Source organism: Mustelus asterias, chromosome 22, assembly GCF_964213995.1.
Source record: "Mustelus asterias chromosome 22, sMusAst1.hap1.1, whole genome shotgun sequence".
Classification (NCBI taxonomy): Eukaryota; Metazoa; Chordata; class Chondrichthyes; order Carcharhiniformes; family Triakidae; genus Mustelus; species Mustelus asterias.
Genome location: NC_135822.1, coordinates 29,634,789 through 29,706,877, shown reverse-complemented (window position 1 = coordinate 29,706,877; position 72,089 = coordinate 29,634,789). Strand labels below are relative to the sequence as shown.

Genomic DNA, 72,089 nt, shown 5'->3' with positions numbered 1-72,089 from the left:
TCAGCTACAATAACAAAACACTTACATTTATACAGCACCTTATAAGGTAATAAAATGGTCAAAAGGCTTCATAAGAGTACAGCAGGCAGACAACAAGTCACACTTGGAGAGGACAAGTCGTAGATGTAGGTCTTAGGAAGCATCTCAAAGGAGGAGAGAGAGAGACAGAGAAGGAGGTACACATGGGCATGAAGAATGGCATCTCGTACCTAGACAGTTCAAGGTGAGATGTATCAAGAGACATGTCCTTTGGTTGAATGGTGCACAGTTTGAGCATTTACTGTAGCTTTGCAGAGTTGCTATTTCCTACCATCGAGAAAGAAAAGAGCCAGTTAAGTTCCTAAGACATTCAGATTCCCATTGTTGCGAGATTAATTTATTAGCCTATGTTGCCATGGCCCAGAATTGTAGACCATTGAAGGATTGAATGTGGCTTTGTACACAGTGCCATACGTCAGGGTTTTTTTAAGCTAAGAAACATGCTCCTTTGTCAAGTGTGCAACCCACAATTTATCACTGAACCCTGCAGCTTCCCTCTGCTTTTGCTACTCTTTCAATTCAGACAGATAATACCCCAAAAGCTGTTTTAACATGCATAGAACATCTTGCACTTTGAACAATGCACATGTAATGTGCAAACATTGTCACAACATAAAGCTGCATGGTGTACCTAAAGAAACAATCCCGTTACTGTTATTGAGGTATTCATACACTAACACTGAAATGGGTTATTCGAATCATAGAATCCCTACAGTGCAGAGGGAGGCCATTCGGCCCATCGAGTCTGCACTGACCACAATGCCACCCAGGCCCTATCCCCATAACCCCACGTATTTACCCTGCTAATCCCCCTGACACTAAGGGGCAATTTAGCATGGCCAATCCACCTATCCTGCACATCTTTGGAGTGTGGGAGGAAACCAGAGCACCCGGAGGAAACCCACACAGACACGGGGAGAATGTGCAAACTCCACACAGACAGTGACCCAAGCCAGAATTGAACCCGGGTCCTTGGTGCTGTGAGGCAGCAGTGCTAACCACTATGCCACCACGGCGCCCCATTGTTTAGACAACATTTACAGTTAATACATGTTGACCTCTACTACTGAAAAATCAACACTAATAATCATAACTGAGCCTTTCAGATCAACATGTCCCGTGTATAATCTCTGCTGTGATAATAAAAGCAAAATACTGCAGATGCTGGAAATCTGAAATAAAAGCGGATAAATGCTGTGGAGAGAGAAAACAGAGTTAACATACAGGGTGGGATTTTCCAGCCCCGCTCGCCCCAACACCGGAAAATCCCACCCAAGATCAACAGGCCTCTGCATGGTCCGTGTCCCGCCCGCTACGATTCCTGTGGCTCGTGAGATGGGAAAATTCCATCCATAGGGTCCATATGAGTCTGCTTCTCCTCTGCTATGGTAGGTTGGCTGGTCTGAGCCAGGGCAGATGTAAGAGTATTGCAACTGGCCTTATTTACCCTGGGCAGGTGGAGATGGGGGAAATCGGTCAAAGTGGTTGCGGATGTCGTAGTGGCTCTTATACATATGTGAGCAGGAGTTAGTTCCACTGTGATAGCTACTTGAATGAAAGTCGCAATAGTCCCAGATGGCCAGAGGCTGCTCTCCCATTTGAAGGAGAGAGCTGACTGGTGGTGATTTAACCTGAGGGGTAAGGTTGAGAAGGTGGGGCCTTCATGATTAACCCCAGCCGGTACAGGAATTGAACCTGCGCTGTTGGTGTCACTCCACATCACAAACCAGCCACCCAGCCAACTGAGCTAAACCAACCCTCATTACAACACAAAGAAAGATTTGTATTTATCATAGAATCCCTGCAGTGCTGAAGGAGGCCATTCGGCCCATCGAGTCTGCACCGAACGCAATCCCGCCCAGGCCCTATTCCCATAACCCCACATATTTACCCCACTAATCCCCTGACACCAGGGTCAATTTAGCATGGCCAATCAACCTAAATCACACATTTTTCGGACTGTGGGAGGAAACTGGAGCACCAGGAGGAAACCCACGTAGACACGGGGAGAATGTGCAAACTCCACACAGACAGTGACCTGAGGCCAGAATTGAACCCAGGTCCCTGGCGCTGCGAGGCAGCAGTGCTAACCACAGTGCCACCGTGCCGCCCAAATGTAGCACATAACACAACCTCAAGATATCTCAAAACACTTCACAGCCAATAACTGACTAACACTTACCGCCTAGGCTCTGAATGAAAAATACCCAGTTGGAGGAGATACTGGGAGGGGAGATAGCATGATACTCAAGCATGAGCTGGCACTCTCAAGAGATGAGGATCACAAACTGAGATATTAAAATGATCTTGAGTAAAGAATCATCTTATCCATTAGACTTTGTGCCTATCAAGGTAAGAGCAGTCAGTTGCAGGGACTTTATTGAGACTAAGTTGGTTTTTTTGGTGTCCTTTTACATTGAGCACTCTCAGGTCATCATCTGTTTGACAAGAATGAAGTTCAACTCAATTATCTGAAGCCTCAGAAAAGTATCCAATGTGCCTTTTCCAACTCCTGCATCGCCCATGTTGATACCTTTGTGAGTGAAATCGCCAACGAGCGCTGAATCATGGGTAACTTTGTACTGCGCGTTTATCCCACTGCAGAATTTGGGCTGGATCCCAGTCAGATCCTGGGTCGAAAGCTCTGAAATATTAGCAGCATCTAATTTACTTTTAAACCAAACTCGGAACTCAAAAAGGGGGAGTTTTAACCTTTGGCAACAGTGTAAAATGGATGGTATCAATTCTAAAATCCTTCTGATTTTCAATTCCAAATAAAGTTTGGAAGAGATGTCAAACTGGTGGCTAAATCAATATTGCTGATTTTTAACTATTGCCCTGTCAAAATCGCCCTCAAGGATTTGTACACACGTTTACTTTTATTATCTGTCAATGTTTTGAGACTCGAAACGTTGGCTCTATTCTCTCTCCACAGATGCTGTCAGACCTGCTGAGATTTTCCTGCATTATTTTTTTGTTTCAGATTCCAGCATCGCAGTTTTGTTTTACTTTTATTATCTCCTCATTTTTTCTTTGTTTTAATATACAATTTTGACTTATCCCTGTGGTATTCATTTGCTCAGAGTTTGATTATATGTGTCTGATAACTGTTGACTGCTCACTGTGTATGATTCGTTAAGCCGAGGTGTGGTCACTTAGAAAAAGAAACTACACTGAGGCGAGCTGCTGTAAACGTGAGGGAGCGGACATTTTAAAGCATTGAATAAAACTCCTGTTACACACATACAAACTAACGTGTCATCTCTGCACACCTCCAAGGGCATAAAACACAAGAATCCCAACTTCTCTTCATAATCATGGCCTGCACTCTGGATGTTGGCTTTTTAAAATTAAAGTTATTTATTAGTCACAAGTAGGCACACTGCAATGAAGCTGTGGAAATCCCCTAGTCGCCACACTTTGGTGCCTGTTCAGGTACACTGAGGGAGAATTTAGCATGGCCAATGCACCTAACCAGCTCATCTTTCGGTCTGTGGGAGGAAACCAGAGCACCCGGAGGAAACCCACACAGACACGGGAGAATGTGCAAACTCCACACAGACAGTGACCCAAACCGGGAATTGAACCCGAGTCCCAGGTCCTGTGAGGCAGAAGTGCTAACCACTGTGCCACCATGTCGGTTTTCACCCCATGTTCCAAACAATAAAGAGATTTACATTATTTATATTCTTAGACACTTGACACATATATGTGCATTACATGGATCACATGAAAGAGGCCATTCAGCACGTCTTGGTCATTCTTCCATTAGAAACTTATGTCATCCCATCACTGAATAACCTCAAGAATGATCACAGAGATTTTGCCATCAGTAACCTGCCCAAAAAAACTTCCCTGGTATCGGTTTCTGTTTGTGTGAAAATTGGTTTTCACACGTCAATTCCCACCTGTCTTTGCATTAACATAGAACATAGAACATTACAGCGCAGAACAGGCCCTTCGGCCCACGATGTTGCACCGACCAGATAAAAAAAAAAAAAACTGTGACCCTCCAACCTAAACCAATTTCTTTTCGTCCATGAACCTATCTACGGATCTCTTAAACGCCCCCAAACTAGGCGCATTTACAACTGATGCTGGCAGGGCATTCCAATCCCTCACCACCCTCTGGGTAAAGAACCTACCCCTGACATCGGTTCTATAACTACCCCCCCTCAATTTAAAGCCATGCCCTCTCGTGCTGGATTTCTCCATCAGAGGAAAAAGGCTATCACTATCCACCCTATCTAAACCTCTAATCATCTTATATGTTTCAATAAGATCCCCTCTTAGCCGCCGCCTTTCCAGCGAAAACAATCCCAAATCCCTCAGCCTCTCCTCATAGGATCTCCCCTCCATACCAGGCAACATCCTGGTAAACCTCCTCTGCACCCTCTCCAAAGCCTCCACATCCTTCCTGTAATGTGGGGACCAGAACTGCACACAGTACTCCAAGTGCGGCCGCACCAGAGTTGTGTACAGTTGCAACATAACGCTACGACTCCTAAATTCAATCCCCCTACCAATAAACGCCAAGACACCATATGCCTTCTTAACAACCTTATCTACTTGATTCCCAACTTTCAGGGATCTATGCACACATACACCTAGATCCCTCTGCTCCTCCACACTATTCAAAGTCCTCCCGTTAGCCCTATACTCAACACATCTGTTATTCCTACCAAAGTGAATTACCTCACACTTCTCCGCATTAAACTCCATCCGCCACCTCTCGGCCCAACTTTGCAACCTGTCTAAGTCTTCCTGCAAACTACGACACCCTTCCTCACTGTCAACCACACCACCGACTTTGGTGTCATCAGCAAATTTGCTAATCCACCCAACTATACCCTCATCCAGATCATTAATAAATATTACAAACAGCAGTGGCCCCAAAACAGATCCCTGAGGTACACCACTTGTAACCGCACTCCATGATGAATATTTACTATCAACCACCACCCTCTGTTTCCTATCCGCTAGCCAATTCCTGATCCAATTTCCTAGATCACCCCCAATCCCATACATCTGCATTTTCTGCAGAAGCCTACCATGGTGAACCTTATCAAACGCCTTACTAAAATCCATATATACCACGTCCACTGCCTTGCCCCCATCCACCTCCTTGGTCACTTTCTCAAAAAACTCAATAAGGTTAGTAAGGCACGACCTACCTGCCACAAAACCATGCTGACTATCACCTATCAATTCATTACTCTCCAAATAACTATAAATCCTATCCCTTATAATTTTTTCCAACATCTTGCCGACAACAGAAGTGAGACTCACCGGTCTATAATTCCCGGGGAAGTCTCTGTTCCCCTTCTTAAACAATGGGACAACATTCGCTAACCTCCAATCTTCTGGTACTATACCAGAGGCCAACGACGACCTGAAGATCAGAGCCAGAGGCTCTGCAATCACTTCTCTTGCCTCCCAGAGAATCCTTGGATAAATCCCATCCGGACCAGGGGATTTATCTATTTTCAGACCCTCCAGAATATCCTGCACATCCTCCTTATCAACTGTAATACTGTCTATTCTACTCCCCTGCAACCCAGTGTCCTCCTCAGCTATATTCATGTCCCCTTGCGTGAACACCGAAGAGAAATATTGGTTCAATGCTTCACCAATCTCCTCCGGTTCCACACATAACTTCCCTCTGCCATCTATAACTGGCCCTAAACTTGCCCTAACCAACCTTCTGTTCTTGACATACCTATAGAACGCCTTAGGATTCTCTTTAACCCTATCCGCCAAAGTCTTCTCATGTCCCCTTTTAGCCCTTCTAAGCTCGCTCTTCAACTCCCTCTTAGCCAATCTAAAGCTTTCTAGTGCACTACCCGAGTGCTCACGTCTCATCCGAACATAAGCCTCCTTTTTCTTTTTAACCAACAAAGAAACTTTTTTGGTGCACCACGGTTCCCTAGCCCTACCAATTCCTCCTTGCCTGACAGGGACATACCTATCACAGACTCGCAGTAGCTGCTCCTTGAAAAAACTCCACATGTCGGACGTTCCCAGTCCCTGTAATCTCCTAGTCCAACCTATGTTTCCTAATTCTCTCCTAATAGCCTCATAATTACCCTTCCCCCAGCTAAAACCACTGGCCCGAGGTTCATGCCTATCCCTTTCCATCACTAAGGTGAACGTAACCGAATTGTGGTCACTATCACCAAAATGCACACCAACTTCCAAGTCTAGCACCTGGTCTGGCTCATTTCCCAGCACCAGATCCAATATAGCCTCACCTCTAGTTGGCCTGTCTACATACTGAGTCAAAAAACCTTGCTGCACGCTTTGAACAAAAACTGACCCCTCTAACGAGCTAGAGCTATAACAATTCCAGTCAATATTAGTCAAGTTAAAATCCCCCATAACAATTGCCCTATTACTTTCACTCCTAAGCAGGATTGACTCCGCAATCCTTTCCTCAACCTCTCTAGAACTTTTAGGAGGTCTATAAAAGACTCCCAACAGGGTGACCTCTCCTCTCCTATTTCTAATCTCCGCCCATACTACCTCAACAGATAAGTCCTCATCAAACCTCCTCTCTGACACTGTGATACAATCTCTGACCAATAATGCTACCCCTCCCCCTCTTCTACCTCCTTCCCTACTTCGACTAAAACATTTGAACCCCGGGACCTGCAGCATCCATTCCTGCCCCTGCTCTATCCATGTCTCTGAAATAGCCACAACATCGAAGTCCCAGGTACTGATCCACGCTGCAAGTTCACCCACTTTATTGCGAATACTCCTGGCATTGAAGTATACACATTTCAAACCCTGCTCCAGTTTATATTCTGAACACATGTCCTGCAACTTTGGTTTAATTTGAGACGGTCACTGTCTGTATGGAGTTTTCACATTCTCCCTGTGTCTGCGTGGCTTTCCTCTGGGTGCTCCGGTTTCCTCTCACAGTCCTGAGATGTGCGGTTTAGGTAGATTGGCCATGCTAAATTGCCCCTTAGTGTCAGGGGGATTAGCAGGGTAAATATGTGGGGTTACGGGGATTAGGCCTGGGTGGGATTGTTGTCGGAGCGCGATGGCCAAATGGCCTCCTTCTGCACTGTAGGGATGATTCTATTCTATGATCGTGTTATCTCACATACCTATAGAAGAGATTTCTTATTTGCTCCTTTTCATTGTCGAAGAGTCTGGGTTTTTCCAAACTTCCCTCATATCTCATTTCTCACAAATTTGATTAAGTTTTTTGAAGGGGTAACCAAGAAGGTAGATGAGGGCAGTGCAGTTGATGTTGTCTACATGGACTTTAGCAAGGCCTTTGACAAGGTACCACATGGTAGGTTGTTGCATCAAGTTAAATCTCACAGGATCCAGGGTGAGGTAGCCAAATGGCTACAAAATTGGCTTGATGAAGAAGACAGAGGGTGGTTGTAGAGGGTTGTTTTTCAAACTGGAGGCCTGTGACCAGTGGTGTGCCTCAGGGATCGGCGCTGGGTCCACTGTTATTTGTCATTTATATTAATGATTTGGATGAGAATTTAGTAGACATGGTTAGTAAGTTTGAAGATGACACCAAGATTGGTGGCATAGTGGGCAGTAAAGAAGGTTATCTAGGATTGCAACGGGATCCTGATCAACTGGGCCAGTGGGCTGACGAATGGCAGATGGAGTTTAATTTAGATAAATGCGAGATGATGCATTTTGGTAGATCAAACCAGGGCAGGACTTACTCAGTTAATGGTAGGGCGTTGGAGAGAGTTATAGAACAAAGAGATCTAAGGGTATAGGTTCATAGCTCCTTGAAAGTGGAGTCACAGGTGGACAGAGTGGTGAAGAAGGCATTCAGCATGCTTGGTTTCATTGGTCAGAACATTGAATACAGGAGTTGGGACGTCTTGTTGAAGTTGTACAAGACATTGGCAAGGCCACACTTGGAATACTATGTACAGTGTTGGTCACCCTAATATAGAAAGGATATTATTAAACTAGAAAGAATGCAGAAAAGATTTACTAGGATGCTACCAGGACTTGATGGTTTGAGTTATGAGAGGCTGGATAGACTGGGACTTTTTTCTCTGGAGCGTAGAAGGCTTAGGGGTGATCTTATAGAGGTCTATAAAATAATGATGGGCATAGATCAGCTAGATAGTCAATATCTTTTCCCAAATATAGGAGAGTCTAAAACTAGAGGGCATAGGTTTAAGGTGAGAGGGGAGAGATACAAAAGGGTCCAGAGGAGCAATTTTTTCAGGCAGAGAGTTATGAGTGTCTGGAACAAGCTGCCAGAGGTAATTGTAGAGGCAGGTACAATGTTGTCTTTTAAAAAGCGTTTAGACAATTACATGGGTAAGATGGGTATAGTGGGATATGGGCCAAACGCGGACAATTGGGATGAGCTTAGGGGTTAAAAAAGGGGTGGCATGGACAAGTTGGACCGAAGGGAATGTTTCCATGCTGTAAACCTCGATGACTCTATCTCGATGCTGCCTCGGCAGGGACGCCCACATCTCATGTACAAATAAATATTTTAAATTTTGGGAAAAAAAGAGTACATACGGAGTGGGGCAGTTGTTGAAACAGTTACACAGTTACATAGCCTTCAAACTTCAAAGTAACTGTGAAAGCTCTAGCAATTACTTGGACGGTTGTTCTTCAAAATAGAAATGGGAGAGAAATTGCCGAGGAGTAGAGTAAAATCTGTGATTCTGGGAGAGGTAAAGTGCTGCAATGATGTTAATCAGGCAATTGAGGTGGGCCAGTTAGAATATGAACTCCCTGATTAAGGGCCAAATTGATGGGCCAATCAGGGAGCCTCTTGCTTTGTATTTAATCAGGAGTGTCATGCCCTCTGGGACTCTGAGTCTCGACTGCGAACAGAAAACACCCTGTATGCTGTTATCAGACTTGTAAATAAAGGGATTTTGATGGAGGGACTTCTGCCTCCGAGGACTTATTACATGTGCCTAATGCCTCACCTCTCTGGCCTTTCCTGAACATCCTCCCTCAACGGTGTGTGGCTCCTGCAGCCGGCCCTTCCAACACCCACTGACCATTAGTCTTGGAGTTAATACGGAGTTCTGCCCCAATTCTGTATCCTGTGGAAATTTCCTTCAACTCTGTCTGATCAATATCGCGAGGCAGATTCCCAACAGATAACTGGTGACTGTCTGGGTATCAGATTGTGTGCTGTGTTTCCCTATCCTCACGGTTCACTGCGGCCTGACCTGGGAGCCCAGTGTTAGGACACCTTACCATTCTCTAATTCACCGAGGCCTTGGGTGGAACCTGTATTTCTGATTTTGTCTCTGGTCAGGGCTGTGGTTTTGGAGCTTTGACAACATGAGGTGGAATTCCATTGGTGGGAACAATGCAGAATCTTACCGGAGACCAGGTGAGCAAGCTGGAATCCTCAGCCAGGTGTGTTGATTATGGTCGGTGCAAACTCGATGGGCTGAATGGCCTCTATCTGCACTGTAGGGATTCTATGGACAGGCAAAGGGGATGGAGAGTTTACCATAGCAATTACCTCCTCCAATACAAGTTCAGGCCTTATTTCCTCCTCAGGTGACTCTGGTTCTGATTGTGTTCTTGGAAACATAGGATCCCAAAAGGGCAAAAGGAGGCCATTCAGCCCATCGAGGCTACACCGATAACAATCCCACCCAGGCCTCATTCCCACAATCCCCTTGACACTAAGGGACAATTCAGCATAGCCAATCCACCTAACCTGCACATCTTTGGACTGTGGGAGAAAAATGGAGCACCCGGAGGAAACCCACGCAGACATGGGGAGAATGTGCAAACTCCACACAGACAGTCACCCAAGCCGGGAATCAAACCCAGGTCCCTGGCGTTGAGGCAGCAGAGCTAACCACTGTGCCACCGTACCGCCCATTGATTCTACGCTCCTTATCGACCTGAGTCAAACAAGAACAAAGAACAATACAGCACAGGAACAGGCCCTTCGGCCCTCCAAGCCCGTGCCGCTCCCTGGTCCAAACTAGACCATTCTTTTGTATCCCTCCATTCCCACTCCGTTCATATGGCTATCTAGATAAGTCTTAAATGTTCCCAGTGTGTCCGGCTCCACCACCTTGCCTGGCAGCGCATTCCAGGCCCCCACCACCCTCTGTGTAAAATATGTCCTTCTGATATCTGTGTTAAACCTCCCCCCCCTCACCTTGAACCTATGACCCTTCGTGAACGTCACCACCGACCTGGGGAAAAGCTTCCCACCGTTCACCCTATCCATGCCTTTCATAATTTTATACACCTCTATTAAGTCTCCCCTCATCCTCCGTCTTTCCAGGGAGAACAACCCCAGTTTACCCAATCTCTCCTCATAACTAAGCCCCTCCATACCAGGCAACATCCTGGTAAACCTCCTCTGTACTCTCTCCAAAGCCTCCACGTCCTTCTGGTAGTGTGGCGACCAGAACTGGACGCAGTATTCCAAATGCGGTCGAACCAACGTTCTATACATCTGCAACATCAGACCCCAACTTTTATACTCTATGCCCCGTCCTATAAAGGCAAGCATGCCATATGCCTTTTTCACCACCTTCTCCACCTGTGACGTCACCTTCAAGGATCTGTGGACTTGCACACCCAGGTCCCTCTGCGTATCTACACCCTTTATGGTTCTGCCATTTATCGTATAGCTCCTCCCTACATTATTTCTACCAAAATGCATCACTTCGCATTTATCAGGATTGAACTCCATCTGCCATTTCTTTGCCCAAATTTCCAGCCTATCTATATCCTTCTGTAGCTTCTGACAATGCTCCTCACTATCTGCAAGTCCTGCCAATTTTGTGTTGTCCGCAAACTTACTGATCACCCCAGTTACACCTTCTTCCAGGTCGTTTATATAAATCACAAACAGCAGAGGTCCCAATACAGAGCCCTGCGGAACACCACTAGTCACAGGCCTCCAGCCGGAAAAAGACCCTTCCACTACCACCCTCTGTCTTCTGTGACCAAGCCAGTTCTCCACCCATCTAGCCACCTCCCCCTTTATCCCATGAGATCCAACCTTTTTCACCAGCCTACCATGAGGGACTTTGTCAAACGCTTTACTAAAGTCCATATGGATGACATCCACGTCCACAATACTGAATGAGAGAGAACCCTGAGACTGGGGATGAACTGGACACACACACACCTACACACACTCAGACTGTTCAGTGTGGGAACACAAATTGCACCTCCTCTCTCCTCACACCAGGGAAAGAGAACCCAGGCTGAAATCCCCACTTTCAAATGAATTCTGACCCCCTTTTTCATATTAATTCTGCCCAGGCCAGCTTGGAGTCTGCACCACCAGAGATGAACACAAGGTCAATATTAGTTAAACCCCAACTCATTAGCTCAGTGCCAGGCTCCTCCCCTTTCCCTGGTGACCAGGTCTTGGGATCTAGTCTGTCTCTTTCTAGCTTAGCTTCTGAAGTGAAGTAGCAAGAATAGGTTTTATTAGTTACCCCTGATGTGTGGCACTAAGTCATTTTTATTAATTACTTTTTTTTAAATTATCAATTTATTGCTTTGGCATAGATATTTTTGGTTTAGCAAGATGTGTATGCTTCCTTCATACCTTAACTTTTATTTTTGAAATCCACATTTAATATGCCAAACCGGATCTCAGACAGCTGCTGCTGGGTTTCTTGCTGAAGGGAAATAAAAGGTTCACAAGAAGTTCAATTGTTTTTTTGAAGGCTGATAGACGGGGTTCTTTTTGCGCCAGGGGAAATGGAAAGCATTGGAAATGCTCAACAGGTCTGGCAGCAACTGTGCAGAGAGAAACAGAGATCAGTGGCCCCCAGTCAGAGCTAGTGGCCAGACCTCTCCAGCCTCGCACACCCCGCCGCTGCTGCCACTCTCACCAATTTTTACAGGTGCACCATAGTTGTATCGCAGCTTGGTATGGCTCCTGCTCTGCCCAAGACCGCAAGAAACTGCAAAGAATCGTGAACGAAGCCCAGTCCATCACTCAAACCAGTCTCACATCCATTGACTCTGTCTACACTTCCCGCTGCCTCGGAAAAGTAGCCAGCATAATCAAGGACCCCACGCACCCCGGCCATACTCTCTTCCAATTTCTTCTGTCGGGAAAAAGATACAAAAATCTGAGGTCACATACCAACCGACTCAAGAACAGCTTCTTCCCTGCTGCCACCAGACTTTTGAATGGACCTACCTTATATTGAATTGATCTGTCTGTACACCCTAGCTACGACTGTAAACTACATTCTGCACCATCTCCTTTCCTTCTCTATGAATGTGGTGCTTTGTCTGTACAGCACACAAGAAATAATACTTTTCACATACATATGACAATAATAAAGCAAATCAAATCAAATTAAATTAAAATGAGAACAGAGAATTTGGTGCTCAGCCTAATCGCCGTTCAAAGCAGTGAATCCCAGCCACAGACGAGCTTGAAAAATCCCAGCCAGTGCAGATAATAAACCCAAAACATTGACTCTTTTTTCTTTCCCCAGAGATTCCGATTGGCTTGCTGAACATTTCCAGCATTTTCTCTCTTTATTAAAGGTCCGCCTCACAGTCCCGAAGTTAGGGACTACGACACTAGAAACTTTACAGCTTTTCATTGCACGCAACGCCGAAGTCTTACCGCCGTTCACAGCGGTGGGATTTTCCCATCCCGCCACAATGAATGCAGATTTGACTGGCCTCCAAATACTCCGACCTCGCCGCAGCGGGAGCGTGGCGTGAATGTCAGGTAAGATGATGCCCAATTTCTTTAACCTCTGAGCATCTGTCTGCACGCAAGGCAGTCATTTCAAAATTAAATTACGGCGGGGCCTGATTACATAAGGTGCTTTCCTTACATATTTGGAAATCAGGTTTAAGTCAGAGGAGTTACTCCATAATTTAGAATTGATAACGTTTGCACAGCGTGCATGTAGGAATGTCACAATCGCCAACTTGATATTTCCTGTCACTTCACTTTAAAGGACAGAAAAACTCGCAATTTCCCCGAGGGGCAGATCATGGAAACACTGTTCTTACCCAAAGAAATCAGAAGAATGTTTACTTTCTCTTCCTCGCTCACAGTTTCCAAGAGATTCAAGTGCAATGGAGTTGAATCATGCTGTGCAATATTAATAACACATGTTAATATATTTGTATGAAATTGCTTTTTCCCAGCATTTTACTAAAGATTTAAGACAACCAGGCTGTTGCCTTCGTGTAAATAGACAGAGAAACATGTTAACGCATTTACAACTACGATATGGTTTCAAGCCCAGTGTGTCTAAACAGTGTCTGGAGAAGCAAGTCCAAACGATTACTTTTTATTGCTTGCTTTGATTTTTTTTTTGTAGAAACTATTTCATTAATCTTGCCTAAAAGTTTTAAGTTTATTTATTATCGTCACAAGTAGGCTTACATTAACACTGCAATGAAGTTACTGTGCACATCCCCTGGACGCCACAGGCTCTGGGGCCTGTTCAGCTACACTGAGGGAGAATTTAGCATGGCCAATGCACCTAACCAGCACGTCTTTCGGACTGTGGGAGGAAACCGGAGCACCCGGAGGGAACCCACGCAGACCCGGGGAGGACGTGCAGACTCCACATAGACAGTGGCCCAAGCCAAGGGAATCGAACCCGGGTCCCTGGCGCTGTGAGGCAGCAGTGTTAACCACTGTGCCGCCACCCCAACTCTACAAACGTGAAGAATCCATATGTTCATTCAGGTTTTGTTGCCTGTCATTGGAGCTGATTTTGTTGGCGTTGAACCCCAACACTGGATCTAAAAAGCGGCCACAGAGAGATGAAAGCGAATGGTAAGCTGGGAACAACATGGTTAAGAGATGTTGCAGAATGCTTGGCTGAAAAGGCGGCCTTGAAGTGACCTTTCAAGTTTGGGAGTTAAGTGGCGGAGAGGTCCAAGCCGCAAGTTTCAGAGGGCAACAATAATGCAACTGGAGGCTCTACCACCTAAGACAGGGTTAAAGGAGAGAGGGGAAGTCATCAGACAGTCAGAGTTAAAGAAGAATTTACAAGGCTGGCGGAATTTGCAAACAGGTGGAGCAGGGTCGAGGAGAGATGTAATGACAAAAAAACAAGGATATTAAATGTAATGCGTTGGAGAATGAGATGCCACTTGTCCAAAAATCTTTGCAGTAAGCTCCTCTCTGTCCAACATTCCAGAAATGTTCTTGCTTCTACGTGCTGCATGCCACTTTTGTTTAATACTGATCTCCTCCTGGAAGCTGTGTTCTGCTCCTTAATGCTACAGATAAGGCGTTGAAGGATTCTTGTCATTACCTGTATGGACCATTTAACAGTTTACAATTTTTTGTACAAATTATGCACTGTTGCGGGCTTGTGTCGTTCATTTTGTAAAGTCAGAGCCAGGAGCAGTCGTTTGCCAATCCGTTCATTTTATCTGTTTGTGAAGGTTGAATTTGCATCAGGGAAGAAAAAACTCCCATGCATTAATAAACCACAAGCATTCTGACAAGATAGATACATTGCTTTTAGGTCTTTGAAATAACTCACTACGTTTCAAAGAATCATAGAATCCCAACAGTGCAGGAGGAGGCCATTCGGCCCATCGAGCCTGCACCGACAACAATCCCACCCTGGCCCTATCCCCATAACCCCACATATTTACCCTACTAATTCCCCTTACATTCCCCCTAACACATAGAGGAATTTAGCATGGCCAATCAACCTAACCCGCACATTCTTGGAGTGTGGGTGGAAACCGGAGCACCCGGAGGAAACCCACGCAGACACAGGGGGAGAATGTGCAAACCCCACACAGACAGTCACTCAAGCCAGGAGTCAAACCCAGATCCCTGGCACTGTGTGGCAGCAGTGCTAACCACTGTGCCACCGTGTCACCCACTTGTTTAGAACAGAAAACTTGAACAACCTGCATTTCTAAAACACCACTAAAATAATAAAATGTCAAATGGGCTCCACAGGTTCATTATCCCAAAAAAAGCATTGATACGGCACCTTAAATTTGTCTTACCGAATGTCCCAGTGCGTCAGAATGTATGCATATAACAGGGAAGTTTGCTTCCTGGTGAGTTTTTCTGGGCCAGTGTTAGGGATGCTAAAATTGGCTTCAATTACGTTCCCCATAGAGAGGACATATTCGAGAGACAGGAGCATAATCCAAAAGATATTTGATGTGCTCAGACAATGGTCTCGATATTTGGTCCACATCACCGATACTCCACAATCTGTGTATCTGCAGACGATCTGCAGGGGCGGCACGGTGGCACAGTGGTTAGCACTGCTGCCTCATAGCATCAGGGTCCCAGGTTCAATTCCCGGCTTGGATCACTGTCTGTGCGGAGTCTCCCCGTGTCTGCGGGGGTTTCCTCCGGATGCTCCAGTTTCCTTCCACAGTCTGAAATTTAGTCATGCTAAATTCTCCCTCGGTGTACCTGAAAAGGCGCTGGAGTGTGGTGACTGGGGGATTTTCACAGTAACTTCGCTGCAGTGTTAATGTAAGCCTACCTGTGACAATAAATAAACTTTAGATAGCACAGGAGAAGGAGTTCACAGACTCATTAGCCAGTGATTCCAGAGATGAGGGGTTTGTCGTATGAAGAGGGATTGAACAGTTTAGGCCGATACTCTCTGGAATTTAGAAGAATGAGGAGAGATCAAATCAAGGTATACAAGATGATAAAAGGTATGGATAAAGTAGACGTGGAGTGGATGCTTCTTCTTGTGGGCCATTCTAGGACGAGAGGTCATAATCTTAGGATAAAGGGTAGAAAATTTAAAACAGAGTTGAGGAGAAACTACTTCTCCCGGAGGGTTGTGAATCTGTGGAATTCGCTACCCCAAAGTGCGGTGGATTCTGGGAGAGTGAGTAAATTTAAGGAGGAGTTAGACAAATGTTTAATTGGTAATGGGTTGAAGGGTTACAGGGAGAAGGCAGGAAAATGGAGATGAGGAGCTTATCAGTCATGATCGAATGGCGGAATAGACTCGATGGGCCAAATGGCCTAAATCTGCTCCTATATCTTATCAACTTATGAACTGATGAATCGTTCGATAATGGGTCGACCATCCAGCAGGAGACAAGTAGAATCACTGCAGAATTTCTAGGCATTCACCTTCTGTCTCAGATTTTAATTTTGAAGTTCAACTGACCTCTCAATGTATACTTTCAAAGAATCATAGAATCCCTACAGTGCAGAAAGAGGCCATTCAGCCCATCGAGCCTGCACCGACAGCAATCCCACCCAGGCCCTATCCCCATAGCCCCATGTATTTATCCTAGCTAGTCCCCTTGACACTAGGGGCAATTTAGTATTGCCAATCTACCTAACTCGCACATCTTTGGACTGTGGGAGGAAACCGGAGCACTCGGAGGAAACCCATGCAGACACGGGGAGAATGTGCAAACTCCACACAGACAGGGACCCGAGGCTGGAATTGAACCTGTGAGGCAGCAGTGCTAACCACTGTGCCACCGTGTCGCCCTTTGTTTTCTATTTGCAATTCTATTGTTTAGAAATCTATTTTTTGGCAGGTCAGAGGACCATGGGCAACTAAACAGCTTGGTCACAGTGAAGGCAGGAGAATGGGTTTGTGAAACGTATCAGTCATGATCAAATGGCGGAGCGGACTGGATGGGTTCACAGTGAAGAACACATGATGGGGAAATGGAAGAAGTTACCATTGCGATCAAAATTACAAGCACATTATCAAATGCACTAACTCCAATGTGCTGGAAAAAAATGGATCAATTTGTTACCATGGTTGGAAGCAGAGATGTGTAAATATATCTTATATACCGAAGTTCTGAGAGTACCTCTGCCTCATGAACAGAGGAGTGAAGAGATCTTCAGACCTCTAAAGCACTAGCAAACTGCCAAACATTAATTAGATTCTCCAGTGAGTTCAAGACCTCAAAATTGACCTTTTCAACTCCCTTCATCTTCTCTTCTAACAATCTACAGACTTTTAACACTGAGGCTTAGCAGAACTGAATCATTTCTTCAATGCTTTGTCCACCCTCCTGTTCTAAGTAAACTTTGATTCTGCATTATAGACCTCCACTGACACTTCCCCATTTTAAAAGCATCAATGCATCGAAATGAAACTGTGGCTATATTCATCATAAACAATTCCTTACCTACAGAGAGTGAGGGGCAGACATCCGAAGCTTCCGTACACGTTAGGAGAAGTGTCTGAAGTAAATGGGAAAAGCAGAGAACGACATGGAGGTCTGATTTGGCAAAAGGCCACCAGCCTGAAACTGTCTCTCTCCACAGATGCTGCCTGATCTGTTCAGTATTTCCAGCATTCTCTGTTTTTATTACAATAAGACCATAAGATATAGGAGCAGAATTAGGCCATTCAGCCCATCGAGTCTGCTCCACCATTCGATCATGACTGATATGTTTCTCAACCTCATTCTCCTGCCTTTTCCCCCTTAACCTTTGATCCCCTTACAAACCAAGAACCTATCAATCTCTGTCTTAAATATACTCAATGCGATATAGCACATGGAGCTAAAGGGATAAAGGGATATGGGGGGGAAGGCGGGATCAGGGTATTGAATTTCATGATCAGCTATGGACAACATGGTGGCACAGTGGTTAGCACTGTCCTCACAACTCTAGGGACCTGGATTCGATTCCCGACTTGGGTCACTGGCTGTATGGAGTTTGCACATTCTCCCCGTGTCTGCATGGGTTTCCTCCCACAGTCCAAAGATGTGTAGGTTAGGTGCATTGGCCATGCTAAATTGCCCCTTAGTGTCCCGGAATGCGTAGGTTACAGGGATTAGTGGGGTAAATATGTGGGGTTATGGGTATAGGGCCTGGGTGGAATTGTTGTCGGTGCAGACTTGATGGGCCGAATGGACTCCTCCTGCACTGTAGGGTTTCTATGATTCTATGATTCTATGACTTGGCTTCCACAGCCTTCTGTGGCAATGAATTCCATAGATTCATCACCCTCTGGCTGAAAAATTCCTCCTCGGTTCTAAAGTGTCGTCCCTTTACTCTGAGGCTGTGTCCTCGGATCCATCTCTCCCAGTAATGGAAAACATCTTCCCCCACGTCCACTCTATCCAGGCCTTTCAGTATTCTGTAAGTTTTAATGAAATCCTCCCTCATCCTTCCGAACTGTCATCAAATTATGATTTATGGTAGCTAAGCTTTTAGTAATTGTTCAGTTGCAGAGTGAGATGATTCCAATTACACACCAGCTTCATGTTGATTACGTGAAATCCTTTCCTGTTGACAAAGCATTTTCAAACAGGACAAGTGTGACGATGTGGGTACATTTGACTGCACCTTGTAGCTACCGAAATTGATAAACATTAGCAGCATGCTAGGCCCAAAGGAAACTATAAGCTGGTCAGCTTGCTTAGTTACTTAGTTGCTTGCGGTGGATTATCAGTGGGTTGATGTTACAAATGCCCTTGATGTGTAGGTCAGATTGATTAGCCATGCTAAATTGCCCCTTATTATCAGGGGGGCTAGCAGGGTAAATACATGGGGTTGCGGGGATAGGACCTGAATAGGATTGTTGTGGGTGCAGACAGCATGGGCTGAATGGCCTCTTTCTGCACTGTAGGGATTCTACGATTCAAACAGAAAGCAGCCAGTGGTGTAAAATTTGAGTGCCATAATGACTTTGGTGCACTGCTGTACCTCTGACAGAGGTAGTCTTCAGGTCTGGTCCAGACAAATGGTGTGGAGATGTCGGCGTTGGACTGGGGTAAACACAGTAAGAAGTCTCACAACACCAGGTTAAAGTCCAACAGGTTTATTTGGTAGCATCATGTCTCTGCCAGCTCTCTGCAAGAGCAACTCACCTAGTCCCACTCCCTCACCTTTTCCCCATAGCCCTACAAAAAAATTTCTCTTTAAATAATTATCCAATTCTCTTTTTTGAGGGCCTCGATTGAATGAGTCTTAACTACATTTTCATGCAGTGTATTCTAGATCTTAACCACTCGCTGCATCAAAAAAGATTTCCTCATTTCGCTGTTGGTTCTTTTGCCAATCATCTTAAATCAGAGTCCCTCTGGTTCTCAATCCTTCCGCCAATGGGAACAATTTCTCCCTCTCTACTCTGCCTGGATCCCTCATGATTTTGAATTTAAAGTTAAAGTTTATTTATTAGTGTCACAAGTAGGCTTATATTAACACTGCAATGAAGTTACTGTGAAAATCCCCTTGTTGCCACACTCTGTCACCTGTTCGGGTACACTGAGGGAGAATTTAGCATGGCCAATTCACCTAACCAGCACATCTTTCGGACTGTGGGAAGGAACGGGAGCACCCGGAGGAAACACACGCAGACAATGTGCAGCTAGTTACCCAAGCCGGGAATTGAACCCTGGCGCTGTAAGGCAGCAGTGCTAACCACTGTGCCACCGTGCTGCCCTCCATTCAATGTCCTCTCAACCTTCGAAACAAAACTTCAAAGCATTACTTAAGGGAAACAAAATTGACATTACAACAGCCAAACCCAGTTAACTCTGCATCCACTCTTAATCTACCCAAAAGCAGCAAATAAACATGAAGAAGATCCTGATCGGGAAGCTGAGAGAAAGTTTAAAAATGACTTACCTGCGCTCATCTCTCGTATTTCTTTGGACATCCTGTTTGAAGTCATTTGTCAAGGCTTTGTATTTGGGTGGGAATTTAGCTGGTGCAGACATTTTTGAGTTATGTTAGTTCAAATGAAAATTTATCAAGCTCAAACATGAATTCAGCAAGTTGTTCTGTCTTGTCGCCAGAGTTTAGGTGAGCCACTGAAATGTGGAATGAAGTTTCCTGCACCAAGGAGCTAGGGTATTTGACAAACAGTTTCTGAAGTATTCTAGAGTTCAGCAAACGTGTATTGACACTAAGCTTATAAGAAACATAGAATCCCAGAAGGAAGCCATCCAGCCCATCGAGTCTGCACCGACCACAATCCCACCCAGGCCCTATTCCCGTAACCCCACATATTTACCTTGCTAATCCCCCAGACTTTAGGGTCAATTTTAGCATGGCCAATCAACCTAACCCGCACATCTTTGGACTGTGGGAGGAAACCAGAGCACCCGGAGGAAACCCACCCAGACACGGGGAGAATGTGCAAACTCCACATAGATAGTGACCCAAGCCGGTAATTGAACCGGGTCCCCGGTGCTGTGAGGCATCAGTAGTTAACCACTGTGCCACCATGCCACCCAATCATTAACTTTACAACTGAATCTACCTCTTTACATTGTACATTTGTCGAATGAATGTCCCTTCCTCAAACTTTTCCCAAATATTTCAGATAATTCACCACAACTTCAAGTATAATGGCCGGTATTCTCTGATCCCGTTCGCCCTGCCACGCTGCCAATGTAAACAGAAAATTTGGAGCTCAGCCAAAGCTCCATTCGCTGCAGCAGGACTGGAGAATCCCAGCCACGGTTGAGGTCGGAGAATTCCAGCCAATGTATTTCCTGATATATAGGGCGAGATTTTACAATCTCACTCATCTCAAAACCATAAAATCCCACCTGAGGTCAATGGACCTTCCCATGGTCCAGCCCCCAACAGCCCCCCCCCCCCCCCCCCCCACCCTCCCCCTCACCCCCGCCCACTCTGATTCCCATGGCAGGCGGGACGGTAAAATTCCAGCCATAATGTTTTAACATAATACATTGAAAAAAATCTATCCAAGCGCTGGGTAAGAGAAAACCACTGGTCTACCCAGGCTTCTATTCCTAAACCTCATATCAGGGCACTGACTGGGAATGGAGCCTTGAATCTTCTGTAATAATAGAAGTCAATTTCCTAAAATCCGCCATGGCTTACCATTCCACCACCTCTGCAGGTAGTGTGTTCCATATTTATAGCACCCTCCTGCTAAAAAAAATAACATTGCCCATGCTTCTTATTTTAATTGGACACCCTTAATTTTAAATTGTGGCACTGAGCATCAGAGAGCCAGAGATGTTACACCATAGGTTAGGTGAACTGCAAGTTTGTTGTTACACCCTTCCCGGTTGCTGTACGTTTCCATATCTTTGTGAAAGAAGTGATGAGCAGACACCATAGAGGCAGGGAGAGGAATCGGAGGAAGAGATCCCAGCAGACCATTCTTGCACAACGTGCTGTGGCAGACTTTGGGGCAACTTAGCAATAGATCTGGGAAAAGGAGGAGGAAAATGAGGAAAGAGCTAGTAGGTTACAAATCTATTTTTAAAAAGTGTCAAACCATATATTTTATTTGCAATATTAACCTATGAACATACATCCATAATATACTCCTTAACCAGCCCTTAACTGGTCTATCAACTCTATCAGTGATCCTAGGTTATTGACCCTCTGATCTTTCCACATTTTCCCTTACCAAGTTCTAACGATTCCAGCCGACATACTATTACTCCTCTTAATCCTTATTGTGTTGAAAGCCAAGCCATTTCTGATATTTCCTTATTCTACCCCTAGACCTGCAATTAAACTCCCTTTTGTCTTCTCTTCCTCTTGAAAATAGGCCTTTGATACCCAACCAACAACCTGTCCTGGTCCCTCCATGCTGACGCTTTAGTTAAGAGATCCCACCATCGCCTCTACTTTCTCAGGATGCGAAGGATATTCGGCATATCCACTGCGACTCTCGCCTATTTTTGCAGATGCACATAGAAAGCATCTTTCACTGCTTGGTATGGCTCCTGCTCTGACCAAAACCACAAGGAACTACAAAGAGTTGTGAATGTAGCCCAGTCCATCACGCAATCCAGCCTCCCTCCATTGATTCTGTCTACACTTCCTGTTGCCCCAGGAAAGCAGCCAGCATAATCAAGGATTCCACACACCGTGGGCATACTCTATTCAGATACAAAAGTCTGAGATCACATATCAACCGACTCAAGAACAGCTTCTTCCCTGCCGCCATCAGACTTTTGAATGGTCCTATCACATATTAAGTTGATCTTTCTCTTCCCCGTTTTGTAACTGCAACACTATAATCAGCACCCTATCCTTTCTGTCTCCCCTATGTACTCTATGAACAGTATGCTTTGTCTGTATGGTGCGCAAGAAACAATACTTTTCACTGTATCCCAATACATATGGCAATAGTAAATCAATTCAATCAATTAATTTCAATTCAACTAAAAGCTTCTGCCAAATTTACATAATAATTTTTAACTTCACTTTACTTTTTACACATACCTTTATTATTTATTTAGTTATTATAGGTGCCACAAGTAGGCTTACATTAACACTGCAAAGAAGTTACTGTGAAAATCCCCTAGTCGCCACACTCTGGCGCCTGTTCGGGTACACTGAGGGAGAATTTAGCATGGCCAATGCACCTAACCAGCACGTCTTTCGGACTGTGGGAGGAAACTGGAGCACCTGGAGGAAACCCACACAAGCACAGGGAGAATGTGCAGACTCCGCTCAGACAGTGACCCAAGCCAGGAATCAAACCCGGGTTCCTGGCACTGTGAGGCAGCAGTGCTGACCACTGTGCCACCGTGCCGCCTTCCCCCCTTAATTAAAAATAATTCATCATCACTTTCCAGACTGGTAAAGCTATCCCCTGTTAATCTGGTAAGATACAGGGACTTTCCTGTCCCATTTGGCTAACCTCTCCTGAAAGTGATAGGCCTTGTGATTTCAGTAGCATCAAATGACCTGCAGTACATTGCTGAAGAAGCATTCTTCCTGGGTGAGCGGAGACAATGAGTGGCAGCACTATCATAATGATGTGCTGAGTCCCAAGGAAACAATACGAACTGGACAAGCGGACACAAACAACACACTGGCTGATGTTTCAAATATCCCCCAATCCCGCCTGAAAGCAGCTGGTGGTATAGGAGTTGAATCAACTTGATCTACCCAACTACCCAATCCTTCAAGCACTACCTGAGCCGCATGTGTCAGAGTCTGCGAATACCTGAGCTGCATGTGTCAGAGTCTGCGAATCGCACATTGCACTCATCACCCAGTGATCAGAACCCATCCAAACAGAGTCATCCTCGGTCCTGAGAGATCGCCTGAGAAGCAGTGGGTGAATGCTACGTCTGTTGGTGATTTTAATCAGCACGAGAGGCATTGCAGCAAACCCAATATGAATGCACACTCCAATTGGCCCTGTCGGGTAGAAGCTCCATCAGCAGAAATCTTTGTCTATTTCCACAATATCTAACAAGGAGCACCGGGCAGAACCAAAGCAACATTCTGCCAACACAAATTTGTAAATTTCTCCGTTCATATGACTGACCACCTCAGCCATAATCTAGATCATCAGACCATAAAACAAAGGAACAGAATTAGGCCATTTGGCCCAACAAGTCTACTCCACCATTCAGTCATCTGCTGGTTAGGTGCATTGGCCGTGCTAAATTCTCCCTCAGTGTACCCGAACAGGCACCAGAGTGTGGCGACGAGGGGATTTTCACTGTAACTTCATTGCAGTGTTAATGTAAGTTTCTCAACCTCATTCTCCCGCCTTTTCCCCATAACCTGTGATCCCCTTATCAATCAAGAACCTATCTATCTCTGTCTTAAATACACTCAATGACCTGGCCTCCACAGTCTTCTGTGGCAATGAGTTCCACAGATTCACCACCCTCTGGCTGAAGAAATTCCTCCTCACCTCTGTTCTGTTCACCTTTACTCTGAGGCTGTGCCCTCGGATCCTTGTCTCACCTACCAATGGAAACATCTTCGCCATGTCCACTCTATCCAGGCCTAATACAAGTGCCAAATACAAGTTTGTTTGGTGTGATATGTGTTATTGTATTTAATAAGATTCTACTGTAATATTCTGATATTTCTATCAGGAGTACAATCCATATTGAGACAAATATCCCCTTTCCTGTGGTTGACTCCTGTAAAGTTAAGCATGGACCAGTGGGACAATCCTCATTGCTAAATTGCTCAGGATGCAGAGTTACATATAAATTGGTGGAATGGAGCTAATCTGCTTTATTGTTAATGTAACTGTGTACATTTTCCCCCGCTCTTTACCGCACTGCGTTTGGCATGTGGCCCAGCGCTCACTAGTAAATCAGTTGCTTTTCAGTGTCTGTGGATTTGATTAATCTGGGTGCCGAAGTCAGTTCTTTATAAGGTGATAACAGGAGCTCTGCACTTCCTCAGGTTGGGGAGTGGGGAAGGACAGCACCAAAGATTAAGACAAATGAAACTTGGAAAGTGGTTTCTAGTAAAGAGCTGATTGGTTTCTCTGCAGAAATGTGTCATGTCTTACAGCCGACCAAAAGGTCATCACTCATCTATACTCCTACCTTGAGCCTGGGAGGTAAGAACAAGGGTAAAGTTAGCCATGAAATATGTAGCGTTATCATTTGTACAAGTACCCGGATTTTCTTTTTGAATCAGGCTTCAGTCTTTCAGTAACACCTTTTGTGTTGAGCCTGAAGTCATCACACAAAGGGGAAGACAACCCCAATGTATTTGCTTGCAAACTATGCAGTATTGCACTATCAGTCCACTGTTCTGATGGAGAGATTAATTTATTTTTGCTAGATTATTCATGGAATCATAGAATCCCTACAGTGCCGAAGGAGGCCACTCGGCCCATCAAGCCTGCACCGACAACAATCCCACCCAGACCCTATCCCTGTTTCCCCACGTTTTATCCTGCTAGTCTCCCTGACAATAAGGGGCAATTTAGCACGGCCAATGCACCTAACCAGCACGTCTTTCGGACTGTGGGAGGAAACCGGAACACCTGGAGGAAGCACACGCAGTCATGGAGAGAACCTACAAGTTCACACAGTCACCCAAAGCCAGAATTAAACCCGCGGCCCTGGCGCTGTGAGGCAACAGAGCTAATATCTCCAATAGAATGGTGCATAGAAAATAGCTTGTCTCATGATAGGTTAACATCACAGTTAAAATAGCAAACAAAGGAATTTAATTATTGTCATCGTATAATAGCAGACAAGAAAATGACTGCACTGTAATTCCTATGGGTGGCATGGTGGCACAGTGATTAACACTGCTGCCTCACAGCGCCAGGGACCCGGCTTGGGTCACTGTCGGTGTGGAGTCTGCACGTTCTCCCCGTGTCTGCATGGGTTTTCCTCCGGATGCTCCGGTTTCCTCCCACAGTCCGAAAGACGTGCTGGTTAGGTGCATTGGCCATGCTAAATTCTCCCTCAGTGTACCCAAACAGGCAACGGAGTGTGGCGATTAGGGGATTTTCACAGTAACTTAATTACAGTGTTAATGTAAGTCTACTTGTGACACTAACAAACAAACTTTAAAAACTTAAACAACAATATAGCATTGATATTTTCCTTTGTACCTTTATTTTATTTTCTGTTTGAAAGCTACTGGCATGATTGACGAATAAAGATGATGCAGGAAGGGTTAACAAGCAACAAATGGCAAACTCAGCTTACCAAAAGATCATAAGACCATAAGACATAGGAGCAGAATTAGGCCACTCGGTCCATCGAGTCTGCTCTGCCATTCAATCATGGCTGATATTTTTCTCATCCCCATTCTCCTGCCTTTTCCCCATAACCCCTGATCCCCTTATTAATCAAGAGCTATCTATCTCTGCCTTAAAGACACTCAATGACCTGGCCTCCACAGCCTTCTGCGGCAAAAAGTTCCACAGATTCACCACCCTCTGGCTGAAAAAATTCCTCCTGATCTCTGTTTTAAAGGATCGTCTCTTTAGCCTGAGGTTGCGTCCTCTGGTTCTTGTTTCTCCCACTAGTGGAAACATCCTCTCCAGGTCCACTCTATCCAGGCCTCGCAGTATCCTGTAAGTTTCAATAAGATCCCCCCTCACCTTTCTAAACTCCAATGAGTACAGGCCCAGAGTCCTCAATCGTTCCTCGTATGACAAGGTAGAACTGTAAGTGGTGTGAACCTTCAATAGAAGATGCAGGAAATGCAGAGCGGGTCACTGAGTGTCCGAAAGAGAAAGGAGTAACCTTTCATAATTCAAGTTGGATCAATTGTATGAGTGTTTCCGTCAAATGATGTCAACTGATCAAAAATACTATTTGCAAAGCACTGCATTCAATTCTGCTATGACATAAAATAGCAAGAAAATCTAATTCTAAATAGCCATGTCCTCATTGCAAATGCTGCCCAGAAGCAGCTCAATGACAGCAATGTCATTAGACAAACTTCAAAAATATGATGGTAAGTTTAATTTCCTGCATGCTATTTATTTTTAGCATAATGATTAATGCATTTGTGCGAAATTCCTGTCTGTACTATTTCTTAACCCATTGAAAATAAACAGGCTTAAGTTACTGTTAAAGTAGCGAGACTTATATCAAGGGGAGATATTGCCCCCAGTATATCTCACCCCACTATCCCAAAATCTATCTCATATTAAGCCAACCTAAGGTTTTCATTTCTCATACAATCCATTATTGTGGCCTTTCTACATTATGTGTATTTTTGTGAGTGTTTCACTATCTTTTACTGAATTATACATTCTCCCATACTCTCCCCAATGGCTCACATGAAACTGGGAGGGGTTTTCCGGTTACCCGCCTCAAGACTGGAAAATCCTGCCTGAGGTGAATCATAGAATCCCTATAGTGCAGAAGGAGGCCATTTGGCCCATCGAGTCTGCACCGACCACAATCCCACCCAGGCCCTATTCCCGTAACCCCACATGTTTACCCTGCTAACCCCTCTGACACTAGGGTCAATTTAGCATGGCCAATCAACCTAACCCGCATATCTTTGGACTGTGGGAGAAAACCGGAGAACCCGGAGGAAACCCATGCAGACACGGGGAGAACGTGCAGACTCCACACAGACAGTGACCCGAGGTTGGAATTGAACCCAGGTCCCTGGTGCTGTGAGGCAGCAGTGCTAACCACTGTGCCACCGTGCCACCCTATTTAGGTCAACGGACCTTTGCATGGTCCGTCCCCTGCCTGCTATGATTCCCGTGGTGAGCGGGACGGGAAAATTCCGCCTTATTCATCTGGGCCTGATGATTCCAGACTCATGTCAGAGATTCATCACACTATAAAATTAGAGTTTACGAAATATTTCATTCCACAAAGGTGAGGAATGTGACTGCTGAGATTGGAACACATTCTAATTTCAGGCACTCCCAGGTCAATTATAGCAAGATCAGTTATAGCACGATGTTTCTATACTTGCTCCATTACCACCCAGTTTTGCCTTGCACCATCACCCCTTTTGTCATTTAGTTGTTACTGCTTTCCACCCTATTGCAGACTTCCCCTTTGTTCTTTTCTCCCCTTCCCCTTACTTCCCCTTACTTGATGAAAAACTGCAACATCTCTATCTTTTTCCAGTTCTGACAAAGAGCATTCAAACTGCAATTCAATTCTGTTTCTCTCTCCACAGATGCTGCCTGACCTGCTGAATATTTCCAGCACTTTCTACTTTTACTTTTGAAATAGTGTGGTCAATTATAATATGAGTTTAAGTTTATTTATTAGTGTCACAAGTAGGCTTACATTAACACGGCAATTAAGTTACTGTGAAAATCCCCTACTCACCACACTCTGGCACCTGTTTGGGTACATTGAGGGAGAATTTAGCATGGCTAATGCACCCAACCAGCACGTCTTTCCGACTGTGGGAGGAAACCGGAGCATCCGGAGGAACCCAAGCAGACAAGGGGAGAATGTGCAGACTCCACACAGACAGTGACCCTAGCTGGGAATCGAACCCAGGTGCCTGATGCTGTGAGGCAGCAGTGCTAACCACTGTGCCACCGTGCCACCCTGAGGAGAGGTTAAATAAACTAGGATTGTTTTCACTGGAAAGACAGAGGTTGAAAGGGAGACCTGATAGAGATCTACAAAATGATGAGAGGCATAGACAGAGTGGTTAGTCAGAGGCTTTTTCCCAGTGTGGAAGTGTCAATTACAAGGGGGCACAGGTTCAAGATGAGAGGGGGAACGTTTAAGGGAGATGTGCGGGGTAAATTTTTCACATAGAGAGTGGTGGGTGCCTGGAACGCGCTGCCAGAGGAGGTCGTGGAAGCAGGCACATTAGCAACATTTAAGAGGCATTTGGATGAGTACATGAATCGGGAGGGGATAGAGGGATATTGACCAAGTAAGGGCAGAAGGTCTTTTTTAGTTTAGTTAGGGTATCATGATCAGCATGGGCTTGGAGGGCTGAAGGGTCTGTTCCTTTGCTGTACTTTTCTTTGTTCTTCGCTCTTCATTCTTTGCTCTTTGTTCTTTGTTCTACATTCTAATATAGTCTGATAGCATCAGCTCAATATTGCCACATGATCAATTAAGATGACAGTAATACCACGACCTATGAAGTGTTTTCATCATGAAACCTTCAGATATTCACAAAAATATCCCTTCTACATGTTAGGCCAAACAGGAACTGTCTCATAAAGGGGAGGTGATGCTCTAGTGGTAATATCGCTAGAAATTCAGCTAATGTTCTGGGGACCCAAGTTCGAATCCCGCCACGGCAGATGGTGGAATTTGAATTCAATAAAAAATATCTGGAATTAAGAATCTACTGATGACCATGAAACCCATTGTCAGAAAAACCCGTCTGGTTCACTAATGCCCTTTAGGGAAGGAAATCTGCCGTCCTTACCTGGTCTGGCCTACATGTGACTCCAAAGTCACAGCAATGTGGTTGACTCTCAACCGCCCTCTGAAACAACCTAGCAAACCACTCATTTCAAGGGCAACTAGGGATGGGCAATAAATGCTGGCCCAGCCTGCGATGCCCATGTCCCAGGAATGAATGAAAAGAAAGAAGTTTGGTCTTTTTCAGAAGTTGTATAAGCAGAGCTCAATTCCAGCAGTGGACTTGATGGTAAAGTAATCAGTACAAGGTGCTTTATAACTATTTCATTAAGATCTTCAGCAGATAATTTATCTATTAATAAAAGAGCAATGTGTGGTATTAAAGAGAAAGAATGGAATATTTGCCCAGTTTCGCCAATCATTAACTTTCAAAAGCCTGGTCAGGTCAGAAATCTCATGTGTTAGATTTACAGTAAACTCCCTCTATTCCGCAAAAAAAAATCTGTGTGACATTTCCATTCCACATGCCAACAATCCTATGGGACCTTTAAGACTAATTCAGTCATGATGTATGCTGAATTATGGGTGCTGTGCACAGACGTTTAAAAACTACAGCCCTCTAGCTGAGTTCCTTTAATAGCTTAAATGTTAAAAAGTGCGAATGGATCTGGCACAGTGATTGTGATGACATGGCATCGCCATGTAATTCATTTGTCACCATGGTGCTCATAAACAGAGTGAAAAGTAAATTGTCTTGCAGACTGAAATAGCTGTTTTACTCCCTTCCCCTCCTCCCCCACACTGATGAACTGCCCTTCCAAAGTATTGGGGGTCAATTAATTTTGTGTCCCTACATGATTGATCCTTTTATGTTAGGGAATGAGGGCAATTTTTATCAACGACTGGGAACACAAGGATGACCAATTCTTAATAAATGTAAGAAGGGACACTTCAAGCTTGGGACCAGCAAACGTTGCTGGTGACCATTAGGGATGGCAGGTGGAGGGGTATAGGGGGGTATTTGGTAAGCTTGAGAGGGGGATGTTTAAGACCATAATAGCATGGGGGACGGGGTAGCGGGTTAAAATCAAACTAAAACTTCCAACCTGTCTTGTTGAGTCATAACATTCAGGGCTACACGGTGGCACAGTGGTTAGCACTGCCACCACACAGCGCCAGGGACCCGGTTCAATTCCGGCCTCGGGTCACTGTCTATGTGGGGTTTGCATTTTCTCCCCATGTCTGTGTGGGTTTCCTCTGGGTGCTCCAGTTTCCTCCCGCACTCCAAAGATGTGCAGGTTAGGTTGATTGGCCATGATAAATTGACCCTAGTATCAGGAGGATTAGCTGGCTAAATATATGGTGTTATGGGAATAGGGCCTGGGTGGGATTGTGGTCGGTGCAGACTCGATGGACCGAATGGCCTCATTCTGCACTGTAGGGATTCTATGATTATCATCTTTCTGCCTCACTCATTTGCAGTCCTGGGCAAGACAGTCAAACTCACCCTGGAGGCTCTCAGGCTCTGATGCCCACAGGCTGTCCAAGAAATATGGGATAAAGTTACCCCATTAGGGACACGGGACAGTCAAAATAAGGGGCAATCCCTAGATATGCAGGATGGTCGGTCACCCGGGTGAACAGCCCAACTTGGACCCTCAGGTGAGCCTAACCTAGAGTAACCACATTAGCTTCTGGAGTGTTGCTTGTGGGCAGATTCTGTTCCAGAAATTTTATTTATCCACTTCAGAAATGTTGGTCTATCACCATATCACATGATTGCCTCTCCACCCTCACTCTCATTGTTGTCAGCTTTTAAACTTGGGAGAATATTTCTTCGTTGTGCCATGTGTAATTAAATCAAAAGCCTATTTATAAGAACATGACTTTGTTACACACGGGAGAAAGGAGGGCATTTCCCTCATAATGCTACTCATGTGATTGTCTTTTAAGGAGGGGGAGCCTCAATAAAGAGGCTAAGAATTATTACCTTCCACTAGCTGTGCGGAAAATACTTAAATAGGAGCAAAATACTGTGGATGCTAGAAATCAGAAAATGCTGGATAAACTCAGCAGGTCTGGCAGCATCTGTGGAGAAACTTGAGTTAACGTTTGACTCCATATGACTCTCCCATACAACAGTTCTGTTGAGTTTATGAAGCATTTTCTGTCTTTTATTATAACTTAACAGCTTTGGGTTTTGAGGAGTTGAGTGGGTTCACTTGTTACAGGCTGACCGGTGTGAACTGATCTCAGACAAGGGGGGCAGCAGAGGTGCTACAAAACATAGAACATAGAACAAATGGTCTCTGTTTTCCTGAGTTGGGGAACAATGGGGAAATGAGCCACTGTTCCTGCCGCCAGTCTCAATTTTGTGAACCTTGTTGGGAAGTGTGAAGATCACTTGAGAACAGAATTTTAGGGCTTGGCTCTGGTCCACCATGAACAACGCGTCCAGCTTGTTAATCTGTGCACATGGAACTGTGGTTATATTGGGTTAGGGTTAAGATGTGCCCAAGGGATGGGATTTTAATTTGATTTGATTTATCATTGCCACACAGTGGCACAATGGTTAGCAATGCTGTCTCACAGCGCCAGGGACCCGAGTTCGATTCCCAGCTTGGGCCACTGTCTGTGTGGAGTTTGCACATTTTCCCCTTACCTGCATGGGTTTCCTTCAGGTGCTCCAGTTTCCTCTCACAGTCTAAAAAGACGTGCTGGTTAGGCGCATTGGCTGTGCTAAATTCTCCCTCAGTGTACCCGAACAGGCGCCAGATTGTGGCGACTAGGGGATTTTCACAGTAACATCATTGCAGTGTTAAGTCTACTTGTGACACTAATAAATAAACTTTAAACTCTATGGGATACAGTGAGAAGTATTGCTTCTTGCACGCTATATGGACAAAGCATAATGTTCATAGATTTGATTTATTATTGTCACATGTATTAGTATACAGTGAAAAGTATTGTTCCTTGCACGCTATACAGACAAAGCATACAGTTCATAGAGAAGGAAAGAAGACGATGCAGAATGTTACTGTCATAGCTAGGGTGAATAATACAACTTAATATACAGTAGGTCCATTCAAAAGTGTGATGGCAGCAGGGAAGAAGCTGTTCTTGAGTTGGGATGTCGGTGGTAGTGTAATTGCAAAGCAGAAGGAACAATTAGTCACCTGCCACAGAGAAAATGTCAGGGGTGGAATGAGGGCAAAAGGAAATTCCCTTTCCACCAGACTAAGTTTTGGTCAGCTTTTAAAAGGAGTCTTGTAAAGGCTAAAGGCTTTCTCCAAAGGGTGAGAAATCTAGTGACTGTCATTCTAATTCACTTCTCTCCCTCTGCCGGTTGTTTGAGTCCTTTCCTGTCCATGGATTTGCTGTCAGAATGGTGCTCCTGTCAGTGTATCTGACTCATCAGCGCCTCTGCACCACACACACACAGAGGCGAATGGAAGCAGCCTGTGGAGCTGATTGACAGGCCGGCTGGTCCAACCCTGAGCTGGCTAGCGCCCCCCCCCCCACCCACCCCCCTTTCCCTCACCACCCCCGGGGAGTGGGGGGGGAGGGGGGTGGGTGCTGTATGTGTGTGTGTGTGCCCGATCGGGGATCCGAGCGGGGCTCTCTGCTCGCATTCTGCTGCTCACCCAGCCTCGGCGCCACATCCCCCCGCGGATTACAACCACCAAAGCTTCCCATTCGGCGCCGCACCCGGGGACTCATCCTCCTTTTTGCAACCCAGCCAACAGCTCTCAAACCCCGGACCTGTGCTTGGAGCTCCAACCGAGCTTCCACCAAAAAAAAGCCTCACATCACATCCCAAGGACCGGAGGAGGCTTGTTGCTGGTGCAATTTCTACCAGAAGTCACTTACAACCACACAGCACTTAAAGGACGATCCGTCTATATCTATACATGTTGGCGAAATCCTTGATTATAACTTCTTTTTTTTGGAAAAAGAAATTGAGTGGATATTTCTTTTGGGCGAAGACTTTTTTCTTAAACTTGTAACAACCTGGAAAACTAAACAAAAAGAGACTTCTTGCACTTTATGTGATTCTTTTTTAATGAGGGAAAAACTCTGAAACACTTATCAGCCGCAATTTAAGGGATCAAATATTTTTTTGCCTGGATTTTAGGTTGCTGAATTGGCTTCGTGATGTCTCCGGTCTGCTTTCTGCGTTCGCTCCTCGTCCTGCTTTTGGCTCTGTTTACGACAAGTGCTAGTAACTGGCTGTAAGTGTTGCTAATTGTGACTTATTGCATTTGTGATCTTATTAATGCAGAAAGTTGTTGGGGGGGGGGGAGGTCGGATTCTCTCGACTGAGCGGTGAGAGATGGTGCAAAGGACAAAATGAAGGGGCTTTTTGTGGGGGGTGGGGGGAATTCGAGAGAGTTTCTCAAATCACATTATTGTGTAAAAAAACAGACCTTCAGATCTATCTAGTTCAATTTTTCTAACACCCCCCCCCCTCCCCTCCCCTCCCCAACTCCCCATCCTGTTGTCATTCAGACTCTGAAAGATGTCCAGAACGCCACTCTTTCGAAACATTAAAACATCTTTGGCAATTTAAACTGGCCCTCATTGTATAATTCATTGATAATGTTCATTGGAACGTCGGGGCTTTTCACGGTAACTTCATTGCGGTGTTAATGTAAGCCTATTTATGACACCAATAAACTTAAACATTTTTCCCCCCAAATGTCCACATATCTGGGGGTGGCAGGGGGATGTCAATTGTATCTATCTATTTCAATTTATTAATTTTTGATTAGTTAGGTGGGGTGATGCGAGAGAGAGAGAGAGGGAGAAGGGAAAAAAAATAGACTTGCACAGACCTGTTCTAGACTTCCACAGATATGTGCTTTCAATTAATCCTCACTTTTCATTCATACTGTTGAAGCCGAAGGTGCCGGTATTTGACAGGCGTTGTGACTTCAATTGTGGGCTGGTTTACTCCAAGGGTTTTATTTTATGTTAAAAGTAGGAAAAGAGTCAAAATATGTCATTGGTGTAGAAAATGTCGATATAATCGGGGGGGAGGGGGGTGCAGGATAGCTGAATGGTACCCGGAATACAAACTGTCTCCTTATAGTAGTCTGGAACACCAGTGATTCTCCAATATAGACCAAAATTTACAACAAGAAAAAGTTTATAACCGGACTCAAGTGAGGGTGCATTTAGAATTGCTCTTTTTTTTAAATTGCTTACTCCAAGAATAACCGCGCATTTAAATTACTAGCATGTTTTCATATATATATAGAAAGGCACCAAGTAATTCAACAGGAAAGAAACGCAGGTTCTGCACAATTAGCATTGCATGTGGTTCACAGAGATTTATAAACAATTGTCCCGCTCCCCTTGTTGTTTGGGAAGGAGACAAGTTTCGTCCTAAATCCACCAGCCACCGAGATAGGGGAGTGTGAGAGTGGTGGACCTGTGAATTTCCCATGTCTGATTTAAAAAGAAAGTATTTGTTTTCCAAGCGATACTGAGCAAATCGGAGGAGGTGGGGAGGGGTGTGTGTGGGAGGGGGTGGGGGGGGGGGCGGGGAGATCTGAAGGTCAGCTTTGCACAACAACAGTCTGGTACACTGTCATAGTGCTACGAACCGCCCAAACAACAGATACCTCGCCAGCCTGATTGTACTCGCCTGTGGGCGACCCTAACCAACAGCGAGAATGGGCAGGGCAGTAACCTACAGACTGATCAAGTTATTCCAGGGGTGTGGTGGCTGGGAAGCGTTGGGGGGGGGGGGGGTAATAAGGTTAAATAAAGGTGCACCACACCGCAGAAAAAAGAATCAGACACTCCTTTGATTTACAAAAAAAGTATTTTCCTTTTTGCTGCAGCTTTGGACTCATCAGATAAGGAAGTGCTTTTTTTCATTTCCAATCAGATCTAGGGTTTGGGGGGAATCTGTGATATCAAGAGTTTAACAGGAATCTGCATTGTTACCAAGACCAATACTGTGTATATTGACTGATCTGGCAGACTTCACGCTAGTACATGGAGAGATAGCTCAGTTAACCGTCCTGGGTGTCCATGGTAAAGAGTAAAGCACAGGGTCCCTATTCCAATGTAAAATTTAGTCAGTAATTCCCCAGAACCGATAAAATACACAGCGAGGGTCAGACGATTTTACAGCTTGTTTTGAATAAATAATTTCCCCCCACCCCCGTCATTTTATTTTTGTTAAACCGGCTGAACAATAACTCTCCTGAAAATTAATTTGAGAATTTGTTTCCCAAATCGGGAGCAAGTCGAATTTTGGGATTGCTTCGTTGATAAACACTAAATGCAAAAATAAACCGTCCTCAGACAAGCAACAATCCGTGTTTTACAACTGTGCGAAATATATACGACACATAACAAAATGTTACACAATTCCCACAGTCCATTTTCTAATCATCCTCAGTAATAATTCTGCCCCTCCCCCGCAAATTAAGACACTCTATTAAGTTCCTACACCTCTCTCTCAAACGTACGCACAATCGTGTGTGTGCACCCGTTTTAAATGCACCGAAGGAGATTTTTTAAAACTGCTTATTGCAAAGATAAAATGCTGCTCTTGTCAAAAATAACAGGACGCATAAAATATTACAATTAATTAATAAAATATTACAAACTTAATTTGCAGTGTAACTATCTGCCTAACAATTGATTTGATCTGTTTGACGACTCGCCTGTAAGCCTCGTATAAGAGTTGTCATGAGTTTATCTAACTTTCCCTCAGGCTTTTTAAGTCCAGTTTTTTAAGGATCGAATTGGGTGAGTTGGAGTTTACAAACAGCTTTCGTTCCGCGTGCCTTTTTTCTTCTTCTTGTTAGAGAACCACCATCGTGTGTTGACTTCTAGTGATTACAAACATTTGAGTATAAAACATTAAACATTAGGGAAGTCTCTAGACAAAACAGATAGTTAAGATGTTGTTTGGCACTGACCCAGGGGATGTCTTTCGGCTTCTGAAGCTCTGATATCTTGGGTTGTATATTGTAATAGATCTTCCGATTGTGTACTGCGATCGATCCCTTTATAGTTTATTTATTAGGCACAAGTAGGCTTACAATAACACTGCAATGAAGTTGCTGTGAAAATCCCCTAATCCTCCCTTGTTTTGAGATGTGGCTGAGCCGCTTTGTTACATGGTGGTTAGTTATTTTAACACTGTTTTACACTGAAGGGTTTCCCCCCCAACTCCTCCCTCATGCTAACCCTGTGTGTTTCCACACAGGTATCTGGCCAAACTGTCATCCATCGCCAGCATTCAGGACGAGGAGACGTGCGAGAGGCTGAAGGGTCTGATCAACCGGCAGATCCAGATTTGCAAGCGGAATGTGGAGGTGATGGACTCGGTGCGGAGGGGAGCCGAGCTGGCCATCGAAGAGTGCCAGCATCAGTTCCGAAACCGCCGCTGGAACTGCTCCACCGTCGACACGCTGCCCGTCTTCGGCAAAGTGGTCACACAAGGTACACGCAGAGGCCACCGAATCCCGGGGTTGTTGCGCGGCCAAGGTACACCGCAGATCAGAGATAAATAAGACCCTCAGCAGGTGAATCAGAAATAGAGCAAGGCTGGGCGGTAATGCACAGTCAGAGGCAGCGACACAGGAGGCTAGGTCAACTTGCAGAAGTTTGGGGGTTCGAGAAACGATTGAAAAGGAAAAAAGATTGGAGAGAGATTGAGACATGTTTTAAGGGCGAAAGAGGTTAGATACAGTCGGTCTATGAAAAGGGGAAAAACTGCCCTTCATAGAGCACATGATTCCGTTTCTAGAAATTCTTATGCTACCATATACTCCGGGAATATGTTAGGAGTTATCACAAACCAAAAGCACACAAGTTAAAGATAAGGGAGAAAGGAGCTTGCATTTGTAACAATTAGCAATTCCTGCAAAAGGCGTACATCTATCATTGTAATCTTGGGATTTAATGCACATATGTCAAGAATAAGAATCCAACAGAGGCGACATGATTGAGTGCAGGAGCAATGATTACTCTTAAATTAAATACATTGATACAAAGACTGGTTGCACACAGACATTTGTGACAACAATCTCCAGATAGAATACTGAGAGGATCAGGATTCTCTGTACCCAGATAGAGGAATTAATTATTGGAAAGTCAATAAAGGATGAACTACAATGATAGACGGGGAAATCTGGATACTTGTGTCCGGAAAGAGGATTTAATTCTTGGACAGTCAATAAAGGCTAAACTACAATGATAGGTCTCTTGCCTCTTTCTAATTTATCAGTGCTGTTCTCTTCTCCTGCTGTTCCTAACTTACAAATATATTGTCTTCTTCATTGTGCTGAAGACATGATTCATTGCACGATATCTCAACTCTAACCCACTCTTTCCCAAGGCTTCAGAACGATTGAATTTTTTATCACTCTTAGTCTGCCCTCCCTGCCACAAGCTACTAGGTTTGAAACCCAGGCTTGGAATCACTGTACCACGAGGTAACTTGTCTTCTCCCCTACTCTTTTCACCCTGGGCCTCCTGCCCTCCATTTGAAATAGAATACAAAACAATGTTCTGAAGTGAACTAGAAATATATCGCTCACAGACGTAGATAACCAACAATGAAACACAAAGGGAATATAATGTTTTAATAACCCAGAACTAAGAAGTGTAGATCCGTGAAGGCAGTCAGGGGACAATTCAGGAGTCTGGAATATCAAGGTCAGGTACAGATTGTAATCCAGAGATGTATGATACACAGATGGGGATTAGAAATAGCAATGTTCTTCTTAGGCAATCCCCTGGGATCGAGGGTGACTTGCTTTCACTGTAGTTCAATGCATTCTGAAATGGCTGATAAGTCCAATACATTATATACTGACAATAATATTGGGAAGGGTTACACACTGATCATAATCCAGGAGAACACCAATTAAAGTTTAGTTTATTTATTAGTGTCACAAGTAGGCTTACATTAACACCGCAATGAAGTTACTGTGAAAATCCCCTAGTCGCCACACTCCGGCGCCTGTTCAGGTACAGAGGGAGAATTTAGCACAGCCAATGCACCCTAACCAGCACATTTTTCAGACAGTGGGAGGAAACCGGAGCACCCAGAGGAAACCCACGCAGACACGGGGAGAATGTTCAGACTACCTGCTACCTACCTACCTGACCCAAGCTGGGAATCGAACCTGGGTCCCTGACGTGGTGAGGCAGCAGTGCTGACCACTGCACCGTCCCAATTAGCCAGCCTCCCTAATGACTCAGTGAGTTTATCCAGCAAACAGTTGAGCCTTACAAATGTGGAAGATCTACAGTTTGATTCCAGTTGACCAGGTCAGCGCTCAAAGAGGAAATAACTGGCCAGGGTTTCACTGCTCAGGAATATCCAGCAACCCTGGTTGTGGACAGTGAACATTAGGCAAGGGCTCAGATGCTCTGTATGGTTTAAACGGGCCACTGATTGTTAGAGCTCACACATCAATACGACCAATATGGAAAGTTCAGAGGAAAAAGCAGGAGAATGGGGATGAGAAAAAAATCAGCCATGATTGAATGGCGGAGCAGATTCGATGGGCCGAGTGGCCTAATTCTGCTCCTATGTCTTATGGTCTTATGACTTCCAGTCCCAAAGAGCCAACAAATTCAGGAGAATGGGAGAGAAGAAAAGTAGTTAAGGTAACTGATAAGGGCATAGCTCCTAACACTGGACTATGATGAGATAAAAATTTCACATATCAGCAACTGAAGAAATAAGATAGAAAACCTGAGCAGAATATTTAATTTCCATGGGGTTGCAGAATAGTTCAAAGTGGACTGGCACCTGTTATACAGCGTGCATGATAAGGAAATAAGGGGTGTATAACAGGTGGCCAATCCTCTACAAGCTGATCTACCCACCCCCTGCCCCCATTGAACATGACATTTCCACCTCCGCCTTTCTATTTCAAATCCTGATCCATCTGTCATGTGTTTCCAGCATCTCCTGTTTTTATTTCACATTTCTCAGTATTTATTTATATCTATCGTCATTCACGCACTGGCAAATAAAATGCATAGGATTAATGCAATTGAGATGTACAAGTAGAGAAAATCATACTGGGAATAACACACGTACAGAGCAGACAGCAGTCCCAGTGGTGCCACAATGGATCAGTGATGGTGCTATCCAGACAGCTATGGTAATCCCAAAACGATCGCATCCAGTGTAGGAACATAAATCCCAGGACAATCATACACAGAGCAACGAGAGTAATCCAAGGGCATTCATACACAACAGTGACTGTATTGGGAATGTCACAAAAAAACATCCCCCTCACAAAGACAGCTATCTGACCTTTGTTACATCGTCTGTCTCCTACTCTGCCACAGCCTACCTGCTGCTGAAACCTTCGCTTTCCAACTTCCATAAACTTGAGCTCATCCAGAAATCTGTTGCCTCTATTCTAACTCACACCAAGTCCTGTCCATCCACACTCCACATCATCCATAACCCAACAGTGGCTCCCAATCCATCAGTATTTCAGTTTTGAAGTTCCCATTCTCATGTTCCAATCCCTCGCCAGCCTCACTATTCACTATTTTCATAACCTCCTGCAGTCTTGTAGCCCTTGAATAATACCACAACTCCTCCAACTCTAGACTCCTGCATCCCCATCGTTTGCCCTACCTTTGGCAGTTGTGCCATCAACTGTCCAGGCTCTAGGCTCTGGAATCCCTTTCCTAAACCTTCTCTCCTCCTTTAAGATCCTCCTTAAACATAACTAAAATTGTAGCCACTTATCCATTCACTTGTCCTAATAGCCCCTTCTTTAACTTGGTCAATATTTGTTCTATTATGCACTGTAGAATGCGTTTGGAAGCTTCCCGACAGTAGGGGCACTCTATAAATGCAAGTTGTTGTCACCCACAGGGCAGTCACAGAGTGGTGATAATAATCCAAGGACAAACATGCACTGAACTGTGAGAGCAATGTTGGGACAGTCGCACATAGTCATTTTGTGAGGGGACTGCATAACATAGGTCAAACATTGATTGTACGAGATAATAACACTGGCGGAATATCAGTTCTAAATAAATAAGGATTACATTCAGAATATCCACTGATATAAATGTATTCAGTCACAAGATGCGGGTGTCACTAACAAAACCACAATTATTGCCTTTCAAAAGGTGGTGGTGAGTCACTTCTTTGAACCGCTGAAGTCCAACGAGCAGTTTGGATATAACAGAGTGGTTTGCTAGGCCATTTCAGAGGGCAGTTAAGAGTTAGCCACATTGCTGTGAATCTGGAGATACGCATAGACCGGACAGGGTCTTTCCTTCCCAAAGACATTAGTATACCAGTTGAACTTTTATGACAATCTAGTTGTTTCACCCAGAATTTACAACAATCCTATAGTTTCTAGGCCAGACCAGGTAAGGAAGCAGAATTGCCTTTCCAAAATGATAGTTGGGTTTTTAATGACAATCCATTGGTTTTGGTCACCATTACTAGTTTGATTTTTATTAACTGAATTTAAGTTCTCCAGTTACCATGTGAATTTGAACTCATGTTTCCCAATTATCAATCCAAACCTTTGGATTACTAGTCTGTAGCATAACCACAATGCAGCCTCACCCAGTAATAAGAGGAAATACAGGTACAATCCCCCAAATCCGGCACCCTCGGGATTGAGACCCTGTCCAATTTCCAATTTTCCAGGATTTCGACTCCCAATCTGGGTTCAAACTAACTCGTTTGATTAGCATGACATAGGTTCAGTCACCAAGTTCAATATATAGGGTGGCACGGTGACACAGTGGTTAGCACTGCTACCTCACAGCGCCAGGGACCTATGTTCGATTCCTGGCTTGGGTCACTGTCTGTGCAGAGTCTGCACATTCTCCTTATGTCCATGTGGGTTTCTTCCGGGTGCTCCAGTTTCTTCTCACAGTCCAAAGATGTGCAGGTTAGTAGTTTTGCCATGCTAAATTGCCCCTTAGGGTCAGGGGGACTAGCTAGGGAAAATGTATGGGGTTACGGGGATAGGTGGGATTGTGATCGGTGAAGACTCGATGGGCCCATTGGCCTCCTTCTGCACTGTAGGGATTCTATGATTCCATGATATCAGGTTTACATTTAGTTCTCATACGATATCGATCTTCAGTTAGCAGTTTGTGTCCAGCTTTTTACATTTTGAGGGTGTGTTGCCAGACAGAATCAGAGCAAGTAAGCAATGATAAGCTCCTTGTGCTTTAGGCTAGAATCAATCAAGAGTGGGGCTAAGCCTGGCCAGTGGCGCCCTTTCTAAAATGTCCAGTTACTCAAATTGATTTATTGTTTTCTTTGCGGACATTCATCTTTGGAAGCGTTTTTCAAACAGACAAAAGACAGTGTGCAAAAAAAAAAGCCAGTTTACACAGTTACATCCTCTACAACTAATTATTTTGGACACTCCCGATTTTCAGGTAACCCAGATTTACCTGTACTGCATAGATTTACCAAACTAGTATGGATAAATCAATGACAAGCTGGGAAATCAATTATTTTATTAGTGTCACATTAACACTGCAATGAAGTTACTGTGAAAATCTCCTAGTTGCCACACTCCGGCGCCTATTCGGGTACACCAAGGGGCAATTTAGCATAGCCAATGCACCTAACCAGCACATCTTTCGGACTGTGGGAGCATCCGGAGGAAACCCACGCAGACACGGGGAGAGTGTGCAGGTTCCACACAGACAGTGGCCCAAGGTGGGAATCGAACCCGGGTCACTGGCACTGTGAGGCAGCAGTGCTTAACCACTGTGCCACTATGCAACCCAATCCAGTTCAGTTCTAAATAAGAGAAAGGTTGCATTCAGGGTTAAATTGACATTAATTTATCCACTCATCAGGTGAAGGTGTCACTGGTAAAACCAACAATTATTGCCCTTCATGAGATGGCGGTGAGCCACCCCTTTTTGAACTGTTGATGTAAGAACCAGTTAAAGCATCCCAAGTAAATTAGACCATCAAACAATGTAAAGATAGGCATGGCTACAAGGACTTGGGGTTTGGAGGAAATTGCAGTGATCAAAAGAGATGCTTAGGAATGTATAGTATATTGCAGTAACATTATAATCTGATTTGTTGGAGAATCCTGGGTTTGAGAAGGCTGGCCAGATCAGCAGAGATAGAGATGTAATAGATACATAATATTTGTAAGTAACTGAACAACATATATAGATATTGGGGCATCAGATTGCAGAAATCATGCTTGGAACATGTTTAGGAAACCTAACAGTGAAAAGTTGGTTAACGTGGTTGGCTAGATGGCTGGAGTGTGGTGCAGAGTTACGCTAACAGCGAAATTCAATCCCTGTAGCAGCTGAGATAGTTCCTGCCTTCTCGCCTTGCCCCATAATGATATCCTGGCATTAGCCCTCAGATAACAAGGATACTATAGAGAGAGAGAGGGAGAACCTTGCACCCCTGGGACTGCAATGGGGTATGTTACTCTACATTAAATTCAAGGCTAATAAAGGATTCAGCTTAAGCAGAAGTGTGTAGGATTAGCCCCAGGGATAATGCTACTTGTGCTACACAACAACTTTAAACATGCAAGTTAAAAATTTACTGGCAGCAATTTATATTTGTGACTTCTATTCAAATTTTAATCTAAATTATGTGATAGGAAGTTAGATCTCAATTTTCACATTGATGCAACACAGCGATTTATATTAATATGTATTGTATTCTATATCATGTAAATACACATTATGGCAAAATCATGAGAAGTCTCAACAGGATAGACAAGGAGAAACTGTTCCCACTTGTTAAAGGATTGAGACTAAGGAGGCAGAAATGGAAAGTGATCAGAGAAGCAACAGTGATAGGAAGAAACTTTTTCACACAGCCGAAGGTTAGGCTCTGGAATGCTCTGCCTGAGAGTGTGGTGGAGGCGGATTCAGTCGAAGCATTCATAAGAACATAAGAACATAAGAAATAGGAGCAGGAGTATCAGGCCATCTAGCCCCTCGAGCCTGCCCCGCCATTCAATAAGATCATGGCTGATCTGATAGAGGTTTAGTTCCACTTACCCGCCCGCTCCCCATAACCCTTAATTCCCTTATTGATCAGAAATCTATCTCCCTGTGGCTTAAACATATTTAACGAGGTAGCCTCCACTGCTTCAATGGGCAGAGAATTCCAGAGATTCACTACCCTCTGAGAGAAGAAGTTCCTCCTCAACTCTGTTCTAAACTGACTCCCCCTTATTTTGAGGCTGTGTCCTCTAGTTCTTGTTTCCTTTCTAAGTGGAAAGAATCTCTCTGCCTCTACCCTGTCTAGCCCCTTCATTATCTTATATGTCTCTATAAGATCTCCCCTCAGCCTTCTAAACTCCAACGAGTACAGGCCCAATCTACTCAATCTCTCCTCATAAGCTAACCCCCTCATCTCCGGTATCAACCTGGTGAACCTTCGCTGTACTCCCTCCAAGGCCAATATATCCTTCCGCAAATAAGGGGACCAAAATTGCACACAGTTCAAAAGGGAATTAGATTATTATCTGAAAAGGAAGAATGTGCAGGGGCATGGGGGGACAATGCTGAGGGAACGGAACTAGGCGAGTTGCTCATTTGGAGAGCTAGTGCAGATATGATGGGCAGAATGGCCTCCTCCGCATCATACAAATTCTGTGATCCTGTGATGTAGTTCAATTTAATGGAGGTTCGTAGTCCCAATTTCAGTGTAATCTGTATTTTGACACACAGTGTGACGCCATTTTAAGGATATACCACCTGGACTTTGTTTGACCTACAGGATAACTACAACTGCCTTTTGGAGTTTAAAATAATCCCGGTAGTACCCTGAAACATCTTTACATTTTTAACACCAATGCAATTTATGGGAAGATAGTTGTTTTCATCAAGACAGAACATTTCATCAGCTTCATATCCTGCTGGATGGAGCTGTCCTCATGTATTTAAGTGCATATCCAGGGCCGTTGGCTCTTTCAGATCAACTGGCACCCAGCCCAGCTTTATAAAGATGCATAATGAAGGGTAGCATGATGGCACAGTGGTTAGCACTGTTGTCTCACAGCGCCAGGGACCCAGGTTCAATCCTGGCCTCAGGTGACTGTCTGCGTGGAGTTTGCACATTCTTCCTGTGTCTGTGTGGGTTTCCTCCGGGTGCTCCAGTTTCCTCCCACACTCCAAAGATTTGTGGGTTAGGTGGATTGGCCATGCTTAATTGTCCCTTAGTGTCCAAAGACGTGTAGGTTAGGGGGGTAAATGCGTGGGGTAAGGGGGATAGGGCCTGGGTGGGATCCTCTGTCGGAGAGTCGGTACAGACTCAATGGGCCGAATGGCTTTTTTCTGTACTGTAGGGATTCTATGATTCTATTCTATGGAACACTTTGCGATTCCTTCACCCAATGAAATATTCAAAACACTGGTCAGTCTTGGACTGAACCATATGGATCAAGATAGTTACAGATTCTATCCATAGCCTCTGATAGGGCAGGAGTTTTACACCGGGGACTCAAATTCGTCTGAGATTACTGCTTGGGGCGCAGGGAACCCCCAAACCACTTGATAGAAAAGTAGGTATTTAAATCCAGCCTTGAAGCATTGCATTTGACCTTGAGGTGAATGGACAAGCGAAGAAAAAAGAGCACATTACAGATCACTATCTAGTGGGTTCCTGTACGGGAGTGAACGTGTTTTAATCAGATAACAATCAGATGGCCTGCAATCTACACCTAAATGGAGATTTTTTAAAAAAAAGTTCTTGACGGAAGGTTATTAAACTTTAACTGGGGTTCTCCCTTCCAGCCTGGTCCGCTGTGTATTTCCAGCATTGTTTCTTCTTAATGTTCCCATTGGTGTTAGTTTCAATGCAGACTGGTGATAAAGTAACCGCAGTGGAAGCATCTGAGCTTCACAGGGGTTCTGGCTCACCTGGGGAATGGGGCTGGGTTGAGGTGGTAGGCGGCAGACATTGCTGGTGGAACTCTAACCGGAGACAGGACGTGGGGGAGGGGTGGATGGGGGGGGGGGGGGGGCAGCGGAGCCTCCTATTTATAGAGCGCAACCTACAGCAAGCAGAGTGAATTTGACTAATAGTGAAGGCAGGCGGGCGGGGGGAGGAGGACTTGAAATGACCATTGTTGCAAATTGCAACTTGATTTGGCAAGAGAACTAGGGGGGAAACAAGCCCAGATATAACCTAAATAATAATTTATTGGGTGCAACATGAACCTCGACATTCTCTTAACACTTTAACCTCAGATGACCTGCATGCACTCCCGTTTACCTCTTTTCCATGTCAATTCTGATCAGTTAAATTGGAACCTCGGTACAATGTGATGGGGCTTGTTAAACAGTGAGACAGCAGCACACATTGGAAAATGTGTGGGCTTTCTGTGGATTAGAGCGACCTCCACTGTCACTACTTAACCCTGCAAGATAAAGTTTGAACGGACAAAGCTCACAAAAGCCAGCCTAGTGTGCTTTCCGGAGTTTCTTCCATCACTGGCATTTCCCCCAGGAGATTAAATAATTCAACATTATTTTAGCACAGCTCAGACAGTCACAGACATTCGTTTTTTTAAAAAAAACTTTTGACCCAAATGAAGGGGGAGTCCCTAGATCTCCAGCCCCGTGCACTTTCGAATTTAGTTCACTTCTCACCTGAGAATTGTACAAAATCTACCAATACCGAACATGAGTCACATATTTTCACTAAACATGCCAGATGTAAGTAACTTGGATAGCCATGAATGTTTGGTGTGCTTGGTGCCAATACATTTGGGGGAATGGTTTCCTGTGCATTTAATTTATTTATGAGGTGGAGATGCCGGTGGGACTAGGGTGGGCACAGTAAGTAGTCTCACAACACCAGGTTAAAGTCCAACAGGTTTATTTGGAATCACGAGCTTTTGGAACCACGAGCTTTTGGAACGCTGCTGAAGGAGCAGCGCACCGAAAGCTCATGATTCCAAATAAACCTGTTGGCCTTTAATTAATTTATTTTTAATTATTTGTATTATTTCTTCTCCCCGATGTTCTCCTCTGAACGCTGTTGCAGTCACTAGGCTGCAGTTCAACAGTGAGCAATAGCCTCTGCTCCCTCCTGTATGTTGTACTGTATATCAATGTTGACAGGTGTCAAAACAGACTGTTTTGGCCAGGGACAATGGCCAAATGTATCACTGTTGAACAGGGACTCGCAAAGCATTTTCCAGCGGGGGTCACTAGGAACACAGGAACCAGGAGGCCATTTAGACCCACCCCCCCAAGCCTGCTACCACATTCTTCTAAATCACAACTGATCTATACCCTAGCTTCGCTTGCCTGCCTTTGTTTCATAGGGGTGGCACGGTGGTTAGCACTGCTGCCTCATAGCGCCAGGGAACCTGGTTCAATTCCCGGCTTGGGTGACTGTCTGTGTGGAGTCTGCATGTCCTCCCTGTGTCCGGTTTCTTCCCACAGTCTGAAAGATGTGCTGGTTAAAGTTTATTTATGAGTCACAAGTAGGCTTACACTAACACTGCAAGGAAATTACTGTGAAAATCCCCTAAGTTGCCACACTCTGGTGCCTGTTTGGGTACACTGAGGGAGAATTTAGCATGGCCAATGCACCTAATCAGCACATCTGTCGGACTGTTGGAGGAAACCAGAGCACCCGGAGAAAACCCATGCAGACACAGAGAGAACGTGCAGACTTCGCACAGACAGTTACCCAAGCCAGGAATCGAACCTGGGTCCCTGGCACTGTGAGGCAGCAGTGCTAACCACTGTGTCACTGTGCTGCCCCTATGAATCTAAGGTGCACTGGCCATGCTGAATTCCCCCTCAGTGTACCCGAACAGGTGCTGGAGTGTGGCGACTAGGAGATTTTCACAGTACTTCATTGCAGTGTCAATGTAAGCCTACTTATGACACTAATACATAAACTTTATTCCTCGATACCTTTACTCATGAAAATTTAATGACAGCCACCAGAAGCAGATTTTCCACCCATCTCTGTTCGTCCTTGCTCCGAAACTGAACACTGGCTAGGTTTCCTGAACCTTCTTGGTCGCTAACAAATTAGATGGTCCATTTGCTCATTAAGTCATGGTGTCATACAACAAAGAAGGCCATTCAGCCCATGGTACCTGTGCCAGTTCTTTGAAAGGGCTATTCAATTAATCCCATTCTCCCTAGCTCATTCCCCATTGTCCTGTAAATGATTTCTTTTCAAGAATATATTCAGTTCCCTTTTGAAAGTCACTATTAACTTTTGCTTTCAGAGTGGCACGGTGGCACAGTGTTTAGCACTGCTGCCTCACAGTGCCAGGGACCCGGGTTTGGGTCACTGTCTGTGTGGAGTTTGAACGTTCTCTCCATGTCTGCGTGGGTTTCCTCCGGGTGTTCCGGTTTCCTCCCACAGTCCAAAGGTGTGCAGATTAGGTGGATTGTCCATGCCAAATTGCCTCTTAAATGTCCCGAGATACGCAGATTAGGGGGGGATTAGTGAGGTAAATACATGGGGTTATGGGGATGGGGTCTGGATGGGATGCTCCGGCAGAGAATCAGTGCAGCCTTAATGGGCCGCATGGTCTTCTTCTGCACTATGCGGTTTCTATGAATGCATAACAGCTTGCAGTTTATTTATTTTATGGGTACCAAATCTTACACACCGCTTTAATGTGTTGTGCTCTACATTAAGTCACCACATCCACTATTATTACTGCCAACCCTATTGGTTCACCTTGCTGAGGCAACCCATCAAGTCTGGACAGATGAAGTCTCTGTGTTTTCACAGTGGACATAACACAACACACACCCACTGTTATACTTTGCTGAAATACTAGTGACAACACTGCTGTCCAATATTAAAGCAACAATGAAGGGGAAGGGGTGTGTTCTTCCTGTGTTCCAGCACAGCATGGGCCATTTTGGCAGCAATCGGACCCTGGTATGTAAGACCAAGATAAGTACGCACCTTTTGAGTTCATTATTACCATTCGATTGGTGTACACACATTTATTTTGATGAAATGTTTTTATATTTATTTTCCATTGCTGGTTGTAGTCCTCTCATTGCTCAGATGTAAGGGTGTTTCCAACGCTTAATTAAACTGTGTTTATTCTGGGCTTTCACCAATCTAAATCTACCATTAAAACTGCCTATCATTGAACTTATATTTTGAATGATACAATAAAAAGAGTAAACTATGCTCTTTCACGTTATTTATTCTTTAAAAAGTGTACAATCACAGAACCTGCGTGATTTCGCATCCATTACGGCACGGTGGCACAGTGGTTAGCACTACTACCTCACAGCGCCAGGGACCCAGGCTCGATTCCCGGCTTGGGTGACTGTCTGTGTGGAGTTTGCACGTTCTCCCCATGTCTGCATGGGTTTCCTCCAGTTTCCCCTCACAGTCCAAAGATGGGGGATTGGACATGCGAAATTGCCCCTTAGTGAGAGGGGAATTCGCTCGGGTAAATTTATGGGGATAGGGCCTGGGTGGGATAGTGGTCGGCGCAGACTCGATGGGCCGAATGACCTCCTTCTGCACTGTATGATTCTATGATTCCGATTCCCTGTATCTACAACTCAACAATAAAGCCATTGTCATGTTACCTGAACTTCACAATCCACTGACAAAAGCAAACAATTTCACACACATTTTGGTAAGCCAGTTGTATTTCAGTACTCCGCACACCAAGGTGAACATTTGGCCCATCATGTCTCTGCCAGGTCTCTGAAAGCACTATCCATTTAATCCCATTGCTCCTTCCCCCTATTAAAATATTTTAAAAATCAAATAATGATCCATCTTCCTTGTAAAAGCTGTTACGGATTCTGACTTCACAATTGTTAGAATATTCCATGTCATAGAATCACAGAATCCCTACGGTGCAGAAGGAGGCCATTCGGTCCATTGAGCCTGCACTGACCAGGCCTCATCCATGTAACCCCACGTATTTACCCTGCTAATTCCCCTGACACTAAGGGGCAATTTAGCATGGCCAATCAACCTAACCCACACATCTTTGGACTATAGGAGGAAACCGGAGCACCCAGAGGAAACCCATGTAGACAGTCACTCAAAACCAGAACTGAACCTGGGTCCCTGGCACTATGAAGCAGCAGTGCTCACCACTGTGCCACGATGCCGCTCTTCTGTATAAAAAAATATATCAAATCCCAGCCTTCATTGTTTTGGTGATGATCATAAAATGATGCCATCCAGATACCGTTCAAAGGAATACAGGTATAAAGAAACAAGTTAGGCATCAACACCTCAAGAAATAGTTTCACTCTCTGCTCCCAGATGTAAATGGCAAATGTGAGCAATGGCTGCTGATAGCACTCCACCATATTGGGTCAATCGATTTATTTTTTGGTAGGTGGGGATCAACTTTAAACCCTTTCAGATAGGACAGTAAAACCCTTCCATATTGGACAGTGAAACCCTTCCATGTCGGACAGTAAAACCTTTCCCTATAGGACAGTAGTACAGGTTTTATGAGTTTTTCCTTCTGATCATGGAAAGCGTGCAGTCAGAATGGAAAGGTCAGGAATGCACCTTTGTAGCAACTGCAAGAGATATAAAATGAAACATTTGCTTTTTGCAACTAGGTGGAGAAAAGGGTGGGTCCACTCAAGGACAGTGGAAGGAATTTGTGTGTGGAGCCAGGTGAGGTGGGTGAGGTCCTCACCGAGTACTTTGCATCAGTATTCACGAAGGAGAAGGATGTGGAGAATGTTGACATTCTAGGACATGTTGAGATAAAAAGGGAGGAGGTATTGGAGGTTTTGAAAAACATTAAGGTGGACACGTCCCCAGGGCCAGATAGGGTCTATCCCAGAATACGGAGAGAGACGAGGGAAGAAATTGCTGAGGCCTTGGTCAAAATCTTTGTATCCTCTTTAGCCACGGGTGAGGGACCAAAGGAATGAAGAGTAGCTAACAAGGGCAGAAGAGACAATCCTGGAAATTACAGGTCTGTGAACCTTACATCAGTGGTGGAGAAATTATTGGAGAAGATTCTGAGGGACAGGATGTACTCACATCTGGAAGAGAATAGGTTTATTAGCGATAGGCAACATGGTTTTGTAAAGGGGAGGTCGTGTCTCACAAACTTGATTGAGTTCTTCGAGGAACTGACAAGAAAAAATGACCAGGGCAGGATAGTAGATGTTGTATACATGGACTTTAGTAAAGCCTTTGATAAGATTCCCCATGACAGGCTGGTACAGAAGGTGAAGCCATATGGGATCTGACGTGAGCTGGTAAGATGGGTACAAAACTGGCTTGGGCATAGAAAGCAGAGAGTAGCAGTGGAAGGGTACTTTTCTAACAGGAGGTCTGTGACAAGTGGCGTTCCACAAGGTTCAGTGCTAGGGCCTCTGTTGTTGTAATATATATAAATGATTTGGAGGAAAATGTAGGTGGTCTGATTAGTAAATTTGCAGATGATACAAAAATTGGAGGAGTAGCAGATAGCGAGGAGGATTGTCAAAGGATACAGCAGGATATAAATTGGCTGGAGAGCTGGGCTCAAAGTTGGCGGATGGAATTTAACCCAGACAAATTTGAGTTGATGCAATTTGGAAGGTCTACTGCAGAAGGAAAGTATACAGTAAATGGTAGAGCCCTTAGAAATATTAACATACAGAGGGATCTAGGCGTGCAGATCCACAGTTCCCTGAAGGTGGCAACTCAAGTGGACAAGGTGCTCAAGAAGGCGTATGGCGGCATGGTAGCACAGTGGTTAGCACTGCTGCTTCACAGCGCCAGGGACCCAGGTTCGGTTCCCAACTTGGGTCATTGTCTGTGTGGAGTTTGCACATTCTCCCCATGTCTGCATGGGTTTCCTCCGGGTGCTCTGGTTTCCTCCCACATTTCTGAAAGACGTGCTGGTTAGGTGCATTGAACTGAACAGGCACCAGACTGTGGCGACTAGCGAAATTTCACAGTAACTTCATTGCAGCATTAATGTAAGCCTTACTTGTGACTAATAAATAAACTTTACTTGCTTTCACTTTTTTTATGGCATGCTGGCCTTCATCGTTCGGGGCGTTGAGTATCGGAATTGGAACATTATGTTGCAGCTGTATAAGATTTGGTTAGGCTGCATTTGGAGTATTGTGTATAATTCTGGTCTCCACACTACCGAAAGGATGTTGATGCATTGGAAAGGGTGCAGAAGAGATTTACCAGGATGTTGCCTGGTTTGGAGGATAAGGACAATTAAGAAAGGTTGAACAAACTTGGACTGTTTTCGTTGGAGCGTCAGAGGATGAGGGGGGACCTGATAGAGGTTTACAAGATTATGACTGGGTTAGATAGAGTGGATAGTCAGAGTCTTTTTCCCAGGGTCGAAGGGTCAATTACTCAGGGGCATAGGTTGAAAGTGAAAGAGGGAAAGTTTAAAAGGGATGTAAGGGGAAATTATGGTCTTTCACACAGAGGGTGGTGAATGCCTGGAACACGCTGCCGAAGGAGGCGTGGAAGCAGATTCTATACATGATACATGAATAGGCAGGGAATAGAGGGATATGGACCATGTAGAGGCAAGAAAATATTAGATTAGAGAAGCATCTGTGTCAGCAGAGACCTGGTGGGTCGAATGGCCTGTTCCTGTGCTGTACTGTTCTTTGTTCTTTCAGGTAGCCATCTACAACATGACACAACATAGATTGATTCACCCTGGATATCCCCTCCTCCCTACTTGTGTGGTAAATCCTTACTTCCATTCATGCTGCTCCCACTGCGCCATTGCCAAGATGACAAACTTAACCAAATGCACACTCAGTCATGGCCTGTTACTCTGCTAGGACCTCACTGCTGAGCCCCATCTTTTGCCTAAGGTTCAGTGATTTTTTACCAGATTCAAACCATGGAATCTTTCGCCTTCTGTAGCCTGGGATACTGAGGCCATTTGCAGCACCTCTATAGTTATCCTGGCTCAGTTCAGCCAATTCAGTGCAGACTGGGTATCAAACATGTGATACCCTGGTCTATCCTTCACTTGCTCGTGCATTTATCAACTGGGGACTTATTCATATCTAACTGAACTATAATTATCATAGAAACATACTGTGCCCTAACCCACATTCAGAGTACACACTTAAGCAATAGATGCCTGGCCTCCTGTCTCACATTTCCAAATGCTGATCTGTTAATTACTTGTATAAGTGGGTCACTTTAACACTTCATAATTCACTATCACAATCCAGCCACTGTAAGTAGTGCTCTGTAATCCATAATTGTAAAGACAAGAGAGTAATGTCATTCTTAAATATAAACCAACTTTTGTGTACTGCAGTGCATTTTATACATTTGCACTTGAAATTTACACCTATTGTTGGGGAAAAAAAATTTTTGTCTCACCCACAAGAGATTAGGTGGTGCGGTGGTTTGACACTGGTGTTCACCCCTGTGAAAATGGGATGATTAATCATCTCCTCTGCTGATCGTCACGATATATGTAAAATTAGTTTGTGCAGTTTCACTTTAAGTCCCTGGTGGGCATAGACCCACAGTGCTGGAGGACACAGACCCACATTGCGAAGGTTGGGCCTTCCTCAAGCAGTGTCAGGCTGAGTGTCCAACATGGCAAAATCTCATAGAATAATCTCATAGGATCCCTACAGTACAGAAGGAGGCCATTCGGTCCATCGAGTCTGCACTGACCACAATCCCACCCAGGCCCTATCCCCATAATCTCATGCATTTACCCTAGCTAGTCCCCCTGACACTGAAGGGCAATTTAGCAAGGCCAATCCACCGAACCCACACATTTTTGGAATGTGGGAGGAAACCGGAGCACCCGGAGGAAACCCACACAGACACGGGGAGAATGTGCAAACTCCACACAGACAGTGACTTAAGCCGGGAATCGAATCCGGGGATCCCTGGCGCTGTGAGGCAGCAGTGCGAACCACTGTGCTATCGTGCCGCCAAAATACCTCACTGGTTTGCTCCTTTGAGGTTGGGATCGAGCTACGTTTTGGGGACAGAGCAGTTCTGCATTTAACTGACGTGAGTGATTCTTGATGTTGGCACTGAGTGGCGGAAATGGGGAAGTGTTCCGCGACCAAGCGTCTCTTCCTTAAACAAGGACAAAAACTCACAGTAAAAAAGACATTCAGAAAATGTTAGCTGAAAGTCAACAATGTAGCTTTTAAATAAAAATTCATTGCATTAATCTAAAAAAAACCTAATATGTGCCTTTAGTATAGAGCTGAGTTCCTGGTCTTCCTTCATTATTGTCGCCAAGTCCTACTGCTGCAGAAATTAGTATTTTGGAGTGTGGCATAGATTTCACATAGTCAGATAGAAGAGTTGAAAGTTTAAGTTTATTTAGTAGTGTCACAAGTAGGCTAACACTGCGATGAAGTTCATGTGAATATCCCCTAGTTGCCACACTTCGGTGCCTGTTCGGGTACACTGAGGGAGAATTCAGCATGGCCAATGCACCTAACCAGCATGTCTTTCAGACTGTGGGAGGAAACCGGAGCACCCGGAAGAAACCCACACAGACACAGGGAGAATGTGCAAACTCCACACAGACAGTGACCCAAGCCGGGAATTGAACCCTGGTCCCAGGCACTGTGGAGCAGCAGTGCTAACCACTGTGCCACCATGCCGCCCCATATTAATTTCCTTTCTGGCTGCTGTACTCTGTAGGGACCCGGGAAGGTACACACAGGCAAGAGCTGACCTTTACAGGTAGACTAGGGTGTTCAGCCAGTGAGTGGCCAGTAAACATCATTGCTTCCACCTCTCATAACAAAGTCTATAGTTAATCATCAGGCAGTGTTACCTCCAGAGATACCCATCGCTACTACTCATTTTGGTGGGGTTCAGAGCTTTCAGAGGTAGCTGAGATATCTTCTTCACGTGACTGCTGTTCTGTTGGAGTCGGGCCTGTTGTCAGTGGCATCGCAGTGAAGTAAATATAGCTCAAGTTAGCACAACAGGCAACAGCTGCAACAGTACACAAAGGACCAAGTGAATGCAATTTCTCAGCCCTTTGTACAGACATTGTGGGGAATTTGTCTCAAAGGCACTACCTGGTGCAGCAGTTGTGACCGTGCAATTGTCCTCACTGTCCTAGCACCAGAGAAGGCAGAACTAGCCATAGTACCTGCTCCTGATCATTAATCAGTTGCCTCAGGTTGAAAAGTGGACCGAGTTAGCATGTGAATATGTCCCACCCCACTGTTAAATGACCAGTTGATAGTAAACAGCAACAGTCATGTTTGAAGAATGACCACTCGAGCAAGGTAATAAAGAGCTGTCAGAGTCTATGAAACAGTATTCCCACAGTCTGTAACTTCAGGAGGGGAAGGGAAAGAAGAGGAGGAAACTGGAGAAAAATGTTTGTGGCAAGGGGGATGAATTGCACGTTCAAGAGGGGTACACTCCATCAATGTAAGGGAAAATTGCATCATATTCCTATAATATATTACTATTATTAATAGCATTGGTAAATATATGTGTCAGCTGTGCTTATTAACAGGAAATAGTTTTATTTGTAAATGCATTTATAGCATGGTAAAAATTTACTCAAACATTGACTGAGTGAGGCTGGGGATTGCTTTTAATAACAGAGAAATTCCCTCTTGCAACAAATAATATTACTGTGTGTTAGCAGATACTTAATTAAAATGGAGCAATCCAATTGGTACTGCCAATTGGCACTAATTCCTGTTCGAAAGTCCCAATTCATAGAACACAATTTTAATATGGAACACAGTTAAAGGGACCCCACATTATGAAAAACTAAGGTACCTACATGAAGCTTAGAGGTTAAAAACTTGACCCCATTGATTTCAATCTGCACTGAGTTAGCTGATCTCAATTCTGATGTTGGTGCGACTGCTGTAATTGGCTTCAACATCCCAGGTACTCTTGCCACTTTTCTGTGGGTCTGGGGAGAAATATCCAGATGGGGATATCGGGTGCAGACAGGGCTGGTCTTAGCTCTGATGCCCAACATGCTATAATACTGCTGCCTCACACAGCACCAAGGAACCAGGTTCAATTCCAGCCTTGAGTGACTGTGTGGAGTTTGCACTTTCTTCCCCGTGTCCGCCTGGGTTTCCTCTGAGTGCTCCAGTTTCCTCCCACAGCCCAAAGATATGTGGGTTAGGTGGAATGGCCATACTAAATTGACCCTAGTGTCGGGGGATTAGCAGGGTAAAAGTGTGGGATTACGGGAATAGGGTGGGATTGTGGTCGGTATAGACTCGATGGGCTGAATGGCCTCCTTCTGTACTGCAGGGAATCTATGATGGTCTATCATCAGTCACTTTCTAGCCTCACAATGAAGAATGCTGATCAGGCTGAAGTGTGACAAAGCAAACGATGCTCTCTTGAGCAATATCCCAGAAAATCTTAGCACCTTTCAGAGAGAAGGGGAGGAAATATCAGGATTAAAATAAATCTATTTGCAATGCTCAGAGCAGAAATACACAGTCTTGAGCTGGGTAATAAGAAACCTCAGTTCTGTTTTAATAAGATTACTGTTCTCTATAGCAGCAGGGAATTGCCTCATTCTCGGCTATCATCTCATGGCTTAATCAGCTTCACATTCCAACCCACCGGCCATTAAAGTAACATGATCTAAAACACTAATAATCTTTGTTGGCTCATCAGTTAATGCTCAGTCAGAGAGAGTACTTGGCTTTATTTTAGGGGTTAGTTTTGCGACCGATAATCGTCTCAGAGTAGCCGGGAGGGGCAATGGGAGGCATTCAGCTGAACTGAACGATTGCCAGCCTCTGCAGCGTACTTTTTGTCCTGTATCAATATGATTATTTTTTGCAAGTGTGCACCTGCCAATTAGATTTTAATATTAAGGGAGAGTCAGAGGACTGTAGAAACTGATGCATCAAGAGGACTGCTATTAGTCATAGAATTATAGAGCAATACAGCACAGAAACAGGCCCTTCAGCCCAACCAGTCCATGCCGACCATGGTGCCCCCCCCCCCCCCCCCCACCACCCCCGGCTAGTCCCAATTACCCGTGTTTGGCCCATATCCCTCTAATCCTTTCCCATCCATGCACTTATCCAAATGCTTCTTAAATGTTGCTATTGCACCTGCCTCAACCACTTTCTCTGGCAGCTCATTCCATATACGCACCACCCTCTGCGTGAAGAGGTTGCCCCACTGGTCTTTTTTAAATCTTTCCCCTCTCACCTTAAACCTATGCCCTCTGGTTTTCAATTCCCCTTCCCTGGGAAAAACAGTGTGTGCGTTCATCCTATCTCTGCCCCTCATCATTTTATACACCTCAATAAGATCACCCCTCCATCTATTAAAACAGGACTGAAGTTATATGACAAAGCTTTGACAAAGGGTGATCTGGACTCAAAACATCAGCTCTTTTCTCTCCTTATAGATGTTGCCAGACCTGCTGAGATTTTCCAGCATTTTCTCTTCTGGCTGAAGTTATTCCACATCATTTATAAAGTTTAAATGGTTTTAGACTATTCCCTAGTGGTGGCCTCACATTTCTTACTTTAGTGCCTTCTACAAACTGATTGGCACTCTGACCCCCAAGCCTTGGGTTGAGATGCCACCATTATCACTTTGCCACAACATAACGAAAGCTCATAGATGTGGAACAAGATTGAAAAAATAATTCTCAACATAACCGTTACGAACTTAGCTCCTGTTTAAATGTCGCTTCCCAAGCACTCATCAGCTTTCTCCTAAGATTGAAATCTCCCTAGCTGGCATGCACAAGCACAGATGTATGTCAGTACTGAGTGGACAACATAGAAACTGGCACTATAACTTGGGTCTGCCTATCATGTTCTGCTCTGCTGTTACATGCCAGTGTGACCCTGATGTGATTGAGTAACCATTCTCATTTCTTTAAATGCAGGGACGCGAGAAGCAGCTTTTGTTTACGCAATCTCATCTGCTGGTGTGGCCTTTGCAGTTACCCGTGCCTGCAGCAGCGGAGAGCTGGAAAAGTGTGGCTGTGATCGCACAGTCCATGGAGTAAGCCCCGACGGTAAGTTTAAAAAATGTTGCTCCATCGGAGGGGTTTGATGTTGAAGTGAGTTAACCATTGTCCTTTCATCTCTGAAATATATGTTCAAAATTAGCCTGGAACATTGGCCTGAAAGTCTTCCTTATTTGTAGAGACCCAATGTGAAATGAGTTTCAGTAATTTCAGTCCAATTTCCAGTGTGCAGTGCAACTCACCTGCAATCTGACATTAGCTGGCAATCAGACTGAGAGAGATCACAGAACGGCTGGTGTGAAAAATGAAAAGAATCATTGAATCCCTACAGTGCAGAAGGAGGCCATTCAGCCCATCAAGCCTGCACCAACAACAATCCCACCCACACCCTATCCCCGTAACCCCACATATTTACCTTGTTAGTCCCCCTGACACTAAGGGCAATTTAGCATGGCCAATCAACCTAACCCGCACATCTTTGGACTGTGGGAGGAAACCGGAGCACCTGGAGGAAACCCACGCAGACACGAGGAGAGTGTGTAAACTCCACACAGACCGTCACCCAAGCCAGGAATTGAACCCAGGTCTCTGGTGCTGTGAGGCAGCAATGCTAACCACTGTGCCACCGTGCCGCCCAATCACGAAAATCACGAATGTAGTCGGTCCTTTCTCGAGATTAGAGTGGGGCTCACCTGTTGAGGTTGAGTGTATGTCCATTTAACTATGATATAGGAGCGCTTGACCCTGATACCAGACGCCTCAGAGGGAAGGTGTTCCATCTTCTAGTAGTAACATTTATCCTAGATGAACACACACAAAAAAAAATCACGTTTAATAGGCTTTGTTATCACCCATATATTAGACTTTAAAATAGAGGGAGACCACTTCTGGTAGTGGAAGAAGTTCATAATGGCAAGTAGTAGTCTTCAATGACCCTGCTGTCACCCCTTTCTAACCCCTATATTCTCTAAGATCAAGCCTTCATTCCGTTATGAATGTCCATCTAGCAGCCTGAGTATTTAAGTTACATTTCGGACACCTTTAAGGGAAGGAACAGTGTTGCCATTTCCTTCTCTTAGTTCCAGGCTGGAACCTCTTTCTAGCGTTAGTACATAATAGGTAAAAATCAGGGCTTCCCTCACAAAGATGTGCAGGTTAGGTGGGTTGGCCATGCTAAATTGCCCCTTAGTGTCCCAAGATGTGTGGATTAGGGGATTAGTGAGATAAATGGGTGGGGTTACAGGGTAGGGCGGGGTGGGCCTGGGTAGGATGCTCTTTTGCAAAGTCGGTGCAGACTCAATGGGCTGAATGGCCTCCTTCTGCATTGTAGGGATTCTATGAAAGTTGTGGGCAAATAATCTTTGCAGAATTCAGTCAGGTTTGCTGTACCAGTCAGAGGGAATTAACAAGTGATGTAATTCAAATACAAAGATCTTGTAAAATTTATGAAAGTGGGTTTTTTTGGTAACTCTTCTCAACTTAAATTAAATCTGTACCGTCCTGGTCAAATTTTTTAAGGGTATTTAAACAACTTGTCTTATTCCAATCTCCTTGATGACTTCAAAGACGGTCAGGCCAGATAATTTCCACAGATAATGAGAAAAAAGGATTCACTATGTAATAGTGATAAATTTATTTTCCAGCATTTGATGAGCGAGCTATGTTTAATAGTTACTATAAAGAATGTTGTTACCACTCATATTTGTTGTTTTAATGTTTAATTAACCAGCTTGTCAGTCAAGAGTAAATCAAAGTACACCTCACAAAATGAAAAATAACACCAGACCATGGATAAAACCTCTCGCCGAAATAAACTGTTCATTTCCTAGAAGTCTACCTAGCTATCTGGGCATTAAAAACATTCTCTCTGGGAAATAAATCACCTAAAGAAAACTGAAGAAACCAAAACCATGGAACATTGATTTCTGCCTCGCTGCAGCGCTGGAGTTGATGGGATTTTCTCCCCCACCCTCAGGCCCCGCTTCCTTGGCACTGCGCGGTGCCCAGTGGGCAGTGCCAGAGTGCCTGGTGGGCACTGCCAGGGTCCCAGGCTGGGCCCCAAGGGGCACTGCCTCCCCCTGCCCCCGACCACCTCGGGGACATCTATGGCCTCCGGTTCCATCAGCGAGGCCATCACATCTGTGATCGTCACCGGTGAGGACCTCCACTGGCAAGGTCGGAAAGCTAAGTGAGCCCAGACAATTGCATCCCGGGCTCATGGATAGCATTTAAATTGGCTTAGAAATATTTAAATCAGCCTTGCGCCCCCATCCGCCCCCCCCCCCCCATCCGCCCCCCCCCCCTATCCGCCCCCCCCATCCGCCCCCCCCCATCCGCCCCCCCCCCATCCGCCCCCCCCCCCATCCCCCCCCATCCGCCCCCCCCCCCGCGCCCCCCCCCCTCATCCCCCCCCCCCCCATCCCCCCCAACGGGTGCGAGGCTGATTATGTCAATAAAAAAGATTGCGACCAGCCAGACACAGGGTACGATTCCCATTTTTTTGCCTCCCGTGAGATTTCCTGCCCCGCTACACGACTGGACCAGCGCAGCAGAGCGGAAAAAAACCCGCCCACAGTATTTCCTAGATTTTGTATTTGATTAAATTCCTGGTTAGACCTAGGCTTGACTTGTCCTTGGAACTATCAGGATCATTCACTCCTGCATTAAACAGGCTTTTAATTTTATTCATTTGTGGGACATGGGTATCGCTGGCTGGGCCAGTATTGCTCATCTCTAGTTGCTTTTGAACTGAGGGGCTTGCTCGGCCATTTCAGAGGGCAGTTGAGAGTCAACCACATTGCTGTGTCTCTGGAGTCACATGTAGGCCGGACCGAGTAAGGACGGCAGATTTCTTTCCCTAAAGGACATTAGTGAACCAGATGGGTTTTTCCGACAATTGACAATGGTTTCATGGTCATCAGTAGATTCTTAATTCCAGATTTTTAAAATCGAATTCAAGTTGCACCAGCTGCCGTGGCAGGATTCAAACCCGAGTCCCCAGAACATGAGCTGAGTTTCTGAATTAATAGTCTGGTGATAATACCACTAGGCCACCGCCTCCCTGTGTTCTGATCATTAATATTACTTCTTTCCTGTTGGGTTTAGGATTCCAGTGGTCAGGCTGTTCAGATAATATTGCATATGGCGTTGCCTTTTCCCAGTCTTTTGTGGATGTAAGGGAAAGAAGCAAAGGCTCCTCCTCAAGCAGACCATTAATGAATCTGCACAACAATGAGGCAGGAAGGAAGGTGCGTAATTTACAATTCTAAAACTCCAACTCTGTTCTTTACTGTTCCCAATCTTAAACTTACAAATTTAATTCAAGTGTTAAAAAAGCTTCTCCAGCTCCTTATTTCAGCAATGACTTCCTTTGTTCAACAGGTTAATTCTAGGCAAAAATAAGTTATATGAAATGTGTTTACCTATACCTGAGTAATGATGACAGGTGTTATGTTGATACTAGAATTTCCAAGTCACTCCCTTGGTGTGTAAACATATTGGGTGGGATTTACCAGCCGCGCTCGCCCCAAATCCAGAAAATCACGCCCGAGGTCCATGGGCCGTTCCCTGGTCCGCCCCCTGCCCGCGAGGATTCCTGTGGCGGGCAGGATGGGAAAACTCCCTCTCCCCCACCCCCCTGCCACCCAATCGCCGTTCCTTCACTGTCGCTGGGTCAAAGTCCTGAAATTCCCTCCCTAACAGCACAGTGGGTGTACCTACATTGCAGCGGTTCAAGAAGGCAACTCACCATCAGCTTCTCACTGGCAGCTCGGGACAGTCAATAAATGCTGGCCTCGCCAGTGATGCCCACCTCCAGTAAATGAATCTAAAAATTGCCAACATGTGTTAACATTTGTATCATAAGATCACAAAATGAATGTGGATGTGGAAGGCCACTCATATTAGTTTATACAATCCAGAAAGACCCTGAAGTTCACCCCACCAGTGCAAAGTGCCTCTTGTACTCTTCTTGGAAGCCAACTCTTACTGTGAAGAACTTTCTAACATTAGTTCTAAATTTACCGACGACTCAATGTAAGCCTGTGTTCTTGTCCTAAATTTATGTTTAATTTGAAGTCATTATCTGCATCTGCTTTTTTCATACTGCTTACTGTCTGCTACATTTCCATAAATTCACTTGTCAGTCACATCTGTTCCGGGCTGAAAAAAGCCATGTTTCTTCAGTCTTGCCTCATAGTTTAATTTTCCTCCAGATCAAATCAAAACCTGGGACGTTCACTGCCCTGGGTTTCCCCCCCAACTCCCTCGATCACAATCATTCCTTGCATCCTACTCCCACTCACTTGCCTGATTGCCAGGGACAGTTCTCCCAAATCTTTCCTCGCAAAGTCTCTACTGACAGCTTTCCCCTACCCAAATTCTCAGTCTTTCCCATCCAGCCAGGTAGTGGATCTCGAGTCTGCACCATCTTCACTGATCGGCCTTGCAGTTCTTCTATGAACCGATGCTGGCGTTTGAAGGTCTCCCCAGTATCTCATTAACTGAACTGCCCAGCATTCAGTGTGCTTTGTTGATCGCTACCCTGCATTGGGTGAAGATGTTGAGTGTTGAGCCTATTTCTTGAATTGTTTATTCAGAATCAACGGCCCCTCCTAATATCTGAATCAAAGTCATTGATGTAAACTAGAAATGGTAAGGTCTTTTTTTAAATTCAGTTACGAGATGTGGGTGTTGTTGTCTAGGCCAGCATTCATTGCCCATCCCTAGTTGTCCTTGAGAAGGTGGTGATGAGTTGCTTTCTTGAACTGCTGCAGTTCCAGAGGTGCAGGTAAACCCACAGTGCTGCTCGGGAGGAAATTCCAGGATTTTGACCCAGCGACACGAAGGAACAGTGACATATTTCCAAGTCAGGATGGTGCGTGACCTGGCAGGGAACCTCCGGGTGGTGCTGTTCCCAGGTATCTGCCACTCTCGTCCTTCCAGATGGTAGTTGTCATGGGTTTCGAAGGTGCTAAGAAACCTGCTGGGTGGAGCTTGATAGAGCCATCAACATTGGCTCCACAGAATCCTTTGAAGATCTGCAGATACAGAGAACACCCCCCCCCCCCCCCCCGCCGCCCCGGCACCAACATTCGGATGACCCTCCCCCTTTCCCCCACTACACACAATGGGGTGACCCCTCCTTCCACAAGCATCATGACAACCCCCATCTCACAAACGTCAGGGCATACAGTCCCCCAGCAGCATCAGGGTGCACCCCCTCTGTTCCCCCTCCCCTCCCCCCACCCAGAACCCTCTTTCCCCCCTGTCCCAGAAGCATCAGGGCATGCGCACCACAACCCCCACCACACATAAGGGGAGCCCCCTTAATGGGGCTCCCCATAGGGCCCATCATTGGCATTACCGGGGCCAACGCCAAGCGACTGTGCCAAAACATTGCCCAGGCATGTCCCTCTCTCCTCACTGGGGGCCATACCTACCTTTATGCCTCTGGTGGGTTCCCCTGGATTGCTTCAAGATTTTCTAAACTTGTTGCAACCTCGCCAACGTGAAGTGAATTTTCAGTGAGGGGAGGAACATATTGCGGGGAAGCCCTGTAATAATATTTAAATTTATTGAAATAAGGTTCCTACCCCTTCCCTCGTTGCATCATGGGTGAGGGGCAGGGAAAATTGGGAAGTGAGATCTCGCTGGCGGGAATCTCTCATGGGTCCACATTGCTGTTTACGCTGATGGCTAATGTTGGCTCAAAATCACTTCCATGGAATTGCAATGATCACGGATCTGAAGTTACAACCCTGAAGTGATGATGACAATCCCATTCGGCACTGAATTCTGAATATAAACTGATTTTGGAATTTTGTCATCCAATCTACGTACACACAATAAAAGATGCAATTTTACATCGTTAATTCTTCTATTTCCATGTCACATAACTGAAATTGTCTAATAGTTTTGGTGCTAAATTTTCACTTTTCTGTGTTAAAATTGTTGAATAATTTAACTTTGAGTGCAAAAAACAACAAATATCAAGGGCAGACTGTCGCCGAAATTGGTGGCACAGTGGTTAGCACTGCTGCCTCACATTACCAGGGACCCAGGTTCGATTCCGGCCTCGGGTCACTGTCTGTGCGGAGTTTGCATATTCTCCCCATGTCTGCGAGGGTTTCCTCCAGGTGCTCCGGTTTCCTCCCACAGTCCAAGGATGTGTGGGGTTAGGTGGATTGGCCATGCTTAGTGTCAGGTGGACTAGCTAGGATTGTGGGATTGTGATCTGTGTAGGTTTGATGGGCCGAATGACCTCCTTTTGAACTGTAGGGATTCTATGAAGATGGGTGGTATCAGATCAGTTGCTTGTTGAACGCAATGCCTGAAGTTTAATTCCATTTCCTACACTGGAACTGAAGAGTTATGTAGAACGGGAAGCTGATCCAAAACTGTCCTTTCTGCACCACCAGCAGAGATGAATTTCTGCTCCCTGGTTTGTCTCCAGCCAATAGTAAATGCAGGTCACTTTTTATGAAATTGCATTGCGTTCAAAGGTGGCATAAATCAATTATGTTTACCCCAAAGAAAACAGTGAGTTTCAATACATTCACATTGTACCAACCAATTATCCTAGTGGACAGTTTGTAATGGAGCAATGTGTGAGAATTTGTAGAGCTTGCTTTAACTATCATTTATTCTAACTCTAGTCGCTCAAACAGTTGACTGGTTGATTCTCAATCAGAATGTCACACCCTGAAATCACTTGGCTTGTAATATTGAAGTCTAACACCTTTGCTTAAAGGCCTTCTGGAAGCTGCAGGGTGATCTTAGTAGCTAAGACAGTAAATTATAGACTGCACAGTATTATTTTCCAACATACCATCCAGTACCTGCCAAGGATCCTCTTTCCCAGTACATGTTATTGCTCCCTCACAAGTCTCTTCAGCTCTTCCTCCTTCCTCAACCACACGTGCTGTTTTCCCCAACCTTAACACAGATACAAAGAAAATAGAAGCAGGAGTAGGCCATTCGGCCCTTCGCACCCGTTCTGTCATTCATTTTGGTCATGGCTGATCATCAGATTCAATATCCTGATCCCGCCTTCCTCTGAGCCTTCACCCCATATTCCTTAATCCCTTTCGCCCCAAGAGCTATATCTAATTTCTTCTTGAAATCAGACAACGTTTTGGCCTCAACTACTTTCTGTGGTAGTGAATTCCACACATTCACCACTCTCTGGGTGAAGACATTTCTCCTCACCTCATTCCTTATCCTCAAACTATGACCACTAGTTCTGGATTCCCCCACCATCGGGAACATTCTTTCTGAATCTACCCCGTCTAACCCTGTCAGAATGTTATAAGTTTCTATGAGATTCCCTCTCACTCTTCTAAACTCCAATGAATACAATCCTAACCGACTTAGTCTCTCCTCGTATGACAGACTTGCCATCCCAGGAATCAGTCTGGTAAACATTTGATGCACTCCCTCTATAGCAAGTACATTCTTCCTGCACACAATACTCCAGGAATTGCAATAAAACATCCCTATTCCTATACTCAAATCCTCTTGCTATGAAGGCCAACATACTCTTCCTCATCCATTACATTTTCTCCTTTACCCAAGCTTCTTTAACTCTTTCCCCTTTCCTCCTCAATTGTACTTCCCGTTCCTCCCTGGCCTATTGTACTTTTCCCATTGCTCTGCCACAACTATTTTCCCCCGAGATAACTTCACCGCTCCTTCATGGTCACCATCAGCCCTGTTACCCTGTCAATGTGACTCCGACATTTCTACCGCAGCTACTTACACAAATCCTCCTCAATCCTTTCATCTCTCCCAAAGCTGCCTCTAGTTTCCAAGTCTCTACCTGGGTCATTTAAACATGGATGTGTAATTAGGCACGCTGTGATATTTTGGAATTGCTGTTAGAAAATTATTTGTTATCTTAATTTCAATGTTAAAAAATCTGAGATCGAAAACACATTGTAAACAGCAGCAGACAAGGCGTCTGCTATCACGTAACTGTTTCGCGACAGCAGGATGTTCCAGGAACTAAGCAGCACCACAAACCCCCCATCAAAGCAGCACCACCCCTTCAAGGATGCAGCTGTTTCCAGAGTCAGTCGCAGTTGCACTATTAAAACAAACAGTTCAAAACGTGACCCCTAACTCCTCAAATATAACTGTGACAGACGAACAATATTGTGCACCGCATCACAGCAAGTATTAAAACAGCTTAGTTATTTTCCACAACATCTAACTGTGCATTCTTTTTCCAGGCCATTTTGAACAACATGAGGGTGGAATGTAAATGTCATGGGGTTTCTGGGTCGTGTGAAGTGAAAACTTGCTGGAAGGCTATGCCCCCATTCAGGAAAGTAGGCAATGTGCTGAAAGAGAAATTCGACGGAGCCACGGAAGTCGAACAAAAGAAAGTCGGTTCCACGAAAGTCTTGGTGCCCAAGAACTCGCAGTTCAAGCCCCACACGGACGAGGACCTCGTATATCTCGACTCAAGCCCGGATTTCTGTGATCATGACATTAGAAACGGGGTCCTCGGAACCTCTGGGCGGCAGTGCAATAAGACGTCCAAGGCGATTGACGGTTGCGAGCTCATGTGTTGCGGCCGTAGCTTCAACACGGAGGAGGTGGAGATCGTGGAGAGGTGCAGTTGTAAATTCCACTGGTGCTGCTTTGTCAAATGCAAGCAGTGCCGCAAGGTGGTGGAGATGCACACATGTCGGTGATGAGGCCTGTCCCAGGTCAGCCCAGGCAAATCCAGGTCAATGCCCTTCACTACGGGGGACTAGAACACTCCAGCAATTCCAAGAAGACAGATAGAGAGAAAACATTATTTAAAATGTCCCAAAGGATCCTTGTTTTATTATTTTTATTTATTGCTGACTAACAAAGATCTGGAGGTACTTCTCCTTGGACTGTTGTTGATCCGGTTGAACTTACCTCTCTGTTACTGATGCTGCTTAAGTGGAACAAGGGGGCAAAAGATGGTCTGGTTTGACACTGGTATTGTTGCACAGGCCTTTTCTGGTATTGATACCTCTTCAGTTGTACACTGCTCTCTTACAGACATATCTGGTTTAAAACTCACGTCAGTATCTCTCCAATTCTCCATTAATTCCTGCTGTTCTCTGATCGTACACAAGTTACCCTTACCTCCAGCTGCCAGCAGCCCCTTCCGATGATCATCCAGTCCAGGCAATCTGGTTTGTGCTGAAATCTCTCCATCCATTCCACAGCCGTACAATTGTCTGCCAACACATAAGGACGCATCTCACAGTGCTCCAGTGGTCTCCGGATAACTCAATATATCAATACCTCCAAAATTGCATACATTCCAAACTCGTCATTACAAGCTTTCTCCCAGCTCCGAATAGCTTGCAGTGACTGGCATTTCATGACTTCCCCCACAATATGAGTGCGCGTGTGCGTCATTTTACTTTGTAACAGAGAACACAGCACTATACCGTCAATAAATAATTTAGATGGTACCAATTGTAACGTAATGTATAGAGTCGGTGAAACAGAAAAAGACCAAATACAGAGAAAAACCCTTTATGGGCAGAATATGCACGCTGGACAGACTAACAGAATGTATTATAACAGTATTCTGAATATTTCAGTTACAAAGAGACTATGTCAAGGTGAAATGAATCCTAGAAGATTCTATCTCAAATAATGCTTCTAGTACGATGTAATGCACAGTACAGTTTAGCCTGTACAATGATCCTAGTGTTCATGTATTGTTGATCATGTTATTTGGACAGAACTTTGTGCTACAGATGTTAAAGATCTAGAATCCTAACTCTGATCTTTTGCGGTTGTTCTTGTGCTGGAGTTATATTCTTCTTCTTTCTTTTGTATATACATGCGCATCACTTCAGACCAGGTAGAAACTAACATCGAAAGGGACTGAGCCCTGCCAGGAATTAATCGTTGAGCTGGGTCATATGAGGAACGGTTGAGGATTCTGGATCTGTACTCGTTGGAGTTTAGAAGGATGAGGAGGGATCTTATTGAAACTTACAGGATACTGCGAGGCCTGGATAGAGTGGACGTGGAGAGGATGTTTCCACTAGTAGGAAAAACTAGAACCAGAGGGCACAACCTCAGGCTAAACGGACGATCCTTTAAAACAGAGATGAGGAGGAATTTCTTCAGCCAGAGAGTGGTGAATCCATTCTTTGCCGCAGAAGGCTGTGGAGGCCAGGTCATTGAGTGTCTTTAAGACAGAGATGGATAGGTTCTTGATTAATAAGGGGATCAGGGGTTATGGGGAAAAGGCAGGAGAATGGGGATGAGAAAAATATCAGCCATGATTGAATGGCAGAGCAGACTCGATGGGCCGAGTGGCCTAATTCTGCTCCTATGTCTTATGGTCTTATGGGTCTAAATTCACTCCAGGTTAACTGCTGACTTGTGATGGTACCAGATGAGTTTGGCCACTTTCAACCAAGATATTTATGGGCCTGCAGCCCCAAGCTCCCCCATTTGGCACAATCTTGCATGGAATTGACAATATTTGACCACAGGATGGCTGATCAGGCTCATAGAAAAGCCACTGGTGCCGAAATAGTTGCTCATCTGATTATCAGCTTGATTATAGAATGGGGGACTTTGCTGTGTATCTGATGGCTGGATGTTTCCTGAAAGGGCTTGACGCTGACACTCAATAACTCAATGTACTATTCCCAATTATAACGTCCCTAACCTTAAAGACTGCTCAGTGGATGGGCCAGGCGAGTAAAAACACCAATGTGCTGACTTCAATGCTGCTATCTTGAACTGTGGTATTTTTCTTTCAAGATTCCAGTGCGTTATTTCATAAAATATAGGCTGCTCTTTAATATTAATCGTATATTAGCTCGTCTCGTGTTTCCAATGTTTTTTGCAACAGCAGAAGAATTGTTCCTTAGAGTTAGGTGTAATTTTGTGTGTGTGTGTGTGTGTGTGTGTGTGTACTATAAATGAACAGGCATCTTTTACTTAGCAGAAATGAACAAGAATGGCAAGCATTGTAATAAAAAAAGAGATTATTTTCACCAATTGTAGTTTAATACCAGTAATAGTTGGATTCAGATATAATGGTGATTGGAATTTGGACATGGGTACAACTATGGCAAACAGTTTGTGAGCTTGATTAACTCGTGCCTCTCCTAAAGGAGCTGGTCTAGTTCTCCCTGTGAAGGAGCAAACTTTAAGGTGCCCTAGTTATAGTTTTCATGATCCACGATTCACACAGTGACCAACAAGATGATCCTGAAGATTGTTCCCGATAGGGGAAACCTCAAACCAGGGGAATACAGATTAAAATCAAGCAGTTCCAGGCAATTAGGAAAGTCAAGCTGAAATCTTTTACTAAAAGGGTAATAAAGATGCAGATTAAATGACCAGGGAAGGCCATTGCAACAGGCAGTATAAATAGGTTTAAGAGACAACCGGGTGCACTTGTGGTTTGTGGAACCTAATAACCGTTTCCCTGTTCCTAAAAATATTATTTACCACCCCCACCCGCGTCGTCAATTTTCTCTTCTGCCTTCCCTCTCTCCTGAGTGCATTGAGACCTTAACAGATTCAATTCCAACGGGTCCCTTGCCTCAGTGTACATATGTCAGATGCATTTGTGTGGAGCCTTTGCACGCAACAGCTCCAGTTGTACTTTGGACCCTTTGGTTGTGCTATTTCTATGGGGAGTTGCTACGGATTATAGTGGCCTCATGAGATGTGATATTGCAAAGGGATGTTACGTGGTGTCATCTCATTTTATAGAAAGCATTTGTTGCCATTTTTGAGAGTATATTAGACCACTTCATTTTTGAACCTGAACCTCCCCCTGTTCAAAGTTCATGAACAATGCAGTTCAAACTGTGATGAGTTGCAAAATTAAGAAATAAATCTCTATTAAGAAATGTCAGTTGATCAGAGCACTAAAATTGGCCTTGGTGCAATGGGGAAAAGAAAGGTCCCATACTCCTGATCGCTGCCTAGTAATACTGCATGTGTGTGGCAGTGTGACATTGTGGCAGTGGACAGGATCAGGCTCAGCTGTGATCCCTCCGTACTGAATCCCCCACAAACGGGAGGGATGGATAAAAAGGGGATGACCCACCTGAGCTAGATGGTGGAAGTAACTACCACAGTCCTCCCATCCGACCACATCCCTACCTTCAGTTGGCCAATCATGCAGCATCAATAATAGTGTTTGAACAGGGATGCAGAATAAAATCGTACCATTTCCCTGACTAAAAGAGGGAGCTTTAAAGAGAGAAACCCCCCGATTAGGAGACGAGAGAGCATCTGAGAGGAAAAAGTAGTGGTAACGGTTCTACTCTAGTAAGAATAGAACAATCAAACACTGGAAAAAGTTGTAAAAATAGATTTGTATAGGAATGCCAGTGTAATCTAAATAATGTACAAATCCTAATATATTTGTTTAGACAGATTCTATGTGATTTTTCAGTCTACGACATTCTTAATACAGAATTAATAAATGTGATGTTTGCACTCCCAGATGAAATCAGCCTTATTCAGATGCACCTATGCTGTACACAATGAATATAAGGTATTACCAGCTCCTGGTATTCTGAGGTCCCAGTGCCAAACAGACACAAAGCACTAAATACATTTATGTTTAACAAGCAATATTTCATTATCAGGTATGTTACTTCCTTGTATCATTCAAATAAAGTTAGTACAAGTGCAGTTTGAGTCATGTGGTGCAATATACCTCCAGCTGAGAGAAAGAAAGACTACGAAGTGGAACTGGATCTAACTCTGAACCGGTATCTATCGCTTTAGTGAAAGCTCCCTCTTAAACCTGCTGGCGCTCTATTAAAACTGGGTCCCTTCAGTTTAAGAGAAGGGTATCTGTATTGCAGAGGATGGTGAGGTAGCCCTGCCTCCAAATCAGTCTCTTGTTTTCCAACAAGTAGGAAGATAATTCATCCCACAGCCAAGTGGATCGGAGTCACCGGGCATATCATTGTTGCAGTATGGTTTACAACCCTCAATTCATTTTAAGTTACCTGGTACATTCGAAAGGGTACATTATCATCTGAAACAGGGTGCCAATGAGTTAATCAAGAATCCCTGCAGTGCAGAAGGCGGCCATTCGGCCCATCAAGTCTACACCAACTCTCCGACAGAGCATCTTATCCAGGCCCTATCCCCATAACCCTACACATTTACTAGGGCTAATCCACCTAACCTACACACCTTGGACACTAAAGGGCAATTTAGCATGGCCAATCTACCTAACCTGCACATCTTGGACACTAAAGGGCAATTTAGCATGGCCAATCTACCTAACCTGCACATCTTGGACACTAAGGGGCGATTTAACATGGCAAATCTACCTAACCTGCACATCTTTGGAGTGTGGGAGGAAATCGGAGCACCCGGGGGAAACCCACGCAGACACGGGGAGAATGTGCAAACTCCACACACCCTCAACCTATTTCCACCAAACCTAGTTTGCAAAGTCATAAAGAACACAAATGGAATTTATCCCTCTCACCTATCACCTTATAGTGGGAGGTAAATCACTTTGGCTCCCAACTAGCTATGTGGCTAGCAATAGGAGAACAGAACACAGACACCTGATTTGGTAGATTCATGAATCCAACTACTAAACTAGACAGTCATTTGTACCCCAACCAGTTACTTGATCCCTGGTTAAGTTCCAGATTGCAAACCAATGTCTTAGCTGGACAGACAGCAAAAACTCTGCGCTGGCAGCCTACAAGGTTTTGATTGATTAAAATCCAGCAATGTTCCTGCGCACAGTTCAAGTTCCCAATACATTGGATCCGCCAACCAGTGGCTGCATTAGCTGTGCTTAAACAAATAACAGGGTGAGTCCCCGTGGTGAGACAGCATGCATTCTATATCATAGAATCATAGATTCCTACAGTGCAGAAGGAGGCCATGCGGCCCCTCAAGTCTGCCCCGACCATAATCCCACCCAGGCCCTATCCCCATAACCCCATGCATTTACCCTAGCTAGTCCCCCTGACACTAAGGGGCAACTTAGCATGGCCAATCTACCTGAACCACACATCTTTGGACTGTGGGAGGAAACCAGAGGAAATCCACGCAGACACGGGGAGAACGCGCAAACTCCACACAGACAATGACCCAAGCCGGGAATTGAACCCGGGTCCTTGGCGTTGTGAGACAGCAGTGCTAACCACTGTGCCACGTGCCATCCCATATCAAGCAAACAAAAACATTATCTGTATAAATTTCTCATTGTTGATAAAGAAGGTGGTGGGTCTCAGTTAACCAAAACATCACTGAAGAGAATACTCCATCCTAATAAATGTAACATATGGGCATCTTTCAAGGTAGCGACACATCCTGGGGTTCATGTCATGAAGAGGAACACCCCTGGATGTACAGTTGCCTGTTCACACACTCATAAATAATATTATTCAGAATTCTTCATTACTGAGGGAAGGGAAGGAGCTGCAGGGTAAGGGTTCCCTGGGGGGAAACTAACTGGGAGGGTTGCACCGAAACATAACTGGGAGGTGGGGAAACTTCTGATATGTTAGTTCCAAAGTGGTAATGATTGTTGCCCTAGGTTTAAGCCCAAAGTTTGCAGCCTTCAAAATCACCAGATTATGATGGGACCGCAGAACCATGGGCAATTGGACAAGCTTGAGGACCGTCTTGGAAATGTGGCCATGGACCACTAACAAAGAGGAAGCTTCTGGAGCTCCAAAATAATCCTATGTAGACAATGAACATTCACCCTCATGGTCAGTCCAAAAAGCACATTCTCTAAGTGGAGGTAATGATGAACCAGCGCCTGGGTGGAAAGCAGAACATCCAGTCGCCTGGCCAAAGCTGTCTGTAGCTGGTCATGTGGAGTAGGGTTGTGGTAAATGTTCAGGCACACCCTGCACTGGGCAACATTTCAGGGGCCAGTACGTTCTGGTATGTCTAAAATGTCTCACAGCCACATCACTGACAATGCCTTGACCAAAAGTGGACGTTTGGAAACAAATGCTAACTCTTGTATCTCTCACATTGATACTGCAGTAAGGAGACCATCAGGAAGATGGAATCTGGTGATATTGCTGCCTGCGTTATTGCTGGAGGGCCTTGGCCTGCTCCAGGTGTAATGCTTTGGGGCAGGTGCACCTTCATCAGCCTGTGATAGGGTCACAGAAAGAAAGGATTTGGCTCGGCTGGACACTCTCAGAGTCCCCTGGGTGTTGGCCCCCAGAGTGCTGAGCCTCCTCCCTGTGGGTGCCTGAGGGCCCTTGGCTCACTCCTTGAGGAGAAGAGGCAGCTGGAATGAGATTGAGGTCCCCCGCAGCAGTCTTGCATTTATACTTATGAGTGCCACGCATGGCTACTGCGATGGAATGCAGTTCCTGCCGCCATGCAGGACCAGTGTCCTGACCCAAGGTCTCCATGGTGGCTGCCATCTTACCAGTGTGACCTTGGTGCATTGGCATACTGGCGCAATTACCTCAGCCTGAAGGCAGATGGACTCCTCCACTGTGCATTTCAGTTGGAGGAATGCAGCCTTCATCATTTCCTGATGTTCCCTTGATTGTTTTTGCAGTTCCAGCAACTGTTTATGGACTGAATCCGGTGGCTCGATAGCTGATTCAGACTAAGCAAATTCCTGGTCTGAAGCAGTTCTCCAAGGGCTGGCAACCTCAGATGCTCCTG

General features: G+C 44.9%; 1 protein-coding gene across 1 annotated transcript; it reads left to right on the top strand.

The window, feature by feature from the left end:
• The first annotated feature begins 32,056 nt into the window (after positions 1 to 32,056).
• Positions 32,057 to 69,097, top strand: wnt4 (wingless-type MMTV integration site family, member 4). Its single transcript, XM_078239064.1, has 5 exons — positions 32,057 to 32,738; positions 35,738 to 35,973; positions 56,349 to 56,480; positions 59,538 to 59,680; positions 64,664 to 69,097. The coding sequence occupies exons 1-5, from the start codon at positions 32,662 to 32,664 to the stop codon at positions 65,129 to 65,131; spliced, it is 1,056 nt and encodes a 351-aa protein (XP_078095190.1). The 5' UTR covers positions 32,057 to 32,661; the 3' UTR covers positions 65,132 to 69,097.
• The last annotated feature ends 2,992 nt before the right edge of the window (positions 69,098 to 72,089 follow it).

Excerpts from the sequence above, each read along its gene's own strand:
- wnt4 (XM_078239064.1), top strand. The coding sequence starts at position 32,662 with ATGTCTCCGGTCTGCTTTCTGCGTTCGCTCCTCGTCCTGCTTTTGGCT. Across the intron at positions 32,739-35,737 it reads ACAAGTGCTAGTAACTGGCT|GTATCTGGCCAAACTGTCAT; the intron begins GTAAGTGTTGCT and ends GTTTCCACACAG. Across the intron at positions 59,681-64,663 it reads ACAATGAGGCAGGAAGGAAG|GCCATTTTGAACAACATGAG; the intron begins GTGCGTAATTTA and ends TTCTTTTTCCAG.